This window comes from Juglans microcarpa x Juglans regia, chromosome 5S (genome assembly GCF_004785595.1).
Source record: "Juglans microcarpa x Juglans regia isolate MS1-56 chromosome 5S, Jm3101_v1.0, whole genome shotgun sequence".
Taxonomy (NCBI): domain Eukaryota; kingdom Viridiplantae; phylum Streptophyta; class Magnoliopsida; order Fagales; family Juglandaceae; genus Juglans; species Juglans microcarpa x Juglans regia.
This window is the reverse complement of record NC_054603.1, coordinates 16633748-16705836: the sequence shown is the minus strand read 5'-3', so window position 1 is coordinate 16705836 and position 72089 is coordinate 16633748. Positions and strand designations below refer to the sequence as shown.

The following is a 72089-nucleotide window of genomic DNA, read 5'->3' as shown; positions in this document are numbered from 1 at the left end:
CACCTTGCCTTCCACCACTTCCACCCCCTTCCTCGCATGCCTACCCACTCCTTGTCTCCAAATTTCATCACAATCCTCCTCCAATCATGACCTCACCACCGAAGGGTTATCATGACAAATATCTTCCTTCTGGTTCAGCTCCTCCTTCCTTTCATTTCTCTTCCGATTGACAGGCATTGCTTTCAACCATGGGCCGAGCTAAGAACCACCACCATTGCTCTGAGAACACCCCTGTTTATCATGCACTATACACCCACACCGAAAGCATATCTTAGGCAGTTTCTCGTATTGTAAGGGCACCCACATCCTCTGCCCTTGCAGATTAATAGTTCTCCCTTTGACTATTGTCTTTCTCAAATCACACTCAATCTTCACTCTCAAACAGCAACCCCAAGCCACGTTGTCTTCCTGAACATCCACTTCCAAGACCTTGCCTATTGTATTGCCAATTTGTTCACCCGTCTGGCGGTTCATACAGCATAGGGGAAGGTTATGCATCTGGACCCAGAAGCTTTCGCGAGCGAAATCCAACAAATGCGTCTGAGTATTACCATTATATGATTTCAAAACAAACCAGTGATTATCAAACAACCATGGATCCCCCCCCCCCATACTTTGATCTTATCATCCAAATTTGCAAAGGTAATGACAAAACAATTAGATCCAATTTCCCAAAACATCAACGACTTGCTCACCTTCCATATCTTCTCCATCGTTGATTGAATAACATCTCTACCAATATTCCAATATGAGTAAACTTTTCCCACAAGACTCCTTTCTCCTTTCTTTCTTACCTCTTCCAACTCGCTAGAATTAACCTCAATGGGTTTATTCCCCTCCTCGCTCAACTTCAAACTCTCCTAGATCTCCTCTTTCTCTTCCATTACTCCTACTTAGCCCACCGTAGTGAGCAATTATTCCACCCTCCTACTCACAGTGAAGCAGGAAACAGACTTTACAGAACTTCTCCTCTATTGTCTTTGAGAAGACAGTTGAGAGAAAACTTCCATTTTAATCCAAAGATATCATCCTTAATTGATATATTGCAGAAATAGCCACCAGGCTTCTCCACCTTCAAAGTGGGAGTAGGTGGAGGGAAACAGTGGACAAGAAAACTTAAAAGTTGGTTGAATATAATTTTTTAAGATAGTTTTTGTTTAAGATTTTATAAAGTTGTTTTGATTTTTGATTTTATATTTTTTACTAAAATAAAATGATTGGATGAGAAATTGAAATAGATACTTTTAAAATTCACAGATGTTTGGATTAATTTTTTTTTATTAAAATAAACTAGTTAACTAAATATGACAAGAGCCTCTCAAAATAAGGGTGGGCAGCGGAGCCTCGCACCCCGCTACCCCACCCCCGTCCGCCCCGCTACTTATATATATTTTATATAAATATATATTTATACATATTTATTAATATATGTTATTAATTTTACTATATATAGATATAATAATATGTATTAAGTATAGTTTTTATTTAATACTTTGTGCAAGTTACAATGTAGCCTAATGTGACATTTATATAAGAGGTCAATGCAATACAGTAGTCCAACATTGCTTAATTGAGACTCTTGTATTGTTTTGGTCTTCTATATAAAGGTCACATTAGGATACATTAACTTACACATAATATATACTAACAAATTTAAAAACTAATAACATAGTTTTAAAATAATAGTCATATTTACAAATTTACAATTTACAATTTGAGTTCATAAATATGGTCTTGGACATTTTTGGGCCCAGGAATAGTTTTTAGGCCTAGTGGACAATGGGCACTATTGGAGTGTGCGAGGGGTGGGGGACCTCGCCCCTGCATCCCGGGGGCGGGGTGCGGGGAAGGGTCTACCCCGCCCCCGCATGTGTGGGTAGCACCCCTATCTCAAAGGTAGAAGGTACTAGATAGAGCGCTTTGCTCTTTTTAATTAATCTATTCTTAATTTGCTATTCACTTTTCATTTTTCTCTTTTATGTCTCGTTTGAACTTACTTAGTGGACTATTTGGAAGTATTATAGTTTCTTCTTATTTTGAATTCCTAAATTATAATAATATAAAAAGCAATACTAGATATACTTCTAGAATGTGCAAGTCTCAAGCATTCATTTTGAAAAAAATAGGGTCCATTATTAAAAGAATAATTTTTTCATAGGTCTTAAATTTATCCACTTTTTTCAAAAGGAATGCGCGGGATTTACACACTCTAAGATTACAAATATTATTTCTCTAAAAATTTACATGTCAAAAAAGAAAACTACTCCAACTATTTTAGTATTTATTATTTAACTGTAAATATAATTCTTGCACAATTATTCAAGAGTGAGGTTTACTATTAAAACATTAATTTTTTCATATTGATCCCATAGTTATTCACTTTTTTCAAAAAAAGTGCGCGACGCTTGCGCATTCTATGAGTGCAAATATAATTTCTCTTAGAGATTTGAGTTATTCTATTCTTAAATCAATGTGTAAAGCAGATCATTCACTTCAATTAAATGGTATGATTTGATTTTTAAGATTTAAATTTTGAAGCTTTTCTTCTAAATCAAATTATGTCATGTAAGCATTTTATCTGATATGTTATACACATTGTCTTATAAATAGAATTTTTAATATTTATACGAATAATCTTTTTAACTAGAGGTGAAACGTGTAATTCTTGTATTTTGTTATAAAACACGTTTTTTCCATGTAATGAATTATTGTTAGGAATTGAACTTGAGCCAAACGCTATTGCTATATTGTGACATAGGGTCCACATTTTTATAAAAGGCTTATACAAAGTTTGTATATATGAAATTTTTATTTAACATTACTTAATCTAGAAATTTTATTTATGTACTACTTTTTCCTTGTACTTTTAATTATGTATCTAACATTTCATTGGTACTTTGTTAATAATTTGTTAAAATATTAAGCTAGTACTAATTAACAAGTCCTATGTGTCATTTAAAAAACAAAACATTAAATATGAAAAAACCTATTTACAAAACAAGAAAAAAATTAAAAATGAAGAAAAAGATAATTTAAAAAAGAAAAGGAAAAGGAAAAAAGAAGAAGAAGAAGCAACAGACATACGACTTGGGTGATCCAAGTAAGTGAGTCCAATATCATTATTTTACAATTCATTTTTAAAATCATGCTATTCTAAAATTTTAATATTATAAAATTACCCTTCATTTCATATAGAATTACAAAATAACTGTAAAATAGTTATAAAATTATTATTTTTCTTTGCGTACTTATAAAACTGAAGGTTTTGTATAATTTATAAAAAAGTATAACACATTTAAAATTTATATGAAAATGTTCACTCTATTTTTTTTTAAAATAATTAAATAAAAAAATAGAGCATATTTGAAATTTACGTGAGAAATAAACTCATCAACTCTAGCTGCTCTATTATATCTGGAATTGCTCTGCGGTTCGCTTCTATACCACTCTTAAGATTAGGTAATAATTATAAGAAGAGCTAGTTGAGAGAGTTTAGTAAAATAATAATAAAATTATTAATTAGAGTAAAGTTAGAGAGAATACATTGTAATAATGTATATTTTGTATTCATTATATGATTATTTTTAGTTGATTGTTCTCAACGCTTATTTAGAGAGATGTATGATCTAAATGATATCATATCATATGTATAAAATAGATACTTCTAATAATGATTTCTATTTATATTTATTCTATTAATTAAAATGGTATGGGATAACACGAGATGATCGAAAATTTCTGTCCAAACGGCCCCCCTTTTTCCCTCTCTCAATCGATCTATTGCCAAGACTTTCATGGCATGACGCTGACGCCACCGCAGAGGTCAGCAGAACCCAGCTGGGTAAACTGACGCCATCACTGTCGTCACCGAAACGACTTCAATATCCTTGTCGAAACTCGCACGCTTTACGTCCCAATACAACTCACGAAAAAAAAAAAAAAAAAAAAAAAAAAAAAAAACGTCCCAATACAACTTCCCAACAACCAAACCGTCCAACACTTTCCCCCCTCTCTCTCTCTCTGAAACTGTGTCTGAAAGCGAAAATTGAAGCTTCGGTTTCTTGTCCTTCTCGTGCCTTTTGCTCTTATCTTTATTTCGCTGTATCTTCGGTCAGCTTTAGGAAGTTTCTCCTTCCGGTATCTGTGTGTTGAACTGTTGGGGTGTTTTCCTGCGGTATAATTTCTACCTGATTTGAAATATTTTTTGGAATTAAAATCTTTGGATCTTGAGGTTTTTGAAGTAGTTGAGTGGATCTAGTTCAAATGTTGAAAGCTTGTGGAGATGTATTTTTTAAGGTGAATTTTAATGACGGGATTTATTAAGAATAAAGATTGAATCAGTGCTGTTTTCTGCTTCCTTACAAGACAGTTTTTGAAGAAAAAAATTAGTCCTTTTTAATCTATTTCTAGTTAGCATTTTGGGTTTGTTTTGGATATTATGCTCATTAGGTGGTATTGGAAATTCAAGCAAGAAAGCAGGGTTCTTGGCCTTTGCACTCGTTTTCCTGATTCTTGAAAAATACAGAAATCAAATGATTCTTACCAGAAGTGCAAGCCCTTTGTGACTTGGAATTTAGAGTATTTGATTTAACTTGTCATCTTGCTAACTTTCTAACAGAGGGAGTTAAGTTATCCTTTTGAGGTTGCTTCTTTGAAATCCAGTTGATATTTTCAGCGTAATTCCGCTTTTCTGCTAGTTTTCTCTTTCTGGACTGTGATATAGGTATATTTTCTATTTTCCAATAAATTGTATTGTTTAGCATAAACTTCTTCTTGTGTCTAAATTGTACTTTTTTAGACATAGGTGTTTGGTTGAACAACTGTTAGGAAAAGTTTCATTTGTAACGTAATAGTCATAGACATTGATTTATCCATAGGAAGTTCCAAATAGAGCAACTGCAAGAGTATTTTGCACTGTGTATCAATGGCTAATTCAACTGAACCATCGTCATCTTTGAGCTTTACTTCATCTTCCCATTTATCAAATGGCACATTTGGCCCCACTAAATCGTCCTCTAGCCTTGAACCGGATCCTAACCTTGAAATCATCAGCTTAAGCAAGCTTAGCTCTAATTTGGAGCAGCTCTTGATTGATCCAAGTTGTGATTATAGCGATGCGGATATCGTTGTTGAGGGAATTCCAGTTGGTGTTAACCGATGTATGTTGGCTGTTAGAAGTAGGTTTTTCCATGAGTTTTTTCAGCGAGTGAAGGGATCTACCGAGAAGGAAGGAAAACCTAAGTACTTGATCCGTGATTTGTTGCCTTATGGCAAGGTTGGATATGAGGCATTTCGGGTTTTCTTGAGCTATCTGTACACGGCGAAACTGAAGCCTTCTCCAGTGGAAGTGTCAACTTGTGTTGACGATTTTTGCGTCCATGATGCATGTAGACCCGCTATTAATTTTGCTGTGGAATTGATGTACGCCTCTTACATTTTTCAGACGCCAGAGTTGATTTCACTTTTCCAGGTTAGTATTCTCTACATGCCGATCTACTTTTAAAAAATAAAGAAAAGAAAAGAAAAGAAAACTCTCGACATGCTAATCCAGAGTAACGAATTAGGCAAGTTAAGCAACCGATCATGTTCTGAACGTTTGGACGGTTGAGTAAGATCAAACATATACTTTGTTCTTTCTTGACTATTATGTTGCTTGTGGTTTGATACGCGCGGTGGAGGTGTTGAACTTCCCTTTCCTTGCGTTATTGGGTTTTTTTTTTTTTTGGGCATCTAATGCATCCACCCAGAGGCTGTTGAACCCATGACTTTACCCTCCAACGCATTCTTATTGGAGAAGGAGGTGCCATTCAAGCAAGCCCTAAACACTGGGATTTTTGCCTGGAAATTGGAATCGGACCCAAATGTGGATTCAGCAACCAGTTTTAGAAACTGATATTGAAAAAGTTACCTGGTATTTAAGCTGATAGTGGGAGAAACTACCCCAGCTAGAATCCCAAACTTTTTGTTTTAGGCTCGTATGCTAACTGTCTAGATTTAGAGGGACCTTTTTTTCCTATGCCTAGATTCAGAGGCACTTTGCTTACGGTAGTAATTTGATTTATTTTTTCGTTTTTTCTTTTTATATAAATTTTGTAGGTTGCGGATGGATTGTGAACCAATTTCATAAAGAAAATCATCCTTTTGAACATGGATATGCAAACTTGTACGTACGAATGAATAGTCGATATCTAGATTTTGACAGTTGGATCATAAATTGTTTGTAAATTGTAAGTCAAACCTCTCTTTCTCTCTCTCTCAATGCCCTTATGGTCTGTCAAGTGGCAACAGTTAGTGATGCAATAGCTGGTACCCCTACCTCTGAACCCCTCTTCCACAGTCAGCTTTTCTTCAATGTTTCATTCTTCCATTTTTTAGTTCAGATGAATCTATTAAGATATGGAGCGATGCAAATCCCAAATCTCTTAGTTAGCCAAACAATACAAGGTCACTTGATCAAACCGATTTCTTTTTAAATAATGGAAATGAATGTTTATTTCAATAAGCTAATTGAGTTTCCTTCTTTTCTTTTCTTTATCTATCCTTCTTTTTAAGCAAACATAAGGAATTAAAACCCCATCAGATATAAAATATGTGCTTAAAAGTAGACAATAATTAGGAGAATTTTAACCTAAGGTCAGGTTTTTGTTTGGTGTGTGGTGTGGGAATTATTCTCTTAAGTTAGCATTTCCATAATTATTTCGTATAGCCTGTTCCAAGGAAGTGAACACAGCAGATCATCGATTTTCGTCAATTACTGTCACCAGCTGTGTGTTAGTTTTATTAGAGCATGGCATGATTGGGAGGTGTATCACTTTTACATTGTTCAATGACCAAGTGTACTCAAGAAGGCTGAGACTGTGCAGGGGAAGACACTTTTCTGGGTTCCTTCCAAGAAAGGGTTGTTTGAAGTAAAGTCGTTCTATAATGCTTTATTTCCCATGTTAATACCCACTTTCTCAGGGGAAGTTAGTAAGGCTCCTCCAAGAGCGACTTTCATTGTTTGGACTGCAGATTTTGGGGTGATTCATACCGTGGATAATTTGAGATTACAGCACATAATAGAAATAGATTGGTGTTGCGTGTCTAAGGAGAGTGGGGAAACAGTTGATCGTCTCTTACTTCATTATTTGCTAGTTACTCATAGAAAATGATCTCGTCTCTTTGGGCTGAACAGTGTGTGTGGATCTTTCTGCATGTTGGAGATGACAATTTGTTGGCCAGTAGAGCAAATCCATGCGGAACATTAGTCTTCCTGACTGTGGTGCATATGGAGGGAGAGAAACAACCATACTTTCATAGGTTGTGAGAAGACGTGAAGGGTCTCGAGGATTTCTTTTTTAATTGACTATTTGAATTGTATTGAGTTATTTTTCTAGCCACTTGTTTTCAGGATTTTCTATATCTTTTTTCTTGTTCTGCTTGGTTGTTTCTCTTGTATACTTCCTCCGTACTTGAGTAACACCCCATTTTCGATCATAATAAAATTGACTTGCAACACACAGTCTCTCTCTCTCTCTCTCTCACACACACACACACACACACACACACAAGTAGTTTGTTGCAATTAATATACGAGTCATTTTGTAACGATTGCCAGATCTGCTGTGCCACTATGAAATATGTGGTGGGGAATTTTAACCAGTACCTGCCATCAGATTACTTGTGTTGAAATGTGAAACTCTTAATAATTTTAGTGCATATTCTTTTTTCAGATCCAGATTCAGCCATTGCGTTGGACTTAGGGGAGGGACACAGAGAGAGGGAGGTCATAAATATTGTCAATATAACATTAAATGTTATTTTCTAAGTTGGAATAGGCGTTATGCTGTGTTATAGGTTTTTTTTCTTTTAAAAAAAAACTTCTTGGAATTAAATGCTACATTACGATTGTTGTCATGCTATTTAGTATTTTTAGTAAGATGCCATCATGTACTAAGTATTGAGTGATTTTGTTTTTTCTTATCCTAGTTTTACACTGTTTTTTTCCTCATCTTTCATTTACAACGAAGGCGTTCGTTAGACTACAGGAAGATCATTCTAAATGTCTACTCTACATATGTGCAGAGACGTCTTCTTAACTTTGTTGGGAAGGCTGTTGTGGAAGATGTCATCCCAATTCTTATGGTTGCTTTCCATTGTCAATTGACTCAGCTTGTCACTCAATGTGTTGATCGAGTAGCTAGATCAGATCTTGACAGCATCTCTGTTGAGAAAGAGCTCCCTGATGAAATTGCAAAGAACATTAAATTGCTTCGTCTCCAGTCTCAGTGTGATGATGATCGTAAAATAGAAGCTGTCGATCCCTTGCATGAAAAGAGAATCAGGAGAATACACAAAGCATTAGATTCTGATGATGTTGAACTGGTGAAACTTCTCCTCTCTGAGTCTGAAATAACCTTGGATGAAGCCAATGCTCTCCATTATGCTGTAGCCTACTGTGATCCTAAGGTTGTGACTGAGGTGCTAGGTCTAGGTTTGGCCAATGTCAACCGTCGAAATTGTCGAGGTTATACAGTACTACACATGGCTGCAAGGCGTAAGGAGCCATCAATAATAGTTTCGCTTCTGACAAAAAGTGCCAGTGCATTAGAATTGACATTGGATGGTCAGAGTGCTGTTAGTATATGCCGGAGGTTGACGAGACCAAAGGACTATCATGCTAAAACAGAGCAGGGGCAGGAAGCAAATAAAGATCGGATATGCATCGATGTTCTAGAGAGAGAAATGAGAAGGAATCCAATGGCTGGGGATGCATCTATTTCTTCTGAAACAGTAGCAGATGATCTGCACATGAAACTGCTGTATCTGGAAAACCGAGGTATTATTCTGCAGATGGTAATCTTGGATTCTTCTTCCCTGGCTGGTAACTTCTCTGAATTATATTTGGTTCTGTTTATGAAATCTTAACTTTTATGTTGGAATTCCCATGAAATTTGAAAGGTGTTTGAAAATATTGGCTGAGACATATTGTTGTTGCTCTTAGGTTTGACCAAGGTTTGAATTTCACTTGTCAAAAAAACTTTGACCTTTTTTTGAGTTTCACCTCAGAAATTTGAGAATGTCACCTCCAGAAATTTGAGAATTTCTGTCTTGTCCCTAAAAAAATTAAATGGAAACATTTAAGGGATTCAGACCAGATTGGGATTCTGTCATTAGTGGCTGATGTGGCAAACAAAGAGACTATTTACACGACATGAGAATGGACACATGACATATTTGAAGTTAATCTTTTTTCCTTGTTCATTAAAAGGAAAAAATAGTTCTCCCTGTCATCTAAACCAAAACCTACCACCCTAGACACAAAATGCTTCCTTCCGTAACAATGGCTGCGGCCTCATGAAGGTTGGCCTTAACGGCAAGCGCAACACCCCCAGTGACCAATGTTCTCCCCATCTACCTCCTCCCACCTCCTTTCTTTAAAAAAAAAAAAAATGGCTAGACCCTTGCCCCTACCCTCTCTTCATCACCATTAATGTCATGTCAGAACCCACTCCACCTCACTTTGCCATGGTGTTTAGATCAGTCACCTAATCAACTTGAACCTCCCAATTCAATCCAAGGATCTCCAACACCTTATTTTTCAGCTGCTTAAAACCAGATTTTCCTATAAACCCAATCTCCAAATGCACACTACAGAAACAATAGCAACCATGGCCTAACGTATCCAGGCCTTGTCACGATACTATTTTTAAACCAACATCATTGACGATGTGTACGTTTTGTGCTTGAAAGGCTTAGTTTTTTAGTTTATTGCATTCATTAGAGAGTTTGTATCTTCTTTCTGATTCACAGACAGAGAGAGAGAGAGAGAGAGAGAGAGAGAGAGAGAGAGAGAGAGAGAGAGAAGTGACTTGGCAGGCAAAGTGATCTTTCTGTTGGCCAAAAACATAAAGATCAAATAGCATTCCATGCCAAAAATAGAAGTGACATGGCATGCCAAAGTGATGTTTCCATTTGTCGCATGAAACATTCAGCAATGGAAGTTCCTATCTGATAGATGAAAGGATTAAACTGCTGTCATTGAATTTAGAACTTTTTAAATTAGGGATCAATTTGAACTTGGGTCAAATTTCAGGGACCAAAAGTGTATTGCAGCCTTTTATATTTAATGATGAACTTAAGTTTTTTTTTTTTTTTTTGTTACTTTAGTTGCATATTAGAGCTTGTAGGAGTCTATTTTGATATTGGAAGATTTTGTTTTTGATATTGGAAGATATTTAAATTCCAAAAACTTGTGATGCTTTCCAGTGTCGACATCTAAGATGTCTCAGCATATTTTATCATAAAATTGTGAGACTTGTTCCAAAATGCTTGGGCCATGACCTACTGCTTGTATCAGCAAGTTGTCTAATCATGATTGAAATATCTCTCTCTGTTTGAATCATTAGATTACCGCTGGGTATTGTTGATATATCACACATGTTTTGTTTCATGTGTAAAACAAAGCTTTGGTTTCCTTATCTTTCTGGTAGTAATATTGAGAATCGTGAGTAAATTGTTTGGAAACTATTGATGATTCATTTCCTAAATGTAGGGCTGAGGTTTTGCTACATTTTTTACCTTTTCCCAGCGCTGGGATTAGATGTAGTACACATGGCTGAACCAAATGTGGTAAATTACTACTAGATAAATAATTTATCAAGAAGTAAAGCTAGTTGTGCATGAGGGTAACTGAACCTTCAATTTCACTTTATGATGTTCCACACAAGCTGTCAAGGCTGTTGAATTTTTTCCTTATTGCTTGGAAATTTTACGAGGATAGACCTGGTGAAAATTTGGAATAGTCTCATTAATACTAATACTCACACACTCCTATTGTATACTTCCAGTCTACTCAGGCTATGTCTTGAGGTTTTTAATAAAATCTTTGATTGCTTATCAAAAAAATACTACTACTTGCACATACATAGATGAATGAAAAGAGTGATGTAAATTGCAGTTGCATTTGCACGATTGTTCTTCCCTACTGAAGCAAAGCTAGCCTTTGATGTTGCACATGCCGAGACAATATCTGAGTTTGCTGGCATTTCTGCCTCAAAAGGTTCTACTGGGAATTTGAGGGCAGTCAATCTGAATGAGACTCCAATTATGCAGAACAAGAGACTCCGTACTCAAATTGAAGCACTGATGAAAACAGGTAATGCAAGCTTGTAGTATCATATTACAATGCCTTGTGTCCCTTTCTTCTATTTTATTGTGACCTATTGGGTAATCCCATTTTCTCTCTCTCTCTCCTCCCAACCAAAATGGGAAAAAGGGAGAAAAGGATCTGATATCTTGCTGATATGAGGTTGATTTTTTAGTGAACTTTACTTCCAAGGTGCCTTGGTTCATCTCATGTCATGTGGTCACCTAACGAGAACTGCTAGTAGTTTATATTTATTAGATAATGATAAAAAGAAAATAAGGTAAAAGTACACCTTTACCCTCCAACTAACACATTTGATACTTTTTTTTTTTTATCTTGAACTACCAAAATTGACACATCGTATTCTTCAATTACCGTCAATTATTAAATAGCACCCGTCATTGAGATTTGACAGTCGAGATTGTGTTTTTTCACCATCTTAATAGTTACAGTTAGACAAAGGGTGCTATTTGACAAAAAGTGGTAGTTGGAGTGTAATATGTCAGTTTTGATAGTCTAGGGCACTGTGTCTGTGTAAAAAATGTTAGGTGGAGGTCAAAAGTGTATTTTCTCCTGTATAACATGCCCATTATATTCCCTAAAGGGTAAGAAGAAATGAGAAGTGCAATACACACGCACACACGCATGCACACAAACACACGTGTATATAATTAATGCTTGCTTGAGTAAAAGATATTAATTTATCGCTCTTAGAATGTATTTAGGTGTTCTTTTGTATACTTCCTGTGTACACGGGCTATACCTATTTCATTCAAATCAATAATATGAATCTCTTACTTATAAAAAAAAAAAAAAAAAGTAAAAGATACTCTCCAACTACCATCAAATGTCAAATAGATTTTTGACTCTGTGTAAGTGCTCGTGCTATGCAGCATGTTCATTTTGTTTCCCTAAAGGGTAAGAAGAATTCAGAATACCAGAATGTGTGTTTCCTAGTACATGATGCGTCTTATGGATATGTAGTCACTCCAGTGGTATTGGTTTTTAATCTAATTGATTTTTTGGTCGGTTGGGTTTGTTCTGGATTCATGTAGAAAAACTTTGTAATGCTCAGTTTATTCCCTCATCTCACTCTTATTATAGTTGTACTTTTGGCTGCAGCATGGTTTTAGTATCATTATTTATACCGTAGTATTGTACTGTGCTGGCTGAATTAGCTGCAATTATGCAAGCACATTGGGAAGGAATATCCTGAGTGTAGTTGTCCAGTAGGGTTGGGCTACATGATTTTTTGTGGTAAATTTAACTTTGTTAGTATCGGATTCCTTTTCATTCATTCATTAATTGATTCAAGGTAGCTGTAGCTTGGTGGCATTTAACCACTTCTCATCCCAGGATGCTGACTATTCCTCATTATTTTCTTAATTGAAAGCAACTAGACTTGGCTTATTTTTAAAAGCAGAACCTGACTAAATGCATAAGTTGAGGATTTTTAAAAGAGCATTTGGCTCGTTCTGAGTTGTCACAAGATGAATTTAAATTCAGCTAGTTTACTGTCTACTAATTAGTAAAGTTGACAGTTGAATTAAATTGAACTTGTTTACAGTTTGCTAAGCAAAAAAAGAATTGTCTTACGGAGTTGTCATTTAAGCTTTGTGGTTGCCTTGGTGACAGTGGAGATGGGTCGACGCTATTTTCCTAATTGCTCAGAAGTGCTGGATAAGTTCATGGAGGATGACCTTCCCGATTTGTTTTATCTTGAGAAGGGCACCCCAGTTGAGCAGAGAATCAAGAGGAAGCGCTTCATGGAGCTAAAACAGGATGTTCAGAAGGCATTCCATAAGGACAAGGCCGAGTCCAGTCGCTCTGGATTGTCTTCCTCGTCATCCTCGTCTTCTCTAAAAGATTGTGTAAATTATAGGGTGGGAGAAGACGGTGTAAATTACAAAAAATCATGAAGGCTCGTAATTTGTCTAAATAAGCCTGGTCCTAAAGTGCAAACTATTTTCAGAAAAATATATAGGTGAGATCCTCATAAATGTTGGCTCGTCATATTCTTTAAGTTCTTAGCTAAGGATTATGCTCTATGTTGTACCATTAAGCTAGTCAAATCGTTCCACTTCTGAATTTTTTTTTGTAGAGGATGGTCTTAACAGCTGGGAGAATGAAAGAAATTGTAAAAGTTATTCTTTTGTTCCATTTTGTGCTGCATTTGCTACCATGGGAAAGTAGATCTGTGAGCAGATTTTTCAGAAGCATTCTTGTCAATCATGGTAACCCGAGAGGTCCATTGGTTGGGAAAAGTGATGGAAATTGTTTGTACGACCATTATAAGCCGCAGATATTCCCTAAACATATTTTACACTCGAACAGAAGAGAATAATATCAGATGCCTTCTCTTTTGGGCTCAGAAAAGTGTTCTAAAAATACTTTTAGAGCATCAAATGGTGTGTACGCTTGTGAGTTGATTCTTAATTAGTGCACAAGTGTATTTTTTACTCCACCCATGCTCCTCCCTTCCGGCTCTTCCTAGAGCTGCCATTGGTTTTTATCTGGTTTTTTCTTTGTTTTTCGTCCATAGCACAGAGATGTGTCAATCTCCTGTTTACCGACTTCCCACTAGTGCCACAAGTCGCACTGCAGGACTCTCCAGCTATCGATCCTTCGGACGACAAGAGAAGATCATAAAAAATAGCAGCGTGTACGTCTCACGCACTGCTCAAATTGAGCGTGGAACTCATGTGCCGCCGCATTAGGGAGAGTCATTCGCCGCCACATGTGGCACTATCGAGGTTAATGGCCTTGGATTTTTAACCCCTTGGATTTCTTAGATTCGACCAACCTCATCTCTCCAAGAGTGGCACATGGCCTCCATGTGCCTTCACAGTCACTAACAATCGTCTGTCAGCGATTCAACCCATCTTTCCCTTGCTATTTTCCTATATTCTCACTTCTCCTAACCAAAGATCAAGAGAAAAGGGTAATGAAAGTTTCCTTCAGCCAATGCAGACTAGCAAAATCCAGTGTTGGGATAAACTAGTTATCAAAGGCTAAATTTGAAGTATCACAGCGGAAATAACCAAAACAGAAATTAACGACAATCACACACAGAACACCAATGTGAGCCTACGTCCACTAGTGAGCTCAGTCTCAATGAATTTACTATCAACAAAGATGAAGTACAAGAGATTTATTACAAAAAATTCTTCTAAAAGAATTTCACTCTCTCTCGTATGCTCTCACTCTCAAAATACACTGCTCCTTAAAATGCAAAACTGACTCGTACGAAATAATGTCATTTTGTATTTATACTGAAATGGTAGACCCTAACTTTCAAACATTCGCTCGAGTAAGTGTTGAGTGGTGCTCAAGCGAACGTTAGGGTTTGGCATCCCCCTTGAGCTAACTGTCGAGCGGGTGTCAAGCGAACTCTCGAGTTGCACTCCGCTCGATCTGACTGTCGAGCGGTAGTCGAGCGAACTCTTGGGTTGTACGATGTTGGCATCCTGCTTTAGCAGATTGTCGAGCGGGAGTAGAGCAAACTCTCCGATTGGGGCTTCGCTTGAGCTGCAGAGACACCGCTCGAGCGACCAGACTAAAGAGGCACTTTTTCAACTAGATTCAAGCCACCTCTCAACAAATCTCCACATTGTCTTGAACTTTACCAAGCCTTATACAAAATCCACTGACCACAGAACCGACCCTCCACCAAATCCCCTAAGGGAATCACAGACCCTGAACACCAATCAAGTCCAAACAGAGTTTGAACTTGTACACTGCAACTAACTTTGTCTTCATATCTACTGGATTCTCAATATTAGCAATCTTCTAAATTTCTAGAATACCCTCTATAACAATATCTCTGAGAAAATGATACCTGACATCAATGTGTTTCATTATCTCATGATACATTTGATTTTTGGTCAAATGTATTGCACTTTGATTGTCACAAAATACTGAAATCTCATCCTGTTGTATTCCCAAATCACTGATCAGGCCTTTAAACCAAATGGCCTCCTTAATAGCCTCAACTTCTGCCATGTACTCTGCCTCTGTATTTGATAAAGCAATAGTAGATTGTAGTGTTGCTTTCCAACTAATAGCAGATCCACACAAAGTGAAAACATATCCTGTCAATGATCTTCTTTTATCTAAGTCTACAGCATAATTCGAATCAACATAATCAATAACTCTATAACTAAAATCAACATCTATATGAAATACTAAGCCAAAATCCAAAGTCTCTTTCCAATACTTGAGTATCCATTTCACAACCTGCCAATGAGTCTTACTTGGATTAGCCAAGTACCTAATGACAATGCTCACTGCCTATGAAATATCTAGACGAGTACAAACCATTGCATACATAATACTGCCAACTGCACTGGAATAAGGAACACTAGCCATGAGCCGTTCCTCCTCATCTGTCTGAAGAGATAGGGAAGCCGAAAGTTTAAAGTGTATAGCAAATAGTGTACTTACTGGTTTGAAATTAGACATTTCAAATCTTTCAAGAATTTTCTCAATGTATTTTTCTTGGGACAAGTACAATTTTCCAGCTTTCCTATTCCTGTGGATCTCCATCCCCAAAATATTCTTTGTAGCATCTAAATCTTTCATTTCAAACTCATTTTTTAGTTGGGTTTTTAACAAATCAATATCAAATATGCATTTAGCAACAATAAGTATATCATCAACATAAAGTAGCAAATAAATGAAAGAACTATCAGATAATTGTCTGTGATAAACACAACTATCATAGTTACTCCTCAAATAACCATGATCAATCATAAAGGAATCAAAACGTTTATACCATTGCCTTGGAGACTGCTTCAAACCATATAATGATTTCTTCAATCTACACACATGATCTTCCTTATCTTCAACAATGAACCCCTCTGGTTGATGCATGTAAATGGTTTCATCAAGCTCGCCATGTAGGAACTTTGTTTTAACATCAAGTTGTTGTAGCTCTAAGTCATACAATGCTACTATAGCAAGTAACACTCTAACTGAACTGTGTTTCACAACTGGAGAGAAAACTTCATTGAAGTCGATGCCTTTTCTCTGACTGTAGCCCTTGGCAACCAAGCGTGTCTTGTATTTTGCATTTGTATCACCCTAGATTCTCTCTTTTCTTTTGAAGACCCATTTGCAGCCAACAGTCTTCATCTTCTTCAGCAGCATAACCAAATCTCATGTCTGATTTTTGTGAAGAGACTCAATCTCTTCAGTCATCGCTGCGCACCACTGTGCAGATTCCTTACTCTTGACAGCTTCTGAATAACTGGAAGGCTCCTGACCAACAATATTCTCTGTTGTAGTAAGAGCATACATTATCATATTTGCATGAGCATATCTTTGAGGTGGTCTAATCTGCCTCCTCTGTCTACTAGTAGCTATAATGTAGTCTTGCTCACCTTGTGCGCCACTATTAGAATTAGAGTCATTCTCATCTGCAATAGCATGATCTTGGGTGCCACCTGGCATCCCCTTTGGTGCTTCAACCTAAAAAATCACCTTCTTGCCAATACCCTGCTCTTTACCTGTAGACACAGTAAACTCCTTTCTCAGATTAAGCATAGATTTTTCATCAAATACAACATCTCTGCTGATTACAAACCTAGGTGATTTAGGATCAGTACACCACAACCCAAATCCTTTTATCCCACTAGCATATCCAATGAATATGCCCTTTGTTGTCCTTGGCTCAAATTTTCCATCATTAACATGAAAATATGCAGGACAACAGAAAATTTTCAAATTTGAATAATCAGTAGGAGTATCAGACCATACCTCATTTGGAGTTTTCAAACCAATAGATGTGGCTGGAAAGCGGTTAACTAGGAAGCAAGCTGTGTCGATTGCTTCAGCCCAAAAATCCTTAGACAAGCCTGCATTAGAAAGCATACTATGGGTTCTCTCCAAGAGAGTCCTATTCATCCATTCAGCTACCCTATTTTGTTGTGGAGTATATCTAACTGTGAAATGTCTGGCAATATCTTCATTTTTGCAGAATTCATCAAACTCACATTCGCAAAATTCCATACTAATGTCAGTTCGAAGTCGCTTTACTTTCTTACTTGTCTGATTTTCAATTAAAGCCTTCCATTGTTTTAAGTTAACAAATACATTGTTTTTCTACTTCAGAAAATAAACCCAAAATTTCTGTGAGAAATCATTAATAAATGTAAGCAAATACTAAGCTTCACCTTTTGATGAAACAGAAGCTGGACCCCAAATATCAGAATGAATATAATCCACTGTACTTTTAGTTCTGTGAATCCCTGTAGAAAACTGAACCCTGCACTGTTTTCCAAATACACAATGTTCACAAAATTTGAGTTTCTCTATCTTCTGGTCACATAACAAACCTTGCTTACTCAAAATAGACATCTCATTTTCACTCATATGACCCAAACGCATGTGCCACAAATGGGTGACATCTAAGTCTGGATCGTCTGAAACAGACACTACAGCTGCACCTGTCACTGTACGGCCCTAAAGGAAATAAAGACCATATGTCTTATCTCCTCTCATTACAACCATGGAGTCCTTACTGACTCTAATAGCTCCACCTTCACTGGTGTACTTAAAACCCAAAGAATCAAGAGTGCCCAAAGAAATAAGATTCTTCTTCAAACTTGGGATGTGTTGGCCGTTAGACAATATCTTGACAATCTCATCAAACATCTTTATCCTGACTGAACCAATCCCAACAATTTTACAAGCCATATCATTCTCTAACAGAATGGAACCACTATTGATTGGTTCATAATTAGTGAACCAGCCCCTCTTGGGACACATGTGAAACGTACAAGCTGAGTTCATGACCCACTTGTCACTGAAGCGATTATTGGAGTCGCTAATTGCTAAGACAATATCTGAGCCATTAGAATTTTCATCAGCAACGCTAACGGCATTAGAGGAACTAGTATCTTCCTCTTTGTTTTTCAATTTATGACACTCATTTTTGTAATGACCAAACTTATGATAGTAATGACATTTAACATTTTTCTTGTTAAAGTTTGACTGTGAACTGTCTTTTGATTTACCCCTCTTCTTCTCTGAACCCTTGTCACTGGATCTATCCCTGCTAGAGGAACCTTTAACAAACAAACCACTGGCTTGTTCATCAGTGCCCCTCACATTCAATTTAGTTCTCAATTCCTTAGAATTCAAAGCAGATTTCACATCTATCAAGGAAATAGTATCTCTACCATACAACATGGAATTCAAAAAATTTTCAAATGACACGGGCAATGAACACAAAACAATTAATGTTTGATCCTCTTCTTCAAGATTAATGTCAATATTCCTTAGATCCATAATAATTTTATTAAATTCATCTAGGTGTTTAGAGATAGGAGTACATTCCTTCATTTTGAGAGTATATAACCGTTGATTCAAATACAAATGGTTGGTGAGAGATTTCTTTATATACAAACTCTCAAGTGTAGCCTAAAGACCAGTAGCAGTCTCCTCATTAGCAACCTCCCTTAAAACTCCATCTGATAATGACAAAAGAATAATACTGTGTACCTTTTCTTCTTCTTCTCTTGAAGGTACAGGAGAATCATCAGACATCTTCTCTTCTAAAACCTTTGACAAACCCTATTGTCACAGTAAAGCCTTCATCTTAATGCGCCATAAACTGAAACTGTTCTGATCATCAAGTTTCTCTACTTCAAACTTTGCCATAGCCATTCCTCGAGATCTTGCACAGAACCAAGCGCTCTAATACCAGTTTGTTTGAATAAACTAGTTCAAATGCTAGATTTGAAGTATCGCAGTGGAAATAAACAAAAGAAAAATTAACAACAATCATACACAGAACACCAAGATTTAAGTGGTTCGGGTCAATGTGAGCTTACATCGACTGGCAGGGTCAGTCTAAATGAATTCACTATCAACAAAGATGGAGTACATGAGATTTAATTAAAAAACTTCTTCTCAAAGAATTTCACTCTCTCGTATGCTCTCACTCTCAAAATACACTGTTCCTCAAAATGCAAAACTGACTCGTACGAAATAATGTTGTTCTATATTTATACTGAAACGACGAACCCTAACTTTCGAACATTCGCTCGAGCAAGTGTCGAGCTGTGCTCGAGCGAACATTAGGGTTTGGCATCCCGCTCGAGTTGACTGTCGAGCGAGTATCGAGGAACTCTTGGGTTGCACTCCGCTCGAGCTGACTATCGAGCGGTAGTAGAGCAAACTCTTGAGTTGTATGATGTTGGCATCCCGCTCGAGTTGACTGTCGAGCGAGAGTCAAGTGAACTCTCGGATTGGGGCTTTGCTCGAGTTGCAGAGACACCACTCGAGCGACCAAACTAAAGAGGCACTTTTTCAACTAGATTCAAGTCACCTCTCAACATGCAGCATACAAAAATCTACTACAGCTTCCGATCATAGTATAGCAGTCCATTTATCAAACTGTACCAAAATTGCTTCAAGCGGCTCCCCTTTGTGGGAAATGGATGGTGGCCAAGTCATTGGCTCCAAATCCCTATTTGTTTTTCTTTTTCTTGTATTGTATTAGTTGGTTTGAAATGATTGTTGGGACCTCTCATCCTATTGAATTTTGTATCTTGTAACTGTTAAATATATTTATAATATGCTTAAAAAGCAAAAACTCAGTGGCACTGGTTCTGAATTTTTGTAAAAGACCTTAAAGTCCAGTAATTTCATCTCTAACAACAGTGTCAGATACCCCCTACTTGATGAGCTTATATAAAAGAATTGATGCATTTACTAATAATGTCTAATTAAATTCACTAGTTTGACCTGAGCCCTCTTACACTAAATTCTAACTCTATTATCTCAAATTGGATTTGTGCCAAAATTATCGGTCATACCTCTTACGATCCTACATAAATGAATAAGGTTATTGGACGCTCATCTCGAATAAAGCTCTTTTAAGCTATAATTCATCTCAACGTGATTATTAATAGGTCATTTGTAATTATAAAATTAGACTTGATGATAAGTGATACGAACTTGTATAAAACTCGTTCGGTTCAATTAATGTTTGTGAACAAATTTATATAATTTTCAATTTAAATCTTTGGCTCATTTGTATATATTCTATATGTATCAATAATTTTTTCATACCAACCGTACGTTCTTCCGACATTATCCATTGGAAGGCTATCAATTCCTTTGGAATGATTACTTTGCTCAACCACCAATATATCCGCCTACTTCTTTTAAGAGGAGGTTCTGAATGGGTCGTGATCTATTTTTATACATCTATTATGCACTAAAAGCTTGTGATGATTATTTTTTCCAAAAGGGAGATGCGAGTGGAAGGCTCAGATTGTCTTCCTTTTGGAAGATGATTGCATTAATTAGGATGCTAGCATATAGAGTAACGGTAGATCTTATGGTAATATTTGAAGATCGGAGAAAGCATCGCACGGTTGGTACGAAAAGATTTGTTAAGGCAATTGTGGCAATTTTTTTCTGATGAGTACTTGAGGTCTCCAAACAGCAGCGATATAACAAGATTACTAGATGTAGAACAACGACGTGGGTTTTTAAGAATGTTGAGGAGCATTGATTTGCATGTAATGGATATGAAAAAATTGTCCTAATGCTTGGAAATGTATGTACTCTGGTTATGTAAATGAACCAACTATTATTTTGGGTGTCATTGTGTCTTATGATCTTTGGATATGACATGCTTTTTTTTGTTTACTTGGGTCTTATAACGACATCAACGTACTAGATTGATCTTCTGTATTTGTTGCGTTGGCCTAAGGTCGTGTTCTTCCATCCAACTACTCAATCAATGGTCATGAGTATACAATGAGATATTATCTTGCTGATAGTTTATATCCTTCTTGGAAAATATAATATCATCAGCAAGATCATATCTTATTGTATACTTATGACCATAGATTAAGTAGTTGTACGGAGGAGCACAACCTTAAGCCAACGCAGCAAATACAGAAGATCGATCTAGTACGTTGATGTCATTACGAAATATTCTTGGAAACCCACCCCGTTGTCCAACATCTAGTAATCTTGTTATATTGCTGCTATTTGGAGACCTCAAGTACTCATCAGAAAAAAATTGCTACAATCGCCTTAACAAATTTTTTCATACCAACCGTGTGATACTTTCTCTGATCTTCAAATAGTCAACCATAAAATCTACCGTTACTATATGCTAGTATCCTAATTGATGCAATCATTTCCAAACGGAAGACAATCTGAGCCTTCTACTCGCATCTCATTTTTAGAGAAAATAATCATCATAAGCTTCTAGTGCATAATAGATGCATAAAAATAGATCACGACTCATTCAGAACCTCTTTTTAAAAACAATGGGCGGATATATTAGTGGTTGAGCAAAGTAATCATTCCAAAGGCATTGATGGACTTCCAATGAATCATGTCGGATGAACGTGCGACGTTGAGGAGGACGACGATGTGAACTTGATGCTCCTTTGGTAGCCCTTTGTTCTTGTTCTATCATCATTGCTGCAATTAAATCAAATTTACTATCAGAATAATCATTATATACAATATGATCAATACTCAAAGATGGATCCATTAAGAATCGAGAATGGTGTAATTTCAAGAATTGCAAGAAGAAAGATTGGAATTCTTAAGAGGCTTGGTTTCAGATGAGTGTAAAGTAGTTAGAGGTCGATCTATTTATAGAATTTCAACGAGATTGTTAGCTAAAATAAAAAAAAGTTGGTAGAAGAAAAAAAGTTGGCAAAAGAATATTGTTAGTTTCAAAAATTGTAAATATGATTGTTGGATAAATGTTGGCAAAAGAAGATAGTTGGTTTCAAGAATTGTAGATATGGAAGATAGTTTTGAGAATTATAATTATGATTGTTGGATAGAAGTGAGGCTGACAAAATAAGATAATTGGTTTCAAGAATTGTAGATATGGAAGATAGTTAGTTTTGAGAATTATTGATATGATTGTTGGATAGAAGAAAGGTTGGCAAAAGAAGATAGTTGGTTTCAAGAATTGTATATATGATTGTTGAATAGAAGAAATGTTGGCATAGGAAGATAATAGGTTTCAAGAATTGTAGATATGATTGTTGGATAGATGAAAGGTTGGCAAAAAAATAGTTGGATTGAAAATGTGGATATTCGGTTGGTAAGTTAAAGCATTTATATAGAATTTTAGATTAGTGTAATCAAAGAATTTTAGATATGAGAGTTAAATGTCCATTGAAAATAGAAGTAAAAACAATAATTTAATTAGAGTGAATTAGATAACCGTTACGTTATTAAATATAAAACTATTGGAAAAGTGCATGTTATAAATTATGAAACATAACACAAAACATATTTTATTTTATTACAAATTAACCTATGATCAGTAGAACTGTAAAATAGGATAAAAATAAATTAGATAAGAAAATAGTAAAAAATAAGAAATTAATAATATTTATTAATTTTATTTTTTATTATTTTATATAGTTTAGATGGATAATTCAACGTAGAATTTGGTTTTAAGTGAAATAGACAAAAGATAATATAAAATATTGGGTTAAATTTGACTAATGAGATAGCAAATCCAATGCTAATGAGGGGTCTTCTTCTTCATCATTTGTGTAACTTCTTCGACCTCCTCTTCTTCCATGATAGGAAATATTGTGTAACATTGATCTAAAAGTGAGGGCTGAGATTTTTCATCTCGCCCATTTCGTAGTAAGATTTCTCCCGGGAAACCCTGTGGATGTAGGACACTGTACCGGCCAACGTAAAATTTTTATGTCCCCTTTATCTCTAGTTTCTGCCATTTACATATCTTTGCAAGCCATGAATGTTCAACAATTGCAATCACTGATTAACTATCAAAGCAAGGCAGGAGTCATGTGATCAAATTTTGGCAACTTATCAAAAAAATGCATCAATAATTTGGTATGTCGGTAGGATCGAGTTTTTCTCTGCGAAGAAAAGGTTGCAGGGTCGATAAATTATGCTCGCCCGCCAATATGCATAGGCTTCGGCAACCATGCAGCTTGCACAAGCAGCCCTCGCCGGCATGCCCTGAATTGAAACAGTCCTAGGCCATGCCCTGTGTCTCGAATGACTCCACCTCCTACTCGGCCGGACCCATCTTAGATGTAAAATTGCGCTTGATTGTGATATTTAAAATAAGATTGTAGATGACATAGAGCAATTTCACCCCCAAAAAAAAAAAAAAAAAACCAAATTTGAGTCTTAAACATTTGCAAGGACGTGATCAGGACAAGGTTGTTCTGTACAGGAACAGCATTTATTCTCCCTTGTGGAACTATCACCAATGTTTAATCTGCGTACGATCAGGTTTGTTTCTCACTGTAGCAACTACTCTTTTATTGGCTGCTTAATCTCGTTTCATTGCAAGGTTATTCTGCAACTTCTGTTTACAGATGAACATGTCAATACGTGTAATCAGATTACAATCATGTTTGCCTCTCAATTTAACAAACAGTATGTATTGGTCTGAACCTTGCTAATACGCAACTGAAAGTTAAGCACAACAGCATTTCATTACATTGTAGCCGATATATAATCAATTACTACGAGAAAATAAAGCATCCTAGCAAACATGTATGTACAGTTCAGGCATCTAGCAGAAGCACTGTTGATTTTTTTTTATGAGCAACAAGATGCACTTGCTACCCTTTCTGCTGGTCTATCCATAAGAACCATTCCTGATGGGTTCTGCGCTGGCTGCACTCGAGGCAGTCTTTTTGCTGTACAGAAAAACCCAAACAATGCACATTATTATATTCTCAAAGAGAGATATCAGTGCAAACACTCAAGCAGATCAATCTGTCTGCCCTATAGGTAGGAGTTTTGTGTTTCTGCAGTTATGGCAGATGTTGGCTTTGAAAAAGATGTCGGGTAGATTAGGTTGGTCCTTGCAAGTCTCCAGCATTATTTTCATAATAACGTCAGAATTTCAACAGACTTTTTCCTGAATAACTTTTTTCTTTTATTGGCAACAAATGTCCGGGAACAGCGTCCTGACTAATCCCGGGAGTGCACAGGCCCTTGGCAAGAAATTCCCCACAAGTGCACCTCGGGTAATTCAATACGAAAATCCCCCAGTCCGATGGCTCCTAGAGATTGTTTGCACATAAGGAGATTTGAATCTTAGACCTGGGGGTGCATACCCACAAGCCCAAGGTCTTTACCACTTGAGACAACCCCTAGGGGTTTCCTGAATAACTTACCAGCCAACATTAACTACTTAAGTCCAAAGGCAAACCAGGTCTAAAAAATTTAGATGTTAAAATCAAGATTTATTGATGCCTTCATACAATTTAAGTTGTTTTCACTTGTAGAAGATGGGCTGATTGACCTAAACAACTACCATAGGAACATACCTATCTCATAGAAGACGTCATTGACGTTAGTTGCAGTTTTTGCAGAGGTTTCCATAAAGAAAAGGCCATTCTCCTGAGCATATGCTTGTGCTTCCTGTAACAAAGTAGCAATCACATAAGAACACACAAACTGATAAACGTAAAACATGTAGACTAATGTGAAACCAAAATAATAATCTGTTAACCAGAAGCAGGTTCCAGCCTGAGATCTAGCCTAGAATTAATAAACATAATCCCTTCAATGACAAAATATATATAGTCTCCAAGGAAAAAAAGTACATTACCAAACCCTTATGTATGGAATAGACATGGGGAGCTCGCTTTCTCCATATACCCAAAAAAGATGTGTAATGGACATAGCATACTGATTTCATTTCCTATACATGTCATTCTATTTTTCACCAACATGGAAGAAATCAGCTGCTTAACCAGATTTAACTAGGGCTGACAATTCCTGTTTGTAGGTTGTGTTCTGTGTGTCAAGTCATGAGTATTAGACTACATAGGTCAACCCGAATACAACCCGTTTAATTAAATGGATCAAACCCTAATGTGACCTATATAAATAACGGGTGACACGACACAACCCTCGTAACCCGTTTAATAATTAACTTTTATAGGACTAAACTGGACACGACCCGTATAACCCATTTCATATAAATGAGTTGAGCTAACCTGTATATTCTTTTTTTTTTTAGCAAAATTAATGTAATTTCATATTTAATATAAGGATAACTATATAAATTATTTACAATTACAACTAAATTCATGATAAAATATTTTATCATCAATATTCAAACCAATAATATATAAGAAAATTAATATTTTCATAAAATAAAATTATATACTAACAAAAAAAATTAATAGTTTGAGATATTAAGTAGTCAAATACTAATATTAATATTACATCCCAACAACAATAAAGGCATATAAAACTAAACATTTATTAAAAGGGGACTGCTAGGGCCACAGGGAGGTGTTCTCGAGATTTTCTACCGAGAAGTGTAAAATGCATTTTTTTGTTTTGTGTTTTTTTTTCAAGCATTTTTTTTAAATCCCTTTAAACATTTAAAAGAATCACAAACTCATTAAAAAGCACTTCCTTAACCATTAAATAAAAAAAACACCACCATCAGTAGCCTTTCTTGGTGGCTTTCCTCGGTGGGATAAGCATTTCCCTTTATTAAATTTGAAAAAAAAAAATTATTAGTGTTATAAGGGTTGACCTATTTATTAATCATGTTTTATCAGGTCGATCCGTTTTGACCAAAATCTTTTTTTTTTTTTTTTTTGTGTTAAGCTCAAGGATCATGTCATATATTGCCACCCCTAAATTTAACAAGACAGGAATAATGTTGGGCAAACACCTATTTTAGTCCTTGGCCATACATGACTCCAATTTGGTCCCTAAAAGTTTTGAATTTTAAGTCAATCAAGTCCCTAAATACTTTAAAAATCCATAATTAGATCTTTCAATCAAACTGACACAAATTGATGACTGAAACCTATATCTGTCATCATTGGAATAAAATTAAAAGGGAGTGAAAGTCATGACTTTAGCCCAAAAGTCACATCTGCCATCACTTTTTACATAATTTTTTTACTTTTAATCTGACTCTCTTGTTTCAGCTAAATTTTCTATTTTTCTGAGAGGATTGGAGTCAAGCATACAAAAAATGGCATAAATTACACAATAATTTGTCCAACAAGCACGTCAACTTCCATTATTATTATTATTATTTTTTTTTACAAGTATGTCAACTTCTATAATTATATCCATTGTCATCTCTTTAGGCTATGGTTAGTTGTTGATCTCATCTCAATCCAATCATTAATGGGATCCACTACTTTTTCAACTTCCCATAAAAAAGTTAAACTCATCTCAACCTACTTCATACATTTATATCTCAACCTATTTACATTCGAACACATCTCAATGAGACTCACAAAATATTACAATTCATAGATCAACTCAGATCATCTCAGCATCCAAACATAGCCTTAATCTTGCAAAATCATGAAGCAAATAATTATACATATTCTCTAAGACAACTTTTTATAGCAAGGAATCCATGGACCTGCGTAATGTGTCCCCAACACATAGATTAGCTAAATCATTGGCTATTCACCGATGGAATGTGACTCCTAGAAATTGTTTGCACCCAAGGGTTCAAACATTAGATCTGGAGGGAGCATAGCTCCAAGACCAAGGCCCTTATCACTTGAGCCATCCCCTAGGGATTTCTCTAAGACAATTAATATTGCCAAACACCCTCACCTCTAGGCATGAGCCATTAAGCTGCAATAGAGTGCACGTATTGCAGGATTTACTAACAATGATGAAGTGCATAAGTATAGCAGGAATGATGTACTTGCCTCTGCTGCCACCTTTCTCATATCTAGCAAATCTGCTTTGTTACCAGCCAGTGCCATGACCATATTTGGATTGCCTTGTGGCAACAAAAATGAAAAAGGAAACATTATTTAAGAAATAAAGGAAGAAATAATGCTACCAAAAACAGTTAATAATACAATTTAATGTTCTTTCATTGCAATTAATACAAGTATGTTCAATCAATGATGTCACAGAATCAGATGTAGGGCCATTAAATGCCACCACCTGAAGAGTGGCCAATAAAGAGAGGTATATATGCGTAAAAGCATGCTTTTCTACGGTACAACACAGAATGTAAACACTACCTTGTGCTTTAAGTTCTTGGACCCATTTTTTTGATCGCTCAAATGAGGCCTAAAAGAGAAGAAAACAAAATTAAAAACTTTGCTTAAGTTGAAGTATAGTAATGAAGCCAACAGTAACTAGCCTATACCATTTGCTTTCGCCCATGAATCTAAAATTCTAATAATACCGCTCTGAGACCTGTGTGAATATTACATAATTGCTTTAGCTTTAACCATTTGCTTTAGCCCATGATCTCATATCAAAATAAAACATATTTCAGTTTCAAGATCTATAACATCGAGAATATAGTGAGCTTTTAAGGGATACTGGGCTATATCAAAGCAAACATTCTAACGTCTTCCCTTTCTCTCAGTACTCCTTTCTAAGGGAATATCAATTCTGCTTTCACATGAAATGAAAAGCATTCTTTTCCAGACTTACTGCTCCTTAATTTAGTTTTTTGTTCTATTATTTCTAATGTAGATCATAGAAAAGAGTTTACATAATTGCATGCATACTTTAGGAAAGTACATTCACAAATATAATTTTTTTTTATAAGAATTCACAGATATAAAAATAAAATCCAAAGCTATAAATTGGTGGTAATTGTATAAAATCCTAGTCCACTCCCCATGTGTAGTTGAATCTATCCTCTCATTATTAACTCGATGAATTGTATAATGTTGCAAAGAGAAAGAATCAGAGGTAGTACATATTTCTATAACCAAATTTCATTTCTCATGATGCACTTACTTGGTTTGTAATATCATAAACGATTATTGCAGCAGCAGCTCCTCTGTAGTACATTGGAGCCAAGCTATGGTATCTCTCTTGACCGGCTGTATCCCAAACCTCAAATTTTACAGTCTCGTCATTTACAGACAAAGTTTGTGAGAAAAAGGCAGCACCTATGGTTGATTCCTACAGAGTTTACATGACCTAATGTCATCCTCCAGGATCAAAGAGCCAGATGCTTAAATTGAGAACGCAATAGATACATCTTATTAGCAGCACCAAACCTGAAATTCAATAAATTGCCCTTTAACAAAGCGCAAGACTAAACTAGACTTCCCAGCTCCAACATCACCCAGAAGCACCTGAAGCAAAACATCAAACATTACTTTTGTGTAACTCAGGATCATCTCAAAGCAGTTGTAAAAAGAAAGAATGACCTAAACCCTAACTTCAAAATATGACTTCCTATTCATTAAGAAATACAAAAAATTACCCAGAGCTACATTAAAATCTGCTTAAAAAAACCAAGTATAAGAGCAAACCCATATCAGACCGTAGATAAGAAATATATAAACATATATGCACAATCTACGAAAGAAACTTAAGAAAATAAGCCTGACCCACGTCAGACATTGCAAAAAAAATCATGTTCAACACAAACATAACCCATGAGAATTAATTAAGACCGACCCACAACAGAATTTTCATCAAAATTATGCACCGCGAAATCAAAATACCGGAGACCTAAGGCTGACCTATCAGATTTTGTAATCAAATTCATCATGACACTCGAACAAAATTCTTGAGAATCAAACCACACCAAAATTAGAATTTACATCGAAATAATCCAAACGCAAACAGTATTCTCGAGAATTAAGCTAAATCCACGTCACAATTCGCATCACATTTATCAACAAGCGAATTAAACTTATTCAGAATCAAGTCAAACCCATATCATGATTTGCATCACGTGAAAATGCTCACCAATTTGGCATTAATGTTCTTGTTCCCAGTGGTAGCCATTCTGTAATCGCTTGAAGGATAAGAATAAATGATAAGAACTAAAAACGAAAATCAAATAAGCGTTGGCAAGGAAGAGGGGTTGATACTTGATACAATAGGCAAAAGCACAAGGAAGGATCCTCAGCTAACCCCCCTCGCTCTTTCCACGAAAGAGTCCTCAAACCGTACACGAAAGCGATAGTCTCACAGAGTCACAGACTCACACCTTTGAATGTCTGGCATACCAATTCACCATTCTTTTTTGTTGGGATGTCCAATCCATCTCAATTTATTTTATTTAATTATTATAATTTTTTTAAATTTCAATACAAAATATAATAAATAATTTAATTTTTTTAAAATTTTAAAATAATAATAATATTAAAAAATAATATTCTAATAATATTTTATTCAACTTTCAATTCAACTTAGTTCAACATCCAAACGCAACCTTATTTTTGTGTTTAAATTTTTTTTATACTTTTTATTTTTTTAATAAATCATATGGTGCCATGTTAATAAGATCATCTAAACGGTAAATTTCAGATATAGCATTATTCTTTACTTTATATTCTTTTACGCACATGTTTAATAATTTAGCAGTGCTACTCTGCTGCTTAGAGTAACCCGCTCATTTTGACCCCTAGGCCAAAATATCTTTTTCATTTTTTTTCAACTTTTTTATAAAAAATATTTTCATTTTTTTTCAATTTTTTTATTCATATTTTTTTATCATTTTAAAATATTTTTAAAAAATATAAAAATATATCAATACATTAATAGTCTCTTCCTTAACTATTAAGTGAAAAAAAATTAAAATACATGAGATGTAGAAACGAGAGGATAAGTTTTTTTTTGAAAGAAAGCTTTAAAGCTTATACCATTATATCAAATCTGAAATACACGAAGGAAGGTCTTCCATAGTAATCATTACATCAGAAATGACTAAGGCATCTTTTGCCAAAACACGAGCTACCACATTACCGCTCCTTTTAACATGTGTAACATTCCAATGAACAAAACGTCTAAGTTTCATCTTTGCTTAAGAGACAAACATGCCAAAACAGGTCAGTTGATCCTCATCTTTTTTCAAAGCTTGGACTGTTTGTAAAGAGTCCCCTTCGATAATAACCTTGGTTAGTCCCAATTCTAGTGCAAAGCTAACTACTTGCAATGCCCCATATGCTTCAGTCAAAGAAGGAAGAGGAAACATGCATTGGTTCCTTCTCATTATAGCAATTATTTTCCCTTCAAAGTTTCTGACTACTATGTCAATTCCCACTCTAGCTCTTGTTTTGTCTACTACTACATCCCAATTTAGCTTGTGAAAATGCATGGGAGGAGCTTGCCATTCAGTAATGCTGCTATTGGTAGGTACTGAAGAACTTCTCTGACCCTCCATTTCTTTCAACATTTTCAAATTCTGAGAGGCTGCACTGACTACTGTATTTGGATGTCTGAACACTTGGTTAAAAATAAACTCATTCCTCCTCCACCAAATCTGCTTTGCTACCATGGCAAATTCCTGAAGACAATCTGTATCCATAATTCCTGCAATAGCCTCGAAAATTTCTAACATATTCATCTTTGAGAAATGGCTTTTCTGTAGACTCTTTAAACATTGACTCCAAACATCCCTTGTTGATTCACATTCCCACAAAGCATGTGTTGCTGTCTCTTCTTCAAGATTGCAGATGGAGCATTTAGGATGATCTACAATCTTCCTCTTAAAAAGATTAGATTGTGTTGGCAGTGCATTTAAACATGTCCTCCACATAAAAACTCTGTCACCTGGAGTGACTTGCAAATGCCAAAGAAATTTCCAAGTCTTCTTGAAGTCATGACTACTTGAGGCTTGTCCTTTAATCGCTTGACTCCTCTCTTTATGCATATAATAGGCACTTCTGACTGTGAATATACCTGAAGAGGTTCCTTTCCATATCATCTTACCAGAGCTAGAGGATGAGCTGATAGGTATTTGAACAATGATGTCTGCTTCATCTTTATCAAACAGTTGCTCAACAAGCTCCTTCATGTCCCATCTCTTTTCATCTAGCTTTATAAGTTCCTTAACTTTGGCATTAGCATCAAGCTGAGTAACTGGGTTGTGAACTGCTGATGGAATTCTTTTGGAAGCCATTTATCTCCCCATATTCTCACATCTTCACCAGTGCTAATTCTCCAAAAAGTACCAGCCTCAATCATTGGCCTTGCTTGTAAAATACTTCTCCATATATAAGATGGTTTTTGTCCCATCCTAGCTTTCAAGAAAGTAGATGCCTGAAAATACTTGGCCTGTAAAACTTGTGAAACTAAGGAGAAAGGGTAATGAATTAACCTCAGCCTTGTTTGGCAAGCAATGCAAGATTAAAACCTTCCAAATCATGAAAACCCATTCCTCCTTCTTCCTTAGATCTTCTCATCTTGTTCCATGTCACCCAATGTATCTTCCTTTCTACCTCTTTCTGTCCCCACCAGAAGTTGTGCATAACACTATTGATATTTCGAAGGAGTTTTGCAGGAAGCTTAAAAACAGACATGCTATATGTTGGAAGAGATTGCACAATAGCCTTGAGGAAAATTTCCCTCCCTGTCTGAGACAAAGATTTGACCCTTTGACTGCTGACCCTCATTCTGACTTTATCAAGAATGCCCCTAAAAGATGTTTCTCTTGCTTTCCCAACTACAGTTGGTAAACCAAGATACTTTTCATAAGCCATAGTGGACCTCACACCTGCAATGTTCATGATGAATTCTTGTGTTTCCTTTGCAGTATTTCTGTTGAAAAGGATAGAGGTTTTGTCCAAATTCAATCTTTGACCCAAGGCTTCCTTATAAATATTCAAGATGTTATAAAGATTGCCCCATTCTATTGCTTTAGCCTTGCAAAATAACAAGCTATCATCTGCAAAAAATAAATGAGAAAGTCTAATTCTGCCCCTAGCAAAAGGCACTCCTGTGATGATTCCTTTCTCTTCCTCTCTACTGATCATAGAACTCAAAATTTTTGCACACATTATGAAAAGGTAAGGTGATAGTGGATCACCTTGCCTTATACCTCTTGAAGGTCTGAAACTACTTTGAGGGACCCCATTGACTAAAATAGAATATGACACTGATTCAACACTCCTCATCACCAAATCAACCCATGAAGTGTCAAACCCCATTTTACAAAGGGCAGATTTGAGAAAGGGTCATTCAACCCTATCATAAGCCTTGCTCATGTCAAGCTTTAGAGCCATATAACCATCTCTCCCTGACATTTTACAATTCATAGTATGCAAAGCCTCAAGGGCAACAATTACATTATCCAAGATAAGCCTTCTAAGAATAAAAGCTGATTGGTACTGAGAAATAATGCTAGGCAAAATCTTTTTCAACCTGTTAGCTATGACTTTGGAGATAAGCTTATAAAGGACATTACAAAGAGATATAGGCCTGAAATCAGCAACTTTAGTACAATTCTTCTTTTTTGGAATGAGGGCAATAAAAGTGTTATTACCATCCATGCTACCATTAGAGTTAAGCACAAAGAGGGATGATTCACTGAACTGCCTTCCAACTATAGACCAGTGCTGCTGAAAAAAAGCTGCTGGATAGCCATCAGGTCCAGGTGAGCTCAAGCCATCCATTTGGAACAAAGCTTCTTCAATTTCCTGAGCAATGTATGGCCTCTTCAGATCTTGATTCATCTCCTCAGTTGCCTTGGGTCTAGTAGCAGCCAAGCATCCATCAATGTTTTGGGGACTAGATGAAGTGAAAAGATTCTGGAAGAAATCTTGAAATTGCTAGCAAATAGCAGCTGCATTGGTTATTTCCTGGCCAGTGTCATCAACAAGTTTGCTGACTTTATTAACTTTCCTCCTCTGAGAAGCACATTGGTGAAAGTACTTGGTATTCCTATCACCATCTTTAAGCCATTTCTGTTTTGCCCTCTGTTTCCATTTAAGATTCTCCTCTTCCAACAGTTTATCAACTTCTCTCTTCAAAACTTTTATTCTGTCATTCATAGAACCCTAATTGCACTTCTGTAGATTATTGATTTGGGCCAGTTTGTGCTTTACTACCTTCTTAGTGCCACTCATAGCCTGTTTGCTCCACTGCTGCAGCTTATACTGGCATCTCTTCAATTCTTCAGTAGCATAATGTAGCTTATTAGAAGCTAGTCTTGGCCTTGCCCATTCTTCAACAATCAACTTGGTACAAGCTTCTCTTTGAGCCCAACTCACCTCATACCTGAAAGGTTTGGTATGACTACTGATATCTTGCTGGGTGTTATCCTTACAAATAAGAATTGGACAATGATCAGAATTAAGAGCAGTTAAAGAAAGGACCACTGCTCTAGGATTCCAATCAGTCTTTAGTGCATTGCATAAACCTCTGTCTAACCTCTCTTTAGTGAACTCAGCCCCATATCGATTGTTAGACCAGGTATACTTGTTCCCCACAAAGCCCATGTCACTTAGCTCACATTCCTCCAACACCTCTCTGAAACTTTCCATCTGTCTATATGGTCTCATCATTCCTCCAAATTTCTCATTGGTAGAGACAATTTCATTAAAGTCCCCAACACAGAGCCACCCCAAGTCATTAGTAGGCTTCAACATTCTAAGCATCTGCCAGCTTCCTTGCCTCTAAACAGTAACTGGATCACCATAAAACCTAGTTAAAACCCATGTCTTCCCCTCTAGAGAGTTCTTAACTTTTAAAGAGATGTGATGCTGAGAATAGGATTCCAAGACTGCATCTATTTCTTCCTTCCATAAGAAAGCCAAACCTCCACTCAAACCTCTACAATGAACTATAAAACTGTTTTTCATTTTCAGTAACTTCTTGATTCTCTTAACCTTGTTTCTTCTACATTTTGTCTCCATCAGAAAAACAAAATTTGGGGCCTTATCCTTCACCAAAAGGTGAAGTTCTCTAACTGTCCAGGGGTTCCCAAGTTCTCGACAGTTTCAACTTAAGCAACTCATTGCTGTTGGTGGGGCTAAATCACAGCCTCCACCATATCAATGACATTAGTTTCCATAGCTTCCACAACTTTTGCCTTATGTTTCTTAAGAGCAGAGATCTCATCCTTTACATCTCCAAATCTTCTTTTCCTTTCATCACACTTACCCATCTGATCCTTATTCTCAGTGACATGCTCATAAAAGAATCTGTCTCTAGCTCTTCTTTTCCAAGTAACTCGTTTTTTTTTATTGTTCCAAAATGAGGGCCTGATCTGTCAAAAACTAATCCAGATCATTAATATGTGATGCCAACGTGGAAACTGCTGATGTGGCACCATCTGTAGTCTTCTGTTGATCTCGAGAAGAAACTGATACCAAAATTTTGGCACTTACCTTTTTAGTAGCAGCTTCTGATTTGGAAAGATTGACCTCTCTATTGATAGGTATCTCCTCAAGATTGGAAATAGTTTCCTTTCCCAAACCTCCCATTCCTGCCTCGTATCCTCTCTCAATTTCCTCCCCCTCCTCCACATTATGCTCCTCTGACAAATTAACTGCACTTACCATATGAGTACTACTACCCTTATTCTCTTCCTGAAATTGCTCCTGCATAGAAGCCTTTCCTTTTGGATCATCTTCACCTCCCCTCTGCCCTTTCTGCCATGGATTTTCAGGGAACTTCTCTGCTCTATCTCCTCTCCCACCATACCTCTTTTGACTGTTTTTATTATGAGAAACTGCAGCAGCACGCAACCATGGCCCATACTGATTTGCATCTATTTCATCACTACTAGCAGGTGTCAAAATCGGGCAAAGCTTTTTAAAATGTTTAATAACACCACACTTAAAGCAGAAAGTTGGTAGCCTCTCATACTTAAACTGCAACCAAATTTGTTTGCCATCAAAATTTTAAAAAGTACCTCTAGCCAAAGCATTGGTGAGATCCACTTCTATTTTAACTCTCATGAATTTCCCCCATCCAATCCCCCATTGATCAGCTATGACATCTAAAACTTTCCCTGCACATTTCCCAACCTACATTCCAACTTCTTTTGTCATACATGCTAGAGGCATGTTATGCACTTGCAACCAGAAAACTTCCTTCTTAAAGGGAGTGTCATCCAGAGATACATCACCCTCAAATTCTTGAAGGCACACCAACCATCTATCGAAGGACCAAGGCCTCCCTTGAATGATCTTCTGTCTATCCTCTTCCTTTTGAAACTCTATCAAAAACTTGTTCTCCCCCATATTAGAGAATTCTATCCATCCTACTGTGTTCCAGATCTTTGACATAGTCATCTTGAATGCTTCTCGGTTAACAACTTTGTCTGCAATGATCATAGCAAATAAGCATGACCTTCCTCTTTCCTTAGCCTTGTTGAGGGTGGATGACTCCACCTTGAATTCTGCACTCTCCTTCTCTGTAAGTCTAAAACCTTCCCATCATTTTGTTAATTCTTCCGCCATCATCACCTCTCCAGACAAGGATACCCAGCCTAAGAGACTCTCCTCTATGAAGAGAGAAAAAAACTCACCTCTCTATGAAGGACTCCCATGTTGCCTCAGGAAAACTCAACGAGAGGATAAGTTGAATGGACAAAATAGCATTTTCCTTAATAATTTTCCTTGAATAATGATGCTCCACGCAAAGGTTAATATGGAGTCTTCCACAAGCTAACGTACATGCCACATCAGCCAAAACAATAATCGCTACTGTTTAACTTTTGTAATGATTAATGTATACTCATGGATGTATGTAATTTATAATCATGGATGTAAGCTGCTAGATCACTACCACGCATTGAGTTTTGAGTCAGGACACTTTTGTTATGCCCATATTTGTAAAATATGCAACACAAATTTAAAGCGATTATGCATGACATATTTGAAGTTAAGCCATAAAAATGAACTTAAGCTTAAAAACAAAGATAGGACGAAAAATGAAACTTTGTCGAAAATGAAAATAGGACAAAAAAAAAAAAAAAAGTTAAGCCAAAAACTGAATGTGGTAGCTTTCTTTTTTAAAGGTTTCTAAGTTCCATTTTAACCCTGATTTGAGTCATATCGATGTAAGATTTCTTATACACTTTGGAAGGGCACAAATTAATTTAACCAAGAGAGCTTGAAGACACTTAATATAAAAGTCTCATCACACCATATGTAATGAGACTTCACAAGATAACTAGAAGGGTTTTAATACCACCATAAGGGCTCGCGGGATCCCACCCTACACCTGGGCCATGAAGGCCCAACAAGTCACTCAAGGCCTAAACACCCCCTGATCCAATAGGGCTAAGGTCAGTTCGTTAAGGGGAACGACCACTCACTTATCTTGGGACCGTTAGGATATTCACTTATTCAAAACAAGTGGATAGTCTAAAGGAACCAGAATTCAAATTTTAAATAGTGGGCAAGGCAAATAGTCTATGTGATTTTAAGAAGACAAGCCCTCTGTTTAAAGGATCCAGGTATGCTAATGAAAATCTCTCAAATAATTGGCTCTAAGACTACTATTATCATTACTGATTTAGGCATCGGAGAGGTTTCCTTCAGCCCTCCAAGCTCTCTTACTCTTTAGTTGCAGGAGATCGAGAGTGCATAGCAGTGAAACACGTCATCAATAGTTGGCGCCGTCTGTGGGATATTTAACTATCTTGCAATCACCATGCTTTTCACATGCCCACCACCACTCGATCTCAGGCAACTAGAGATCAGGAAGAGATGTCGCGAAATATGGAAAGAAGGCTTGTAGAAATGGAAGAAGTAGTGAGGAGGCTCACCACCAAGGTTGAGTCGTTACGAAAGGAGAATGAGGTTCTCAAGGCAAAGAATGAGCCATTAGGAGGAGACACGACACCTAGTCAGGCTGACAGGGTGGAGATGGAGGCTTACAACATGGGCGCGGGCTTGGGTAAAGCCCCTCAAGAGAACAAGGAAACAAAGAAGATGCACTATGATCTGCGCAGCCTGATGGATAAGTACGAGGAAATGGCCAAGAAGCTAGGAACCTCATCTTCAGTTGATCAGCTACTGACCAGCACCAACTTACCATACACCTTGGAGATCATGGCGGTACCGCTGCCATCGAAATTCAAGGTCCCATTGATAGACATGTATGATGGTTCCAAGGACCCGGTGGATCACTTGGAGACTTTTAAAGCCCACATGACTCTCTATGGATTTCTAGGAAAGATCGCATGTGGGGCTTTTCCTTTGACGTTAAAGGGAGCAGCTCAAGGTTGGTTCTGAGCACTACAACCAAGCTCCATTGAGAATTTTGAGGAACTGGGCAGGCAGTTCATCACCCAATTTATGGCCAGTCGATGGCGGAGGCAGCCCGCAATGTACTTATTGACGGTAAAGTAAAGGGAGGACGAGAGTTTGAAGGCATATTTGGCACAATTCAATAGGGAAAGAATGACCGCTGAAGACCAAGATGAGAAAATCATGTTGGCGGCACTGCTCGAGGGAATTTGGCCAAGGAGTCCTTTCATGACCGAATTGGCGAGGAAAATCCCATCCACTTTGCATGAATTTATGGATCGGGTGGATGACTTTGTAAACGTTGAGGATACATTGATCGACCTCACTACAAGGCCAAGGCGAAAGAGTCCCTAGGAAGACCCGAGAAAGCAGTCTAAGGCCAAGAAAAAATAAGTACGAGGGAAAACGAGAAACACACACAGGGCAATACAATAGTAACCATGTACAATCTTCTAATGTGCAAGACCATGACAAGGCGAAGGGAACTAGGTGTGATGAAGACCGCGGGCGGCGAACTCAAAGGTATTGTATGTACCATAGGGTGAATGGTCACCGAACCAAGGATTGTCACATGCTCGAACAGAAAATTGAAGAGATGAAGGGTAGCGGGGAACTAGAACGCATTGTCGTCGAAAATGCCTCTCCACCATGACGTTTAAACAACAGGAGACAGGAGCGTAAACCTAGACGAAGCGAGAGCCCGAGGAGGAGATAATCACCTAAGAGGGCGAGGAGATCACAAGAACCAAGGAATCACCGACCCAGGGAAGATACAAATCGGCAAAATCCACCCTTGGGGGAGATCCATACCATAGGCTGGGGATATGCAGGAGGTGGTTCAACCTAGTCGGGAAGAAAGACCTATGTAAGATGGGCAAGGTATAAGGAAATATACAACGTGGAAAGGCCTGTCAAGCAGGCAAGGGTGCAAACCTCACCCCCAATTTCTTTTGGTGATGAGGACTCTCGAGGGGTAGTATACCCACATGATGATGTGTTGGTAGTAACAATGCTGGTAGAAAACTATACGATGCAGAGGATATTGAAAGATAATAGAAGTTCGGCAAACATCCTATTCTGGGATGCTTTCACAAAGATGAGGTTGAGTATGAGTTAGCTTCGCCCAGCACCAACCACATTGAAGGGCTTCACGGGAGATGCAGTTCAACCCATGGGGTTTATTACACTACCTGTGTCAATAGGAACTGACCCTCACCTCACCACCATCCTGACTGAGTTCTTAGTGGTAAGAACGCAATTGACATATAATGCCATTATAGGTCGACCAACATTGAATGCCTTGAGAGCAATCATATCTACCTACCATCTGAAAATGAAGTACCCACGAAAACGGGAATTGGCGAGGTGCGTGGCGAACATGTGCTTGCCCGAGAGTGTTATGTACAAGAACTAAGGAAATGAGAGTGGGATGTAAAAATAGTAGGGCCGCAAGAATACAACGATGGTACCCTTCCACCGCCTCCACCTGAAGTCTTCATGATAGAGGCAGAAACAAGGGATGAGAAAATGATGAGACAAGGAGAAGTCAATGAGCCACTGGAGCTTGTTCCCTTTTATCCAACCCAGCCAGATAACCACGTGAGGATTGAAACTACAATGGCGGAGGAGGAAATGACCCAGCTAATCCAGCTCCTCTTGGAGCACAAAGATATCTTTCCATAGAATCATCAAGATATGCCAGGAATAAGCAAAAAGGTGATAGAGCATCGACTAAACATCAACCCGAAAACAAGGCCTGTTAAGCAAAAGAAGAGGAATTTCAGCACTGAGAAGTACAAAGTGAAAGCAGAAGAAGTGGATCGATTGTTGGCAATAGAGTTCATTAGGGAAACTCAGTACCCTAATTGGTTATCAAACGTTGTGTTGGTAAAGAAGTACAATGGCAAGTGGCGAATGTGTGTAGACTTCACGAACCTCAACAAAACCTGCCCAAAAGAAAGATTTCCCCTCCCTTGGATAGATCTAATAGTCGATGCCACGACGGGTCACAGGATGTTGAGTTTCATGGATGCTTACTCCAGGTATAACCAAATCAAAATGGGTCGTGCTGACTAGGATAAGATGGCCTTCATAACTGATCAGGATCTGTACTATTACAAGCTCATGCCTTTCAAACTGAAGAATGCAGGAGCAACCTACCAAAGGCTGGCCAACAAAATGCTCAAGAATCATAAAGGTCGAAATATGGAAGTGTATGTGGACGACCTTTTGGTGAAGAGCATAGAGTTTGGGCAACACATGGAAGACCTAAAGGAAGCTTTCGGTGTGCTGTGGCAGTACAAGACGTAGCTCAACCCAACTAAATGTGCGTTTGGAGTACAGTCGGGCAAGTTTCTGGGCTTCATGGTGTTCGAAAGGGGCATCAAGGCAAATCCCAAGAAGCTTAAGGAGATCATTGAGATGAAGTCGTCCACCACTCTTAACGACGTCAAACAATTGGTAGGGAGAATAACGGCCCTCAGCAGGTTCGTGACCCAATCAACGGAAAAGTGTATGCCCTTTTTCCAAGTATTGAAGAAGGCCCAAGAATGGGATGCATGATGTGAGGAAGCATTTGGCAGCTGAAAGAATACTTGACCCACTCACCGCTGCTTAGTCAAACCAAGCAGGGGGAATCCTTGTCGCTGTATTTGGCTGCCACCCCAGATGCAATTTTTGCAGCTTTTGTCAGAGATGATGGCAAGGAGCAAAAGCCAGTGTATTATGTCAGCAAAGCCTTAAGAGGGGCTGAGAAGAGATACCCAAAGATAGAGTTGATCGCCTTCGCATTTGTGATGTCGGCACCGCGATTACGCCCTTACTTCCAAGCCCACCCTATAAGGTCCATCACCTTCACACCCTTGCAGAAGGTGCTTTAAAGGCTTGACACTTCGGGGTGACTGGTGAAATGGTTCATTGAGTTGAGCAAGTATGACATTAGTTACGTCCCCAGAACTACTGTCAAGGGACAAATCCTGGCTAACTTTGTCGTAGAACTAACGAACTTCCCCGAGGAGATATCAAAGGCACCCGAGAAGGAACCATGGCTAGTCGCCAGGGAGCCTATCACCTAAAGGATGTAGCAAGGTGTGAATTGCTTCACCCATGGAATGTTGAACATTTGAGGAAGTTTTACGTTTAAGATATTGTTATGCCTAAGACATTTTTTATGAAATATTATTCTTAACTACCGAAGGTATATATTTTCGGTAAGCTTAGTTATTCATATCGTATTCTTGTTTTTATTATCTTGACACTTTAGAACCCTCCGAGCATGACTCGCCAGAGTTAAATGGTCGAGCAATTCTCCCGCCACACCTTCCCGCCGAAGTTAAGCAGTCAAGGAACTCTCCTGCTGCACTCCACTCGCCAAGGTTACGCGGTAGAGCAACCTCCTGCCACACCTTCTTGCCAAGGCTACACGGTAAAGGAACCCTCCCGTTACGCCCAGGTCACATGGTCGAGCAACTCTCCCGACACACTCCACTCGCCAAGGTTACGTGGTCAAGCAACTATCCCACCACACTTTCTCGCCAAAGTTAAGCGGTCGAGTAACTCTCTCGCGACACTGTACTTGCCAAGGTAAGCGGTTGAGCATCTCTCCCATGATACCTTCTCACCAAAGTTAAGCAATTGAGCTACTCTCCCACCACACTCCACTCGCAAAGGTTACGCGGTCGAGCATCTCTCCTGTGATACCTTCTCGCCAAAGTTAAGCGGTTGAGCAACTCTCCCGCCACACTCCACTCGCTAAGGTTATGTGGTCGAGCAACTCTCCCACCACACCTTCTCGCCAAAGTTAAGCAGTCGAGTAACTCTCCAGCTACACTCCACTAGCCAAGATTACGTGGTCGAGCAACTCTCCTGCTTCACCTTATCGCCAAAGTTAAGTGGTCGAGCAACTCTCCCGCTACACTCTACTCGCCAAGGTTACTCGGTCGAACAACTCTCCCGCTACACCTTCTCTTCAAAGTTAAGTGGTCAAGGAACTCTTCTGCTACACTCCACTCGCCAAAGTTAAGCAGTCGAGGAACTCCCCCGCCACTCGCCAAACCACACAACTGAATTGCAGATAAGTTAATTTCGTCTTTACCTTTGGTTTCTTTGTTTTTGTTTAACTTAACTCCACATGACTAAGACTAGAACCAGTTACATTCACACTCCATAAATTAATTAGTGTCATCCTTAGGAACAAAACAAAGGTAAAAATTCTTCGGTTGTAAACATTCATCTTACTTAAAATAAACCATGGTTCAAAATATACAATTACTAAGGGGCCGTTGTCGGAAATTTAACAAAATCAAGAAGTGCTAAAATAAAACATCAAGGGAGATGGCGAGGGGGGAAGGCATCCGGCATAGCCTGATAGAATCAAAGTAATGGTAGGTGGCAGGACTAGCTCTTATCTCTCTCCACTTCAAGTTACGAAGATCTGTCCCAGGCTGTGCAAGTAGAAGCTCCCACAGTTGCTTAATCCTGTGTTTGAAATCAAGGCAAAAACCACGGTCTCGGATTGCGGGGGTAGAGTTAATTTGAGGAATAAGACGATTAATCTGCTCCTGCGAGTGGCCTAGCTCCTAATTCAGCTCGAATACTTTCGATTCAAAGGCAACCAAATTGGTCTTGCAAGTCTCCCAACTCTTATTCAGCATCAAGAAGTGGCGATCGTGCTCCTTAAAAGAGTCCTTAATGGTAGCCAAATCTTGCTCTGCCTTAGCTTTCTTACCCTGAGCTATGCTCAACCGGATATTGGTTTCTCAGCATTCTTCCTCAGAGGCAGCCAGATGCGTAATGTAGTCAGCTTTCGCCACCCACAATTCCTCCGCTTCTTTTTCCACCTCCCTTAGGCGGGCAGCTAGCTATTTTGTTCAGCCTCCCTATCAGCAACGTTAGCCTTGTGCAGCGTAGCTTCTCCCAATTCGCTTGCCAACTGGGTTTGGAGAGATGCAATTGGATCCGAAAAGGTAGCTTCAACTCGGGAAAGCTCCTAGCTAGCTTTTCTTTCTCCACTTGGGCAAAGACAACAGCCCCGTGGGCTTTATCAATGAATGAGCGCATGGATTCATTATCCTCCTCAAGCTCAATACGGTCTTCCACCAGTACAACAGCCAACTTGTCAACTCCCTGCAAAAACCCAGTCAGGACAAAGAAAATAATAGCCTAGTGAGAAGTTAAACTAAAAGGAGAATGCACTGGCGAAAGGATGCTGCGTAAGTTGAGTACATTGGAGTAGAATGCCTCGACGCAATCTGAAGGCTTGAGAAGAGTCATCAGGTCGAGAAGAGGAAGCACCACGCCGAGCACTTGGAATCTGAAAGGAGACGCCAGCAACATCCTCCGGGGTCAACAGCTTCTGAGTAGTGGGAGGCAATGGGTTGCTAGCTGCCTGAGCTGACGTCCCGGCTGTTTGGTTGACTTGGGGAGTGGCGACACCCCTAGAATGGAGACCCGCTGAGAGGGCCAGTTTGACGATCGCTGACAGGAAAAGTTGAAGAATGTTCCCCACCCCCTCTTGGGGAAATGCTCAAAGGCGAGGAAGGAATCGACACCCTACTCCCACGAATAAAAGATAGGTTCGGGAAGACAAAGGGCAACTCAGGAGTGTCCCCACCCGAAGCCGTCAAGGCAACAAGAGACTGTTCACCAGCATCTTCAGGATGAAATGAGTCACCAAACTCATCTAGTAAGGAAGGAAGGTCGCCTATGGGAGGTGCATTGAGGAAGTTTGGGTTCAGAATAGAGATAAGATCAACCCCTTCTTGAGGAGGGGCATCTTCGAGATTGACTGCTCATCCAAAAGTCTCGACCTCTTTTAAAGAATGAGCCTTTAACCTCAAGGCCTCCTCAGCTTCTAGAATGAAGTCCAGCTAGGCGTCCGCTTGGTCCATGATGTCATCTAACGAATTGGATTGGGGTACTGGAGGGTCCCTCAACCCCTCCCCTTTGCTCGCTGGAGGGGGAGGTGGAACACCCTTGGAAGAGCTGGATGCGTCCGACGAGGGGGCACCAAGAATTTCGCAACCAAGCACATTGGCCCTACTGGGTACCATCAAGAACCTATCAATATTGGTAGACGTCAGACCAAGTGGACCTAAGGTTAGTCATCTCCCAAGATTGAACCAAGCGGATGCGAGCTTTCTCTCTGGAAGACAACAAAACCTCAAAGTCACTTTCGTCTAGAACGAGCGACCAAGACTCTCGAATGGGGAATTCCCGATGTGAGGCTTCATCTGCCGGAAACTCCCACCCCCTACCTGAAATAAAGAAGAATTTCTTTGACCAGTCATTGGCATGGGAATATTTACGCTCAAGCTGCACCAGTTTGCTACGAGATCTAAAGCTACACAAATTCCCATCTAAACGCCTAAATCCATGAAGGGAGAGGAATTCCCGAGCGGTAAGGTTGGGATAATCATCACCAGTAGGCTCTAGGACCCATTGTCACAGAACGCAGCAGGCCATCAAATGGATAAACTGAAAAAAATCTTTATCATAAAAGTAAATTTTATTCTAGGAAGTCTAAAATTTAAAACAACTGCTCCTTCTAATTCTGGCCTGCCTGCTCATGTTCATCATTCTCACCTGGGTGGTTAAAAACATGAAATAAACTAAAATGAATCGAAAACTCGACAAGAAATCCATCACAACGTAAACATTTTAAACATAAGGTTTTCATAAAAGTTTTCATGCTGAGAGTTTAAATTCATAACTGTTCATACTGATACTTATGCTATGCATGACTGATTTATCTAAATTAACTGACTGATCTGACTAGCCAACACACTTAAACCTGTGTGCGAGGTTGTGCATAAGCCCCACATCCTGTTGCCTCTAGGGGAGCCGCTAATAGTATTCTGGCATACTATGGTGGACCATGCTTGAGTCCATGGCTTACACATCCACCCTGAAACTGCATTGGTACCATACATCTGAATGACGATCTGATTAAACTAATTTGATCTTATCTTGTACTTGAATTTAAGATATCTTACATGTCTTATGCGACGTGAGATAAATGACATAATACGTATATAATTATAATTTCTAAATTTGAACATGATGAGGAATGACATGATCGTGTGCTATGCTAGATGACATGTTTGCATAATCATGACATGTGAGATACATAAACATTGGCTATCAAGAATCAGCTTTAATAATAATCTATCTAAACTGTCATGTGATGATCTTAATTTGTGATCAATTTACTTATCTCGAATCACTAATCCAAGGTCTCCCCTCGAAAATCGTTATCTATGCAAAGTATCATATGTCACTAATTTTTTAGAAAGACGTGTAATAATGTTTTATTTAATAATAAAACAAATACCTACCAAGGGAGATAACATTAATAATTAATCAGTTTTATATGAACTTAATGAATATTAATATTATTTAAATTCTAATAACATATCTACAATTTCAAATTATAGCTTAGTAGGAAGTCATATTAAAATTATTAAGGTAAAGAGTGGAAAATTTCATTTAATAGGCTTAAACAATTTAAGGCGTTCAATAAAATAAGATATAAGTCCATAGTAAGATAAATATATCAGATCGATTACAATATGTCAAAGATACAAAAAGTAAGGGCAATAACGTAATAATAGTACTTAAAAGTCTACTTCTAGTATTAGATTTACATTACATTAAGAAATAGCATTTTTTTAATGGTCTGCACATGCTTAACCAAAAACATAAAGGTAACTTTCAAGTGAAAGGGAAATATAAGGGCAAATTTGTAATAAGGTTGAATTTTTGTATGCTGGAAAGTAAAAAGCAAATCTCAACTTAACAAGGCATTACATGAACAAAAAGAAAGGGCTAGTGACGGAAAAGAGTTTAACATAATATCATTTCAAAAATCTCTACTATAGGGTAACTTAAAAGAAGTTCCTTTCAACCTTGAGACACGCAAATATTTATTGAGAGACTGAGGCTGCGTTTGATTGCAAGAGTCAGCTGAGTTCAGTTTAATTTTAAGCTGAGTCTAACACCCAAACACTCAACTCTCAAATTACTAAACTCATCTCAACTTAAAACCTCCTTACACGTGAGATCCACAACTTTTTTCAACTTCCCATAAAATGTATTAAACTAATCTTAACATCCAAACACACTTTAAACTTAGTTTAGATGAGCCTCAGATAACTCTCTTAACTACTCAACTCATTACTATTCATAAAAAACTGAATTGAGCTGAGCTCATCTCAACATCCAAATGCAACCTGAGAGTGCAGAGTGGCTGCAGCAGACTACAAGCGGTAACTTTATTGGGAAGGGTTAACATTGCTTGTCCTCTAGCACTAGTTTATGGTATTTAAACCAAGGAAATAACAAGTAAGAAAAAACATAACAGAGGCATATGTCAGCAACAAAGAAGATTAGAGACAAAGAAGCTAATCGAAATAGGGACGACGTACGCCAATGATTCTGAGTGACCAGACTGAGATCAAAGGCAGCAACTTCTGATGGAACAGGGCTCAATTTCAGTCACTGTTTGACTGGAAGAAATGGTGGAGAAAATAGAAAGAAGAAGTCGGTTTCTATACTTGGTTTGTGTTGTTTGCTTTAGGCTTTCCTGAGATTGAATTTACAGATGGCCCGAGGGGGGGAGGGGAGGGACAAATAGATGAAACCATCTTGAATGTGTCCCATTCAAAGAGCTTCAAGGCATTTGCAGGAGAAAGAATCAGTGATCACATCGAAAATAGAGGGATAACGACGGGGTGACGTGCAGTGAAGAGTCAAATACTTGAAATGAAATCCCATGTAGTTAAATTTGACTTAGGCATGTTTTTCACATTTAGAGAAGATCTGGTAAATCACTAGACTCAGTTTAGTGTTTACATCTGATAAAACTTAATACAAATTTTGGGTTAAAAATTATAATAATATTCAATAACTAAAACCTTAATAATAATAATAATAATAATAGGAGGATTATACAATAATATGAGAAATCAAAATATCAAAATATCAAAATATTCCCATTTAATCTATAAAAAATATGGGTCGGGTTGTAACAAGGCATTAGGCATCAATTGAGCTGGCACAAGACCTAATATGTCTAAGACGTCATGAACAGGCCGCACATAGAGTAGATGGAGCCCCATTGAAGACATAGACAGATAAAGGACAACAGAGATGGCCATACCTCTAATGTCAACGGCTCCCTATCGTTGCCTGGGCAGCGACAGCCCCACTAAATCGGGGATTTTGAAGTGATCCATTGCACCGCCTAGTGTGTGACGTGAGAGGTTGGAAACCCAGATGGCCTTCGAAGATGAAACGGGAAACGTCTCCTTCAACACTAGGGTTAGTGGTGGCGCCTTCACGATGTAGGGTTGTGAAGAACTACGGCCCTGAGAGGGGCCTACACTTTGGTCCTTGCCAGAAGCCATGGAAACGCTGAGAACAGAGGAAAGTAATGCAGGAAGAAAGAGGAGAAAGTTAGAAGGCACGAAGGGTTTTGAATGCAAGAGTACACGAAGCTTGAGCAAGAAGATAGAAAGTGAGGGAAAATAAAAATAAACAGCAAGGAACAATAAATACTGGCGGCAGTTGATAAAGGGGAATGCGTATAAGCTTCTGATAGACATCCTGGGGGAATAACGAAGCAAAGCCCCAAACGTCACCCCAAAAACAAATTGTGCGTGGCAGGGACTCACGGGGTAACCGGAGGGAGCTTCGGCCCAACACCTTGTGGTTTAAAAAGCTCAATCACATGGCATACGATAAAGCTTCGCGGGGTAATTGGAGGGGCACAAATTAATTTAACCAAGAGGGCTCAAAGATACTTAATATAAAAGTCCCATCACACCATATGTAATAAGACTTCGCGGGATAACTGGAAGAACTTTAAAATACCACTATAAGGGCTCGCGGGGTGCCACCCTAAGCCTGGGCCATGAGGGCCCAACAAGTCACTCAAGTCCTATACATCCCCCTGACCCAATAAGGATAAGGTCAGTTCATTAATGGGAATACCCGCTCACTTATTTCGGGTCCGTTAATATATTCACTCATTCAAAACAAGTGGATAGCCCGAAGGAACCGAGATTCAAATTTCAAATAATGGGTAAGGCAGTTAGTCTAGGTGATCTTAAGAAGATAAACCATTTATTTAAAGGATCCAAGTACATTAATAAAACTGTCTCAAACAATTGGCTGTAAGACAACTCATATCATTACTGACTTAGGTATCGGAGGGATCCCCTTCAACCTCCCAAGCCCTCTTACTCTTTGGTTATAGGAGATCGAGAGTGCGTAGTAGTGAAACACATCCTCAATACACTTTTTTGCTGAATGTGAAATAACATATTTTTCTTTATTTGAAGTTTTCCTTACTTGCATATTGAGAAAGAAAACTTCACGTGAGATTGTGTGCTTACTAGTCAAACGATTTTGTTTCCTTACACACAAACCACCATATTAAGGACAAGTTTGGGGAGTGAGATGAAATGTAAATTTTGTAAAAAGTAATAATTAGTTTGTGAACAGTAATGAGATATTTTGAGTTAATTTTTTATGGTGTTTTGGAAAAAGAGAGAGAAAAAATTGAATAAAAAATATTATAAAGTTAAAATATTATTAGAATATAATTTTTTAATATAATTTTTGTTTTGAGATTTAAAAAAGTTGAATTATTTTTTATTTTTTGTTTGAAAGTTTGGAAAAATTATAATCATTAGTTTGAAAAAGTTATAATGATTAATTTGAAAATATGTTTGGAAAGGAGAGGAGATGGCATAAGATAAGATAAGAATTTTGGAATGTAAACTTTTTCTAAACAAGCCTAAGTGTGTTTTGAGTAAGAAAATTTTTGAAAACTTTGTTAGATATATTGTTTATTGGAATTTTATGGAGGGTATATAAGAAAACTTGAATAATTGTCTAAAATATATTTTGTAGTGGGGTTTATGAAAGTGAATATGATGGGTTTAAAAGAATAAAAATTGTTTGAAGTTATGCCTTTTACTTCTTTGCCTATAAGTGACAGCCTGAACTTATTGTATTACTCAAATCTACCTATAATAATAAAAAAAAAGAAAATTTATCTATTAGGAAAAATCTACTTATAATTAGTTTTATCATCGTCTTAATATTCCTTACGTGACAATAAAAGCTACCGAACTTTTGTACCAATAAAAGCTACCGAACTTTTGTACCGACAATGTTAAAGCATTTTTTCAATTTTTATTTTTTTTACAGCATTATTTTAAATAAAAAAAACAAAAAAAAACATAACATTAAAGAAACAAACACAAATGTTTTTTTTTTTTTTTTTTTTTTTTCCATGTTAAAAACGTGTCGACCACCAAATCAACAACGTAAATCAATTTACTTTGCTCTCGAGACATGATACATCATAGGCTGATAAACGACCGCCTTCTATTCCCATCATCTCGGCGACTTCTACTCTACCTGCCTCTCCCCTCCCATTGCCCTCTTGCGCCGCTTTCAGGTAATCGCTCTTTCACTTCGTTGCTTCTGATGCACAAGATTCCTGATTAAATTTCTCTACTTTTTTGAGTTTTTCTTCTTGCTGACTATTGAAATTTCCATTGGGTGTCGCCATAGCATATGTAGGCTGTAGCTAGTGTGTTGAAATCACAGAATGAAGAAATTGACCTTTTTTTTTTTTTTTTTTTGGGTGGTACTGCAACTTGAGACTCTTGGGACAATTAGTCCGTCCATTCTGACGCTCCTTTGAGCCGAGTCTAAAGCTTGAGTTTTCGGATCTATTTTGCATAATTGAGCTGCAAAGGCTGTACATATGTTAAGGATAAGGCAGCCGTAGAAGATAAAGATGCTGAAGCCGTAGGAAACTAGAATTCCAATTCCAGTAGACTTAGTTATCTAGTTGTAATCCAGTTTTATATTTTCTCTTATCGGTTTGTTATGACTCCAACTGTCACCGTACTTGTATTTCTCTATTAATAGTACAGTCAAAACAACTGCAAAGTGTGTTTGATATTTTCCTAAACATGGTATCAAGAGCCTAAGACTAACGTCAACTCCACCCGTATAAGAGACTAACGTCTCTTGTCCTTTTGTTCACCCACCCATAATTACAAACACCTTCCCTGCACCCACTACATCCCTCCTCAACTTCACTCCCATTAAACTTACAGGAGATAATTACCTCTAAAGCGCAAGTTGTCCCCTATCTCAAAGGTCAGCATCTATTTTCCTTTGTTGATGGATCATCCTTTTGTCCTTCTCCCATGATCACTACCGCTACCAATCAAACTGTGCCCAACCCTGCTTTTATGCAATGGATCATGCAAGACCAATTAATTATTTCTGCTCTAAGTTCATCCCTCTCCGAAACGGTCCTTGCCCATGTTATCAAATGCCAAACTTCTCATCAGGTCTGGTCGACGCTGGAAAGAATGTTTACCTCCACATCCCGTGCTAGATCCATGAATCTTCATTATCAATTAGCTACACTCAAGAAAGGTGGTTCCTCAATCTCAGACTATTTCCATAAATTTACTACTCTTGCTGATGCATTAGCAGCTGCTGATCAACCACTCAACCATTTTCCGCAAATTTCAGCCTCATGCAGAGCGACAATTCAATTGCAAAATTAAATTTGTTCAGTCTGACTGGGGTGGTGAATTTTGCTCACTATCCACGTTACTGGCCTCCCTTGTCATTTCTCATCGCAGATCTTGTCCTCATACTCATCAACAAAATGGTGCTATTGAACGTAAACACCGTCACATTGTTGAAACTAGTTTGGCTCTCTTAACTCAATAGTCATGTTCCTCTTAAATATTGAGATGATGCGTTTGATACTGCATGCTATTTAATTAACGTTTTTTTCACAGTAATCTAGATTATTCATTCCTTCGTGTTTTTGGTTGTGCTTGTTGGCCTAACATCCAACCATATAATCGCCACAAGTTACAACCTCGGTCCCCTCATTGTATCTTCCTTGGGTATAGTCCCAATCACAAAGGTTACAAATGTCTCAACCAACTTACTGGCAAAATAATTATTTCTCGCGATGTTGTTTTTGAAGAGTCATTATTCCCATGTCAATTTCAATCTTCCACTCCGAATCATCAAGAGTCTTCCTTGGCACCATTTATTATACCCATTTTAAAGTCCAATACTTGCTCAACCCGTGCAGCAGAGCATGCCTTGTTAGTATCGGTCCCTCCATATCAAGCCCAAACCTCTCCAACCCACACGAATATTTTTCCATCCCAAACCTCTCCAGCCCACACGGATATATTTCCCTCCCAAACCATCTCCTCTAACCTTTCCCCCTCATTACCATCAGATACCCCTGCATCGAATCCTCTAGAAAACCCTTGCACTCACTCAACCTCAAATATCCTTCCATCCCAACACCCTATGATCACTCGCTCAAAGCATAACATCACTAAACCCAAAACATGTACAGATGGCACCATCAGATACCCTCTCCTGAAAGCCCTAATTGCCGAAACCGAGTCTCTCATGGTTGAACCATCGTGTTACACCGACGCGGCCAAGCATCCTCAATGGAGACATGCCATGAACCAGGAATTTGATTCATTACTCAGAAACGGTACTTGGATTCTTGTACCCCCCACTGCTCCCGAAATGTAATTGGGTCAAAATGGGTCTATCGGATAAAAAGGAAAGCAAATGGCGATGTGGAACGCTACAAGGCGCGTCTAGTAGCCAAGGGCTACCTTCAACAAGCTGGAGTTGATTTCTCAGAAACTTACAGCTCAGTGATTAAACCCACCACAGTAAGAACAGTTCTATCTATTGCTATTTCTTCAAGCTGGGAAATTAGACAAATTGATGTGCATAATGCCTTCTTACACGGCACGTTGACAGATGAGGTTTTCATGACCCAACCTCAGGGGTATACTCATCCACAATTTCCACAATTTTGATCACCTGCTCACACAAGCATGCTATTGATGAGTTGTTAAAATTGCTACATTGTGACTTTGCAATCAAGGATTTGGGAAGTCTGAATTTTTTCTTGGGTATTGAAGCTATTAAGTCAAACGGGCAGCTTATATTATCTCAACATAGGTACATTATGGATATACTCCAAAAGACAAAAATGCATGAGGCCAAACCCATTAGTACTCCCATGGCTACCTCTACCAATTTTAGTGCTTTTGACAGTGAAGATTTCAGTGACCCCACACTTTTTCGTAGCACACTTGGTGCTTTACAGTACCTGTCAGTCACTAGGCCAGACATAGCATTCATTGTTAACAAGTTATCTCAGTTCATGCATAAACCGAAACTTGCTCACTGGCAGTCAGCTAAACGACTACTTCAGTATCTAAAACAGACCATTAACTATGGTCTTGTATTTAGCAAGTCAAGCAACAAAACTCTCCAAGCATTTTCAGATGCTGAATGGGCTGGGTCTTGTGATGATAGACGATCGACTGGAGGGTTTTGTGTGTTCCTCGGGCCAAATCTTATCTCATGGAGTTGCAAAAAGCAAGCAATAGTTGCTCGATCAAGCACTAAACGGAATAAAGCACTTGCAAATACAGTTGCTGAACTTCAATGGCTTCAATTCTTACTGCAAGAACTTGGCCTTAAAATATCAGCTCCTCCCATCTTATGGTTTGATAACATAGGCACCACATATTTATCATCTAATCCAGTTTTTCATGCTCACACGAAACACATAGAAATTGATTTTCACTTTGTGCGGGATATGGTAGCCAAGAAACTTGTTGAAGTGAAGTTTTTATCCTCAAAGGATCAGCTAGCTGATATTTTTACGAAGCCTCTCTTCATTCAGGTTTGCGGCACTTCGACCCAAGCTCAATGTAGTTTCCACTTCATTGGACTTGCGGGGGCGTGTTAAGGATAAGGCAGCCGTAGAAGATAAAGATGCTGAAGCCGTAGGAAACTAGAATTCCAATTCCAGTAGACTTAGTTATCTAGTTGTAATCCAGTTTTATATTTTCTCTTATCGGTTTGTTATGACTCCTACTGTCAACGTACTTGTATTTCTCTATTAATAATACAGTCAACACAACTGCAAAGTGTGTTTGATATTTTCCTCAACAACATATGAGCTATATTAAGTAATAGAGTGATTCTATTTTGATTATAATTGTTTTCTCCAAATACCACATGGGATGATTATCTTTTCCGATATTATATCTGATTTTTCTTTTCCCACTCTGCTTTAGTTTCTTCCACTTTTTCACAAATTGCTGTCCATTATATCAAGTTTTCATATGGCTTAACCAACCATCAAAAGGTTTGCTCATAAAACTGCCAAGGTCAGATAGAGGGAAATACATAAAATGATTATTGGAAATAACCCTCTCTACAATGCCATTCGTGCTCAGAGGGTTTTGTGACCTTATTGCCATATGGTCTAAATGACTTGGTTGATGTGGACGCTTTTTATAGTAGAGTTTGTGAGATGTTATTTTTCTATACATAAAACTGCTAAGGTCAGATATAGGAAATGCATATACTAATTATTGGAATAATCCTCTCTACAATGCCATTCGTGCTCAGGGTTTTGTGGCCTTATTGCCATATGATATAATTGTGGAAGTTTGTGCTATCTCGATAGTTTTTCAGATTAGTTTTTGAACCGCGAAGCTGAAAGAGAGATTTTAAAGCCTTCCTTAGATGGGGGGTAGTTCATGGATTTTATTCTTGGCTTTGTTTTTAGGGATTCAGTTGAAACTTCATTTGAGTATTCTTTGGCTCCTCTACTCGATAGAAGAAAATTAACAAATTGTCTTATTTCTTGAATGATGTAATTTATAGTTTTTTTGTGAGTGCCCATCCGTCAGAATGGTCTATTGGTTGTTTTGATGAGTAAGTCCCATGGTGTGGTGTTCTGAACCCAGCTTGAAGGGGTGGAGTTTTCTTTTGCTTTTTGGTAAATGATTAAGCTACATCCAGGATTGGATGTCCTAAAAAAAAACTCATTACATTGCAAACCCAATGCCGGGTGGTCTAAAGAACCTCTGTATATATGTTTTGGCATTTGTAGCAAATCACTGTGACACTAATTGATTATTGGGTTTTTAGTTTTTCCCAAATGCATATTTGTTTCTTTTTTCTTTTTAATTCTGCACTACATTTTATAAATATAATATGATTTTATAAACCACTTGTACAAGACGATCTTCAGTTTTGTAACAAAAGGGCTTGGTTTATTGAAGTTGAAAAATGCCATCAATGGCCCTCCTTTCCGTTCTCTTTTTCTTTTCTTTTTTCAGTCTCTGTGGGTCTTAAATATGCACATAGGTGTTCCAAATCCATCTTCCATCCAGACTTCTTCTACTTGTAAGAAACTAGGGTGATCTGCTCAAAGTTATAAGATTAAGATTATTATCTTTTTTATTTAGAAAACAGATTATGTGTGTGTGTGTGTGTGTGTGTCTCTGTGTGTGTGTGTGTCCAGAAGGAAGTTATAGCTATTTATTAGAATTTCACAATTTTAAAGGCACTTTCATCCCCTCTCTCTCTCTCTCTCTCTCTCTCTATATATATATATATATATAAATATTTTGTAGACTTTTATTTCATGAAAGATTGAGTTTGTCTTAAGGTTATCTCAGCTTTTTTCGTCCATTAGAATCACTAGTACATTAAACTATGGGTTTCATGAAGTTGAATTAAAATGTGCCCTTAGGGACGTGCAATCCACACAAGTTCTCTGGCTGGCACCATATCTGTGTCTCATTTACAAATAGAACATTTAGCCTGTTGTGGCCTTGATGAAATTTACCACAGTTACTTATTTTCTTGGTTCCATCATCGATTCTAGGGGTGAAAATGTAGGCGTGGAATTTCACATGGAGTATGTGAAGACCAATCTAAAGAACTAATCATTGTGATTGAGGCAAGCCACGCGCTTGAAACCAAATCAAGTTTCAAGAAAAGCAGGGAGTTACAGCGTCTTTCTTGGGCAATCAGCTACGATGCTAAGAGTAGTAGCTCAACTATAGGGAAGTCTAAAGGGAGGGCATTGTGAAGACGGGAAACAAGGGGTTGGGGTCAGGCTTGGTGTATTTTGGGTTGTTTTTCATGGGCTTTTTGGGTCATTAGGAGCTTTCTATTATGGGCAAGGTGTTTTCTTGTATACATTCAGTGTATTTGGTTACTCTTATTGATATATATAATATTTTTACTTATAAAAAAAATGTAGGCATGGAAAATAATTTTCTTGTCAGAACACCTAAAATGTAGAAATTATGTCCTGTTATCCCAAGGTGGGAATCTTTTCTGGATCTTTCCTTCTACCATCCCAAGCAATATTAGTCAAAAGAAATTGGTTCTTCGACCCCTTTGAAATTTATTGCTCTGGGCTGGGTTTATGATCCAATAATCAATCTGTTTAGAGTTTGTTTGTGAGCTTAAATTTGCATTCATTCTTCAAGCTGTAGCCTTTATGTATTCAGCATTTCCATGACTGGTACTCCTGCATGAAAACCAATTTGCTTTTTTGCTTTAATATTCTGTAATTTGAACCTAGCAGTTAACTTTTTATGTGTATTAATCTCTGCCATGGTTTCAAAAACTTTAAATTGCAGTGTTTCTGGCGTGGGGAAACATTTTTAATCTCCAGTAATCCATTAGATTGGGTTTTCTAAGATGGATACAATGGAAGGAAAGATTAACACTCAAACATCGGACCCTAAACCCGAGGGAAACAAAGTTCCATCTGTAAAGATAAAGGTTCTGTTCTTTGCAAGAGCTCGAGATCTTACTAGCTTGACTGAGATGCCATTGGAGGTGCCATCAGGCAGTTCTGCAGATGATTGTTTGAATGATCTTGTTGCCAGGTTTCCGGGCTTGGAAGAGATCCGTGAGTGCATGGTTCTTGCTCTAAATGAGGAGTACACTACTGAGTCAACTATTGTAAAAGAAAACGATGAGTTGGCCATTATACCTCCCATAAGTGGTGGCTAATTTTTTCTTTTTCCCTCTGCAAATGGTGTCTATTCAATATTTCACTCTAATAAACCTCGGATTTTCCATGAAACAATGTGAGTTTAACTTCGTTTACAACATGGTTTCCTATACAACTAATTGTTCTACATTTTGCATTCAAAACTATCAAAATTGATATGTTGAATCTTTAAATTACAAAAAAGTTGTAATTTCCGCTTTCATTAAGATCTAGTAGTTAAGATTATATTAAATCCCTTGCGTTTCATCCGTCTTAACTATCAAAATTTGGTAAAATAATTATTATTTTTATACAGATAGAGGAAATACCGTGTCGTTTTATTTTCTAGAGAGAGAGATGCAAAGATATAACACTTGAAAATGAAAAGCATTAAAAAAAAGGAAAAATTACACTTTGCACCCTCTAAATTACTGAAAATGACATATTGCATCCTTGAATTATAAAAAATTGGCTCTTTAATTTTACTGTTAAGATAGATGAAAAACAGGTAGTAGTGGCGATTCATGTTTTCGGGTGGTGTTCATGTTCATTGAAGTCGTGAACATTTGATTATATGGGTCAATCCGAACTTGACCTGTTAAGTTAAACGTGTCAAAATCTCAAATCCTTATCCAATTTATTTAGATAACGAGTTGTATTATGTCACCTGTTTTGACCTGTTTAATAATTAATTAGAAATATATTACTACGACACGACTCATTTAAATTCGTTTCATGTACATGGGTTAAACTAATACGCATAACTCATTTAACCTAATAAACATAATTTTACATAAAAGTTAAAATCTATATTTATTCGTAGTCACAATATCTTAAAAAAAATAAGACTACCTACTAACAAAAAATATCAATATTTTTAAAATTTTAACATATAATAAAATCACTATTACAAACCCTATAATAACAAAGATGAACATAGGTCCAAAATTATAATTCCAACAATAAAAATATAAGCATACTGAGAAATATCAATATTACAACTCAACAATGATAAAGTTGTAATTTTGAAATAAAATAAAATCCGGTCAAAACTAATTGATTCTAGGTTAAGAAGGTTGGCCCGTTTATAAATCGTGTATTAACGGGTTAACCCGTTTTGACCCAAAAATGTTAACATTAAACCCAAACTCGTTAATTTCATGTTATGTTCGTATTGGGTTTACGGATCGTATCACATATTATCACCCCTAAAAATAGGTAACTAAAGACAATTTTAGAAATAAGATATCAAAGAGTGGTGTATTATCTCAATAATATTTATTAATTTAAGGATGCGATGCACTGTCTCAATGTTTATGGTTTGAAGTGTAAAATACAAGTTAAGCATGTTAAATATTTTTTTCATTCTCAATTTCCCCCTCCTATCTCTCTTGAAACTTTTTGGGGTTTGTTGATCTGTCAATTTGAAATTCGAATGGTTGTTCCCTTGGCCTTTCCTTATAGTGCTTCGCTTGGTTGCTCTCTCTTTCTCCTCGAGTTTTCTCTCAATTTGTGGGGAGCAGTGGTTTGAATAAGTAGATTCGGATTTAGCCTTTAAACTTTGAAGATTTGTTAGGGCAGTGATCTAAAGCTCCAAAAAGGTTGAAAATTTTGAGGAAAATGGGAGGATAAAAGATTATGAAAACATGCAACTTATCTTTGCTTCATTCTCTTGTTATCATTTTCAAAATGCAACGCTAAATCCTTTCCTTCCGCATGCAAACCGTGAAAACAATGACCCATTTATGTTAGACTAATACTAATGGAACCATGACTTGGGTTTAGGTATAATTATTAATGGTCCTTTACCTAAATTAGCAATAACCTTAGAACATTCCTTTCCCGGTGAGCAAGCATTTATGCTTTTTGGCCAAACTATGGACAAGAATTTGGGGGAGTCACCAGCTTGACACCACATCCAACTGATCAGGGTTTGATTTTGGAGACGTTACAATAGATTCCCATATTTAAGGCTCTACTATAGATCACCATCTGAGTTTAATATTGTTTTTCTACTGTAGATCACCTATCGTTCACCCTCTTATGTTTCTCATTCTCTCTCGCACCCTACTCTGCTCCCAAGTCTTCTTCGTGTCCATTGATAGCAACCCCTTTGATCATCTTCTCTGGTAAGTTTCTCCACCTTGTGCAAGACACGCATGCGCGCGCGCACACACACACACACTCTCTCTCTCTCTCTCTCTCTCTCTCTCTCTCTCTCTCTCTCTCTCTCTCTCGTACCGAATAAATTCCTAGAATGAATCGACCATTTTTGTTATCCGCTGATGAAATTTGTTGTTATAATTTTGGATATCTGTTCGTGCTTGTCGGGTTCCTGGGTATGAGACTTTTCTTTGTCGTTTGGCTGATTTGTTATGGATTAAGTTCGGTTTTATGCCATTTGTGCTCAATTTGTGATATAATTGTGATTTGTGATAGATTTGTGATAGTTTAGTTTCCACCACTGGGCTATTATCTCTAATCAATTAGAATATCTTCTCCGGTAATTTTCTCCACCTTGTATAAAACACATGCGCGCACTCACACACACACACACACACACACACTCTCTCTCTCTCTCTCTCTCTCTCTCTCTCTCTCTCTCGTACATAATAAATTCCTAGAATGGCTTCACAGAATTTAATCTACCATTTTTGTTCTCCATTGATGAAACTTATGGTTATAATTTTTGGTATCTGTTCGTGTTCGTCGGGTTCTTGGGTATGAGATTTTTGTTTGTAGTTTGGCTGATTTGTGATAGCTTGAGTTCGGTTTTATGCCATATGTGCTCGTTTTGTGATATAAGTGTGATTTGTGATAGTTCGGTTTCCACCACTAGACTATGATCTCTAATCGATTAGCATATCTTTCTCTAAATTTGCATAACTAATTATTTTCCCTCTATTGTGAGTTATATGCTCTTGAGTTATATTAGAGTCACCTTTGTCATATGTTATTTCTTGGATAAGAATTTCGGTTGGTTCAAGGAACACTCTCAATGTGTCATGACCAACTTGTGCTCTTTCATTATCTCCATCTTTTGTTTGTGTATACGTATCTATAATTGTTACATATCTCTTATTTCATGTTATTGTTTTGGTAGCTCTTGAGAATGTTAAATCACTCCATTGCATTGGCCTTGAATTTGTTGTTAGAACAAATATTTTGCAACTTGTGGTGTTGATATGAACGGACTGTCTTTGGACCGTATTTCTAATATAATGAGGTTGTGATGATGGTTGAATTGAATGTTAGGAGTGTAAATTCAGCAGGTATTGTGAAAGGGATTCGACCTCTATGACAGGGTAATCCAGATGACCATTTTCATTGTGTAAGGTTTCACAAAGATAACCAGGATTTGTAGCCATTCAAGCTTGTTCTCCTTTCCTCTATCTGACCTTTGACCATTTTGAACCCCCATGCTATAAGTTTATTATACTTTTCTCCTGGTTTCTCCATTCTGGGGAGTTGGCAACTCCTGAAAATGACCACTGATTCTTTTCCCTCTATTGTTATACTTTTCTCTTGAGTTGTATGTTCTTGAGTTATACCATTAATTGATTCTTTTCTCTTATTGTTATGCTTTTCTCTTGAGTTTGTTATATGTTCTTGAGTTATACCATTATCTGTTGAAGTTCTTGGTGTGAGTTGGTAGCCCCTTGTGCTTGATTATTTTCTCTTTGTTATGATGTTTTTTTGTTGTTGTGATAACTGGCTTTGCTGGGATATAAATTGTTTATGTATGTTATTGAGTTGTACCATAACTGTTGAAGTTCTTGGGGTGAGTTGGCAGCCTCTTGTGCTCGGTTCTTTTCCCTCTCTTGTGATACTTTTCTGTTATTGTGTTAACTAGATTTTCTGGTATATAATTTGTTTAAGTATATTCTTGAGTTATACTATTAATTGGTGAAGTTCTTGGGGTGAGTTTGTAACCTCTTGTGGTCTATTCTTTTCCCTCTTTTGTGATGCTTTTTTATTGCTATATTAATTGGCTTTACTATGATATAACTTGTTTAAGTATATTCTTGAGTTATAGCATTAACTAGTGAAGTTCTTGGGGTGAGCTGGAAGCCCTCGATTCTTTTGCCTCTCTTGTTATATTTTTCTTTTGTTGTGATCAATGCATTTGTTGGGATTATATGAGACTCTAACGATTGTTGTAGAAAATTGATTGTTATTGTGAAATTAAACTTTATTAGGGACAAGAAAAATGGGCACAAAGTCCATGGAAGGATAATCCAGATGGCCATTATCGATGTGACCTTCACACAGAGGCAACCGTGACTTACAACCATGTCGTTTGTGCCAATTTTTTCATGTCACATTGCCCGTTCTGAGCCTCCTCCAAGTCTTACTTATTTGAGTTGATGCCTTATGTCTTTATATCCATGAACTAATTTTGAACATTGAGCTTATTTTCTGTCTAAATTATTTTATTGTCTACGATTTATAGAAATTGACTCACAAGAGTATGGAAATATGTTCTATACGAATCTCTTAAATCAAGACTCTAACATTTACAAATCATTCTTGAGTTAAAATCAACATAATCTAGTGTTGGTGGAAAACTCTCCACCATAACCCCAAGTTAAGGTTTTTACCACTAAGAAATCACAAAGGGGTGCCAACTTCATCCAAGATAAAGATTGCCAACTTCATCCAAGATGAAGATAAACTACTTGTTTCAGCATAGTTAAATACTAGTTTAGATGCAATACAAGGGACTTATAAAAAAAACATACCCAATTTTGGGAGAAAATTCTCTTTTATTTCAACGAGTATAAGCAAAGTACGACCGATCGTACAATTGGGTCCTTAATATATTGGTGGTCGGAGATTCAAAAGGAGATCAATTAATTCTGTGCGAAGCTAGCCCAAGGAAAATGGTTAAATCAAAGTGTCTTGACTAAGCAAGACAAGGTATAAAGTTATTCTAGCTTTTTATGCTATTGTATATACATCATTTTTTATGCTTTTGGACTATTAAATACACACTAACACCTTTTAGAGAAATAATATTTGCATTTTTAAGGTTTGTAAGATTTGCACACTCCCTTTGAAAAGAATGGGTAAAATTGGAATCCATATAAAAAAATTAATTTTTTAATAGTGGACCCCGCTCCTTTTCAAAGAGAGTGCACGAGGACTTGTACATCCTAAAACTATATTTAACATTACTCTATTTTTTAGGTTTGTTTCTATTTTGCAAGTTTCACATAGCAAAGATTATATACCAATCCCTCAAGAAGACCCAATTTCCATTTGAACATTGTTGGCATTTGTTGAAGGACTAACTAAAACGGGCTGAGCGTTGCTTCAAGGATCAAACAAAGAGAAGATCCCAATGTTACTGACTCAAACTCGTACATTTTGTGCTTCTGATTCACTAAATGAAGTTGATGGGATAATGTCATAGAGAATGAATGTTGTTGACTTAGAGATGCCAATGGGAAGGAAAGTGGAGAAAGGCACACGAAAGGACTCTAGGCCAGCTGATGATATTGTTGACATTTGAGGAAGAAATATAATAATCTTGAGGAGTCACGACTTTAAGAGAGAATATTTTCGTCTTAAGGAATATAAACTACATTTTGATCAAGAAAGGGAGGAGTATAGAATACACCAGGAGGACAAGAGGATCATGTTTGAAATTGATAAATTCAATTTGCACGATTTAAAGTCGAGGATAAAGTCGAAAGGGAGCAGTTGCAAAAGGAGGATAAAATTATGTTGATGGATGTCAATGTCTTACCTGAAAAACAACGAGCATATTTCTATCAACATCAAATGGAAATTATGGCAAAACATAATCCAAATAACCAGTGAAGATTTCTGATAATTGATATGTAAATTCTCTTACTTTTGTGACAATTATATTGTTGGGATGTTATGAATATTTGTAAAAACCCAAACTGTTTTTTTTTTAAATTTTTATTTTATTTATTATGGTTGGACTTGAGGATATTGTTTGCAATGTTGTAAGTTTGTATAATACTCAAAATCATTGGAGCAAATTGTTTTCAAAGGTCGGAGAATGCATATGAGATTTTGAAAATTAGCACAATTCACATAAATATTAATCTGCGAAATGAAAGCATATATAGGAATGGAAAAACCAAACTCACAATATATGTAATACTACACTTTTCATTTTCTACTTCTCGCTATATAATTTCTATTGATGCTCAATTAGATCCAATTGAGTTAAGAATGAGCTGAACTGTTTCTAATTAATGATTACGTTGAACGAACTCCATAAGTTCACTTGTATGATTGTGCGAGAGTTCAGGACAATTATCATCAAGTTGTTCATAATCCAATTCGAATACTTCATTAACTTCCTTCTCGTTTTCAATAATTATGTTATGTCAAATTATGCATGCTTTCATAATGTTTTTTAGATTACTGATTTTGAACATTCGAGCTGGCCCACGAACAATTGCAAAACATTGTGGGAGGACTCCAAATGAATGCTCTACATAATTAATATTGGTTGTGTCTGCTTTCAATCCCATTAATATTGGCTTTGTTGTGGTGGAAAGAATCATTGGTAGCATTGCTTAGCCTTCATTGCCACCTTTATTGCAGCATCACATGATCTCTAGTACTCCAATTCCGCCATTGGCACTTCCACAACCATCATTGCTAATGGCACAACCACTTCCTCCTCTCACATATTCTCAGCCAACAACCATAGTAGGTCTCTCTCTCTCTCTCTCTCTCTCTCGAGCAATTTTTTACACTATAATTCTCACGGGAAACTAATATCCTTTTTTCTATGCTACAATCCCATAATGGTATATCTAACTCTACATGAGAGATGCCAAAGCTTTTTGTGTATGCCATTTCCAATAGTTTTGTGGGTACTTTGAGCACAATTTTGGTGTCCTAATGAAAAACAATGCATGGACCTAATGTCATATAACCACTAGGCTAGCAGTTAATCACTCGACTCATTTCATCACTATCGATGGCTTTGGTGTCATGGTTTTTCAGTTAGAACTTATTTGCTTGATTGGTTTGGTTTATGATTTGGAGATGTTGTGATAACTTAGAACTTGAAACAAGTGAGCCTTCAGACTCGCCTGCAGCAAAGAAAAGGATAAGAGATGAAAGTGGAGATCAAGGAACCAGTACTGGGACTGCAAATGCAAGAACCTCACATCATGAAATGGGCATTGCCATGTCCAAAAGTGCTTGCATTATAGCAGAAGCCATCCAGACAAGCAAGGAAAGAGAAGAGAGGTAGCATAGAGAGCTTATGAGCTTGCATGAGAGAAGGCTGAAGATGGAGGAATCTATGTCAGAGATCAACAGGCAAGGTATAAATGGCCTTGTTCATGCCATTAACAAGCTTGCCAATTCCATCAATACCTTGGCTTTCCACCATAACCAATCCTCTCCAAATTAAATGATCTAATTAGTAAACTCATTGATAAAAAAAAAATGCAATTTTTTAAAGTTGAGATATAGAGGAGATCAAATACTTCCATTTAGTTGGTTGCGCATAAAAATAATAATCCCATTTGTGGTCTAATATTGTATGCAGGATTCACTTTTGTTTAATCATATTGATCTCCCTATCTCTCCTAGTTAGCTAGGTATCATATTTCATATTGATGTTATATGTTGTAAAAGGTTGGACTATATTCAATGAGAGAACATTTCATTTTTGGGTCCAAATGGTACGTATTAAGATGATAATATGATAAATTGGTGGGACATATATGTTAATTTAATTAAAAATGACATAACGAGGTTGGACCAAAAGGTAATTCTTAAGATTATACAAAGGCTACATAACTTCCATTTGAATATATGATGTAAATACCAATACCATATGGTTGCATATTATCAAAAAGGCATTGAAGATCGATGCATGGAGGATCTCAATGTGCAATATTCATGCTAAAGTAGTGTTAGGTTGGAGAGTTTGAAAAAGCTCCTAAAGAAGTGCTTTGGAGTAGAGGCCATGTGTATCATTTATTTTTGCTCGAAGTCGGCTTGGTGAGCAGTACTCCATACTTGAGTTCAAGCTCGAGTTCAACTTAAAAATGAGCTCAAGCCGACTGTACTTGGCTTGAGCTGTTTATTTTTTATTTTTAAATAAAATTTAATAATTAAAAATTAGAGAAATTGTAAAAAAAATCTTAAATTTAATGAAATTTTTACAACTAGTAAGTAGACCCTCTATTGAGTTAGAAAATTGTAAATATTTATAAATAATTAATATGTAACTAGTTGATATTTATATATAATAACCATATATTATATGTCTACATAAATTATTGATACGGTACACATAATATAATAGTATATATCAACATTTCACATATTGTTTTTATGTACTAGTATGTGAAATTATTAAATTTATTATTTTTAACTATTGTAGAATGCCCATTTCCCCAAGCTAGACCCCAAAGTGAAATGGACTCTGAGCAATCCGAGAGAATAGAGCAATCCAATTAATGTTACTTGGTTGACTTGTAGTATTCAAATTAATAGCTTGTTTGGATAGAGAAACGATCTCATTTCATTATTACAACTTTCTTAAATTCTCATACAAAATATAATAAACAATTCAACATTTTTTAATCTCAAAATAATAACAATATTAAAAAATAACATTCTAACTGTATTTTATTCAACTCATCTAAAATTATCTTATCTTATCTCGTCTCATTATCCAAATGAACCCTAAATGACTCTCTCTCTCTCTCTCTCTCTCGGAGTGGCCGTATTAGAGGTGTGTCTTGCTAATTGCAAAGTATAGTCTTTTAGATCTAGAATGTGAGGAGTTTACTGTTTTTCATGATGGATGACTTACTAATTCATCTTCATTAAGATTTAGTTTTAACTGAAAAAGAACATTCTAATGCGGTCATCACTGCATCGCATCAGGTTCATAACACAGGTACACGGATTACCTTTTGGTTGTATGAATCATCAGGTTGGAAAGCATCTCAGTGGTTCACTTGGGACAATGGAACAAGTTGATGTGGGTCAAAATGGGATAGGCCAGGGTCAGTTCTTAGGGATCATGGTGACTTTGGATACACTAAGCCACTTGCACGAGGGAAATCAGTGGTGGTCCATGGTCGATCACTCTGGGTTTCTTTGGGGTATGAAAGACTTCCTCGATTTTGCTTTTGTTGTGGTATAATCAAACATCCTCCAAGTGGGTGCCCAGTGCTTCCTAAAACAACCTTGCATGGTCGTTCTTCAAAAGATCAGTATGGATCTTGGATCCTTGTAGCCCCAACTTCAAGTTTTTCGCTGCTTGGAAATCCCAGTCCTTCTCATTTAGTTCATCTTCCTACAAGGGTAGTTACTTGAGAGAATGTTACGACGGGGAATTCGGGTGACAGTTTATTGGAAAATCCAATCGTTATCCCTAATAAAATTCAAGAGGTCAGTTATGCAGTTACTTAGGCAAACTTCCCTTGTCACTGTGTGTTATGGTCCTGCTTTTATTTTGTAATTATGCAAATTGAATTGTAACTAAGGCACTTTGAGGGGCCTTTCCTCCAATACTCAAATAACGGATGATAACTGATGATGTCATTGATAATCAGAATACAATACCTATAGAAAATGAGATTGGACTCAATCAAAACAGTAACAACGGTTAAAGCAAATAACAAACCCATAATAATTATTGACCCACTAAACAAATAACTACCCACGATAGATGAGCCCATGTAGTGACCCACGACTCAACTTAATCAAATAAACTTCAATAAAGATAAATTACATAAATGACCCACTCATACGGAAATAACCAATCCCTCGTAACCCATAGACAATAGCCAAATATCTAGGGTTTCCTAAGGCTCATAACACATCTCCCCTCTTTAGAAGACCTTGTTCGCATGGTCTGAGTATCGCCGTTGCAAGTCCTCATGATCTTCCCAAGTCGCATCCTCCATAGCCATTACCTGCCATTGAATCAACAGCTCCACTCCTGCTCTACGACCCTTGTTTACCAACCTCATTTCCAAAACTTTCTCAGGCTCAGGAACTAGGGTTTCCAATATTGTGCGTAAGTGCTGTAAATGCTCCCTAAAGGATTTATTGTAACCGGAATATCATAAAAAAATATCAAAACAAACTTCCTTAATTCGGGTTTGAAAATCTCATTCATTAATTGTTGAAAAGTAGAGGGTACATTGGTGAGCCCAAAGGACATCACCAAGAATTCATAGTGACACTCATGGGTCCTAAAGGTTGTCTTGGGTATATCCTCTGGATGCATTTTGATTTGATGATAACTAGAACTCAAATCTAATTTAGAAAAAAATTTCAACCCCGTGTAATTTATTTAACAATTCATCAATATTCGGGATATGGTACTTATCTTTCACCGTGTCTTTATTGAGGGCACGGTGATCCACACACATCCTCCAACTTCAATCCGTCTTCCTGACCAAGAGGATAGGAGAAGATTAGGGGCTTTGACTGCCTCTAATAATGGCACTTCTCAACATTTTAGCCACTAATCATTCAATCTCGGCCTTTTGATAATAAAGATACCTATAAGGGCATACACAGGTTGGTTTGGACCCTTCTTGAAGCTGTATCTTGTGGTCATGGCTCCTAGGTGGGGGTAGACCATTAGGCTCAGCAAAAACTGCTCCAAATTCATTTATAACTTGCTATACATTAGGGTCAATGGTCATCTTTGTCTCCACAGTGCCCTCTCCTATCAATTGCAACCAAATGCCTATCACCGACCCTTTTGTTAACTTGGAAAAATGGTCTCCTTCTTCCAAAGTCTCGTTGGGGGTTGTAATCCCTATAATTGAATCATTGCACCATTGAAATTGAACTGCATAGTAAGGTTAAAAAAATTTCACAAAATAGAACCAAGGCTCCTTAGTCAGTCCACTCTCAAAATCACATTGCATCCTCCCAATGTTAATAAATAAATATTAGCCTTAACCCTTAGGTTTTATAGTTGAATAGGCACTTCCCTACAGAAACCTTGGCAAGGAAGGCTATCCCCATTGGCCACCTTAACTGTCAGCTGGCTTTCTCCCACTGGCAGCCTCGATTTCCTTGTTACATATGGATCCATAAACCTATGAGTACAACCTGTGTTAATAAGAATCAACACCTTTTGATGGTTAATCATACCTTCCACTCTCATGGCTTTTGGAGAAATAAATCCTGCCATGGCATGTAAAAAGATGCTAAGCAGTTCACCAACTTGGCATGTAAAGAGATGCCAAGCAGATTCCTTCGAATGTATAATGGATTAGGACCCTTCAGGTGCTTCAACCTCTTATGTTTCTCCCTCCAATCCTTCCAGTAAAAATATTCTCGGTTTGTTGCATTTGTGTCCTAGCTGAAACTAGTCATTACAATAATAACAGAGTCCCCTTTCGTGCCTCTCTTACATCTGTGCTGGTGTGACCCTTCTAATAGGTATGGTGGGTTTTCTTGGTGGATTTATGGAATTGTAATTGGGTGGGTTAGGTTTGAAGTCCTGTCGGTTTGGTGGGGGAGGTAGCCTCAACAGTGGGGCTAGTGTAGTGAGTTTAGGATTGTACTGGTGTGCTGATGGGGTAGAGGTTTGGGTTCTGGCCACTACTCTTTAGGTCGGTTATGCAATTACTTAGGCAAACTTCCCTTGTCATAGTGTGTTATGGTCCTGCTTTTATTTTGTAATTATGTAAATTGAATTGTAACTAAAGCACTTCGAGGGGCCCTTCCTCCAATACTCAAATAGTGAATAATAACTGATGATTTCATTGATAAGTAGAATACAATACTTATAGAAAATGAGACTGGACTCCGTCAAAACACTAACAACGATTAAAGCAAATAATAGACCCATAATAATTACTGACCCACTAAACAAATAATTATCGACGATAGATGAGCCCACGTAGTGACCCACAACTCAACTTAATCAAATAAACTACAATAAAGATAAATTAAATAAATGGCCCACTCATACGGAATTAGCCAACCCTCCTAACCCATATACAATAACCGAATATCTAGGGTTTCCAAAGGCTCATAACACGGCGCGAATTCGGGGGTGACAAAATTCAAAAGTTATCAATGCCAAGTCCGAATCGATGATGCCGAAATATTGATGATCAACCTTCGACATTAGTGGAGAAACTGTATGCTAACTCTGGTCTGGTACATTCCAAAATATTGCTTCATCCCTCTACTGAGACTAAAACATGGAAAAGAATAGCTCGCCTTGGTAAGGAGAACGATCCATTGGCTATTACTCCATTTGCAGTGCAAGAAAAAAAGAAAAAGGGTGTAATCGTATTTGAGAAATAGAAGGCAGGTAAAATTCCAAAATTTCATAATACTCGGCCTGGAGTCCTAATTTTGAAGGATGATAAACAAGATAATGAGATATCGGCAGTGGCTGCTTTGCAGTACCTCTGGGAATTATGAGTCTCCTTAGTTGGAATCTTCACGGGCTTGGCAATCCTCGATCAGTTTGAGCCCTTTGTTGCTTGGTAAATGATAAGTAGCCATCTATTTTGTTTCTTATGGAAACAAAGTTGCAGAGGAAGAAAATGGAAAGAGAGTATCCCCGTTTGGATATTGAAAGTGTTTTATCTCATCTCATCTCATCATTACAAATTTCTCAAATTCTTACACAAAATTTAATAAACAACTCAACTTTTTCAAATTTCAAAACAATAATAATATTAAAAAATAATATTCTAATAATATTTTATGCAACTTTCAACTTTCATCTCAACTCATCTGATCTCAACTCAATATTGGCACCTAAATTGAAATTGGATTATTCTAATCTGTTGGAGGTTGAAGGGATTGGAGCTAGTGGTGGTATTGATTTACTTTGGAATGCATCTTTTGTTATTTGTCTCCTAAATGTTTCTCTAAAACACATTCATGTTGAGGTAGCACTAGAAGGGGAACCTAGTCTTAATAGGTTTTTATGGCTATCTTGATACTGCTTCCAGAATAGGTAGCTAGGCAATTCTAAGAAAAATTCAAGTTCATTGCATTATCCCTTGGTTAGTCATTGGGGATTTTAATGAAATTCTTGATACTACTGAAAAAGTTTGGAGGAAGTATGTGTCTGTGATGCAGATGGAGGCCTTTCGGGTGGTCTTAGATGATTGTGGTTTGACTAATCTGGGCTTTATTGGTCCCAAATATACATGGAGAAATAATACAAGTCAAGGTTTTATTGCTGAAATGTTGGATCGATAAGTGGCAAAAAGAGCTTGGTTATCCAAGTTTGGAAGGCGAATGGTAGAAATTCTTTCAAGTTCTACTTCAGACCATAATCATATATTTCTAAGTTTTAATGGAAGTTTTTCCAATATGATTTATAGAAGGAGAATTTGGAGATATGAAGCTCATTGGAAATTGAAGGAAGACTGTAAGGATGTGATTACTACTAGTTGGAATGAGGGATTACTAAAGAGGCTTCTCTTCAAGACTCAGAAACTTAGGTTGTGCAAAACTGCACTCAGTACTTGGGATAGAAGAAATGGTAGCTTGCATGGTTTTTGGCTGGGTATATTACAAAAGCGATTATCTTTGTTGTTGCTTAAAGAGGATACTGCACCAACTTAACAAATAAAACATCTTTATCAGGAAATTAATCTTGAATTAGAGAAGGCTGACCTTATATGGAAACAGAGGACTAAGCAAGATTAGCTCAAAGGTTGGAATCGAAACGCAAGATTTTTCCATATGTATGCTAATCAAAGGAGGAAATGCAATGTTATATCTAAGGTGGAAGATGGTAATGGCAATGTCCAACATGATTATCAAACTGTTAAGGAGGTTTTTTGCAGGTTCTATAAGACTCTTTTCCAAAGTTCTAACCCTAATGCTTTAGTTAAGAGTATAATGGTGGCTGAGTCCAGAATTTCAGAGGATATGAATTGGGGTCTTGATAAGCCTTTTAAAATGTCTCCTTTGAAATCACCAGGACCCGATGGATATGCTGCAACTTTCTATCATTGGGATATTGTAGGTCCTGAGGTATGTTCCGATCTGTTGAATTGTTTAAATGGCACTTTCTCTATCATTCATCAATAATACATACATTGTGTTGATCCCAAAGAAAAAAAAGCTGTCAAGTGTACTGATTTGGGGCCTATAAGCCTTTGTAATGTTTTGTACAAGATAATCTCTAGCATACTTGCCACTAGACTTAAGAAAGTGCTAAATTCAATCATTTCCCCAAATCAGAGTTCTTTCGTGCTTGGTTGGCTTATATCTAACAATATGATTGCTGCTTTTAAGACTTTACATACCATGCATTGTAACTTACATGGTAAAGAGGGTTATATGATGTTAAGTTGGATACGAGCAAAGCTTATGATTGGGTTGAATAGGGTTTTCTAAAATTAAGGATGGAGAAACTGGGTTTCAGCAAAGGTGGATTTCTCTCATTATGGAGTGTATATAACATTTCTGTCTTATTCGATCTCGGTGAACTGTGAATCTCAGAAAAAACTCAAACCTAGTCAGAGTTTAAGGCAAGGAGATCCATTGAGTCCTTTTCTTTTCATGTTGTGTTCAGAAGTTCTTAGTTGCTTAATCACATATGCTGAAGGTCAACAAATTCTCCATAGGGTTCCAATTGCTAGAGGGGAGGTTTGGGTTTCCCACTTATTTTTTGCAGAAGACAATTTACTTTTCATCAAAGCCAATCCTCTTGAGTGGAGTAGGTTACAAGGCTTATTAGAGCTGTATGAACGAGCTTCGGGGCAACAATTGAATCGTGAAAAAACAACTCTGTATTTCAGTAAAAACACCAATCAAGAGACAAGAAATGTTAACTCTCAATATTGCTGGAATTTAAGTACCTAACAATTTTGAACAATATCTTGGAGTAGCAGCTTTGATTGTTAGATCTCGAGCCAAGGCCTTCAAATTTATCACTGATCGTGTGTGGCACAAAATTAGTAATTGGAAGCATAAGCTTCTCTTTCAGGCATGAAAGCTTTTGAAGGTTGTCATTCAAGCCATACCAACTTATGCTATGAGTATTTTCTTGTTACCTAAGACTTTGTGCTCGTAGCTTAACATACTAATGCATAGATTTTATTGAGGACACTAGGAAAATGATTCTAAAATTCATTAAATGAGTTGGGAGAATATGGAAAATTCTAAGAAACATGGTGGCCTGGGACATGGTGGCCTGGGATTTAGGGATTTGGGGTGCTTTAATAAAGCTCTTTTAGCCAAGCAGTTATGGAGACTAATGCACAACCCTCAATCTATTTCAGCTTTGATTTTAAAAGCAAAATATTTCCCTCAAGGGGACGTCAAGTCTACTGTTTTATCTAAAAGAGTTTCTTATTTACGGAGAAGCTTGCTGTTGGCTAGGGATCTTCTTCTTGATTGTTTGACTTGGAGGGATGGAAATGGGAGTAGCGTTGGTATATAGAAGGATAAGTGGTTACCTAAGAAGTCAACTTTTATTGTTCAATATCCTCTTCAGAATCTTGATGCTCATGCTATAGTTGATGTTTTAATTGATCCTCATATTAGGGACTGGAATGCTCAGATGATCAGGGAGAATTTTTCCATTGACGAAGCTGATTTGATTCTTAGCTTACTTCTAAGTCCTTTGCTTTCAACAGATAAGCAAATTTGGCATGGCACTTCATCACGTTGCTTTACAGTTAAAAGTGTATTATTTAGAGAAGAAAAGATCTGTAAGACATGTTTGTGGTCCTTCTAATGTTCAAATTAGTGAAGATTTATCGAGGTGCATCTGGTTTGCTAATGTCCTTAACAATGTCAACACTTTCATGTGAAAGGCTTGCAACAATCTACTACCAATAGGTTTTAACCTTTCTAAATGCAAGGTATTGGATGATTCTACCTGTCCTGATGTCATTTGGCTGATGAAACCACTGAACACATACAGTGGGAGTGCCCTTCTGCAAAGGATGTGTGGGGGTAGTTGTTGTATAGCTCTCCAAAAATCATCCTTGTCCAATCTGACTTTCTAGGAGGAATGTATGCATTTCATGCAGAGGCTATCAGATGAGGATAAAGATTTAATGTTGTGTGTTGCTCGTAGTATTTGGTTTAGAAGAAATTCTCGTCTTTGGATATTCTTTTCAACATCCTTTGCATTTAATTGCTCAAGCTAATAGGTATTTAGCAGAGTGTTAAGATATGCAGAATCACCTTATTCCTGATCTGAGCCGACATGTACCATCTTCGAAATGATAGGTGCCAAGTAGGGGTTTTGTTAAGGCTCACTGAGATATAGCTGTAGCAAAGGACTGTGGAGAGGTTGGTGCTGGGATTGTTCTAAGAGATGATATGGGTCAAGTCTTGGCTTCTAGACAAATTCCTAGATTTATATGTTTTCACCTAGAAGTGATGAAGCTTGTGGGCTTTTCTTTTTCTAGTAGTTTGTTTTTTTTTTTTTTGGGAGTTGAGTTTCTGCGTTTGGATGTTAAACTGAACTGAGTTGAACTGAGTTGAGTTGAGATGATAAAATATTGTTAGAATATTATTTTTTAATATTATTATTATTTTAGAATTTGAAAAAGTTGAATTATTTATTATATTTTGTATTGAAATTTGAAAAAATTATAATGATGAGTTAAGATGAATTGAGATAAGTATGAGATCTAAACGTATAGGTTTGAAGGAGATGCTAAACATATTGTTGATGCTATAAATAGTGAGGATGATGATTTAGCAGCTGTGGCCATATTATTTTAGACATTAAAGTTGTTGTTGACCTCTTTTAAGGATTAGACTTTGAATCATGGAAGAAGCTTGCTAACCAGGTGGCTCATCACTTGGCAAAGTGAGCTCTTTCATTGCACGATGATGTAGCAGTTATGGAGGATGTACCTTTGAATATTCATCCTTTTGTAATTTATGATGTTTTTTATTAAGTAATTAAACGTGATTTGTTTAAAAAAAATTGTAGAAATTATAAAGCAATTACTATAATTTAATAACTTAAATACTTAAGTAAATATCATATAACTATTGAGTATATTCAATATATAAGTATAAGTGACTAGGTATAAGTAATTAGATTATATGCTATATATTTAATTATAAAACTTGCTATGCTTATATTATTATCTAAGATATA

At 37.2% G+C, this 72089-nt stretch overlaps 4 protein-coding genes across 5 annotated transcripts; 2 read left to right on the top strand and 2 right to left on the bottom strand.

The window, feature by feature from the left end:
* Positions 1-3980: 3980 nt before the first annotated feature.
* LOC121268675 (BTB/POZ domain and ankyrin repeat-containing protein NPR1-like) lies at positions 3981-13275 on the top strand. 2 transcript variants are annotated; one of them, XM_041173013.1, is made up of 4 exons: positions 3981-5470; positions 8152-8818; positions 10940-11137; positions 12764-13275. In XM_041173013.1, exons 1-4 carry the CDS (start codon positions 4925-4927, stop codon positions 13045-13047), a joined length of 1695 nt encoding a protein of 564 aa, XP_041028947.1. In that variant the 5' UTR covers positions 3981-4924; the 3' UTR covers positions 13048-13275. The 2 variants fall into 2 exon arrangements, with proteins under 2 accessions (XP_041028947.1, XP_041028946.1); XM_041173012.1 differs by having other exon boundaries at positions 8065-8818.
* A 10259-nt stretch (positions 13276-23534) lies between these two features.
* On the bottom strand, positions 23535-29111 carry LOC121268674 (ras-related protein RABF2a). The gene is made up of 7 exons (XM_041173011.1): positions 28847-29111; positions 28147-28224; positions 27881-28048; positions 27148-27196; positions 26824-26897; positions 24448-24541; positions 23535-23811 (listed from the first exon to the last, which is right to left on the bottom strand). Exons 1-7 carry the CDS (start codon positions 28883-28885, stop codon positions 23711-23713), a joined length of 603 nt encoding a protein of 200 aa, XP_041028945.1. The 5' UTR covers positions 28886-29111; the 3' UTR covers positions 23535-23710.
* Positions 29112-29906: 795 nt separating this feature from the next.
* On the bottom strand, positions 29907-31004 carry LOC121267144. Its single transcript, XM_041171012.1, has one exon. It carries the CDS (start codon positions 31002-31004, stop codon positions 29907-29909), a length of 1098 nt encoding a protein of 365 aa, XP_041026946.1.
* A 17458-nt stretch (positions 31005-48462) lies between these two features.
* LOC121268673 (molybdopterin synthase sulfur carrier subunit-like) lies at positions 48463-55110 on the top strand. Its single transcript, XM_041173010.1, has 2 exons — positions 48463-48553; positions 54636-55110. The coding sequence occupies exon 2, from the start codon at positions 54697-54699 to the stop codon at positions 55012-55014; it is 318 nt and encodes a 105-aa protein (XP_041028944.1). The 5' UTR covers positions 48463-48553; positions 54636-54696; the 3' UTR covers positions 55015-55110.
* Positions 55111-72089: the final 16979 nt, after the last annotated feature.

Coding starts and splice junctions, on each gene's coding strand:
- LOC121268675 (XM_041173012.1), top strand. CDS start 4,925: ATGGCTAATTCAACTGAACCATCGTCATCTTTGAGCTTTACTTCATCT. Junction 5,471..8,064: donor AGTTGATTTCACTTTTCCAG/GTTAGTATTCTC, acceptor ACATATGTGCAG/AGACGTCTTCTTAACTTTGT. Junction 8,819..10,939: donor GCTGTATCTGGAAAACCGAG/GTATTATTCTGC, acceptor TGTAAATTGCAG/TTGCATTTGCACGATTGTTC.
- LOC121268674 (XM_041173011.1), bottom strand. CDS start 28,885: ATGGCTACCACTGGGAACAAGAACATTAATGCCAAATTG. Junction 27,197..27,880: donor TTTATGATATTACAAACCAA/GTAAGTGCATCA, acceptor CTTCTCTTTTAG/GCCTCATTTGAGCGATCAAA. Junction 26,898..27,147: donor CCAAGAACTTAAAGCACAAG/GTAGTGTTTACA, acceptor TGTTGCCACAAG/GCAATCCAAATATGGTCATG.
- LOC121267144 (XM_041171012.1), bottom strand. CDS start 31,004: ATGGCTTCCAAAAGAATTCCATCAGCAGTTCACAACCCAGTTACTCAG.
- LOC121268673 (XM_041173010.1), top strand. CDS start 54,697: ATGGATACAATGGAAGGAAAGATTAACACTCAAACATCGGACCCTAAA.